At 40.2% G+C, this 52,545-nt stretch overlaps 1 protein-coding gene across 3 annotated transcripts; it reads left to right on the forward strand.

Annotated features, from left to right (window-relative positions):
* Nucleotides 1-3,801: 3,801 nt before the first annotated feature.
* On the forward strand, nt 3,802-46,209 carry LOC140494661 (inactive tyrosine-protein kinase PEAK1). Of its 3 annotated transcripts, none has more exons than XM_072594091.1 (4): nt 3,802-3,900; nt 4,327-4,487; nt 25,095-25,786; nt 43,922-46,209. In XM_072594091.1, the coding sequence occupies exons 1-4, from the start codon at nt 3,875-3,877 to the stop codon at nt 45,032-45,034; spliced, it is 1,992 nt and encodes a 663-aa protein (XP_072450192.1). In that variant the 5' UTR covers nt 3,802-3,874; the 3' UTR covers nt 45,035-46,209. The 3 variants fall into 3 exon arrangements, with proteins under 3 accessions (XP_072450192.1, XP_072450193.1, XP_072450194.1); XM_072594092.1 differs by having other exon boundaries at nt 25,098-25,786; XM_072594093.1 differs by lacking the exon at nt 3,802-3,900 and adding an exon at nt 4,145-4,228.
* The last annotated feature ends 6,336 nt before the right edge of the window (nt 46,210-52,545 follow it).

Consider the following 52,545-nt stretch of genomic DNA (forward strand, 5'->3'; position numbering starts at 1 on the left):
GAGAGACACAGACACACACACAGACACACATACACACAGACACCCTGACATGCTGAGCATTTTCAACGCTGTTTTTATTTCAAATTTCCAACATGCAGAGTTTTGCTTTTATGAATTATTTCTGTTAAGTAAGGGAACACATTGTCAAGGTCCAGTTTCTCAGTAAATAAAGAAAGAATAAAACTCCACCCTCCCCCATTCACTTTTATTACATTTCTAACTCGTCCCAATGCTGATGAAAAGCCATTGGCCTGAACAGTACTTTGTTTACTCTCTCCATAGGTGCTGCATAATCTGTTAATTATTTCTAGCATGTTTAGTTCTCATTACTAAACATTGAAATTCTTCTGCTTCTGTCATTCAATTCATAGAATCACATTGTGATCATTAATTCTTTAGTAAGTAATATCATCACAATTATTTCATGCGTCCAATTTATTTTACTAAATTAGCTTAGAGAGCAGGTGCAAGTGTTGAACTTTCATTTGGCCTGGCAATTCTCTTCTTCGTGGCATTTTCTCCTCTACCATTGATTAAAATATTGCGCGGGAGAAAAGCTTAACCAAGGTTCAATCTAAGCAATTTGTCAACTTTAAGTTCAAGAAATCATCCTCTGATTTTCAAAAAGTGCAGCTACCTTGTTAAGAACTAAGGGAAGTGAACAATAGATTATAGCAGGGAACTGAGACAAACCTTAACCCCCTTGACTAACAAAGGAGTCAAAGGGTATCGGGAGTGCACAAGAAAGCGGTGTTTAGGCCACAATCAGATTAGCCGTGATTTTATCAAAACACAGTGTATTTGAGAGCAACCTTCCTTCTAATCTGTGTGTCCAGACAGCATCTCTGACATACTGGACACACCAATCAGTGAGCTCAGCTGCCGATGCATTGAATTCCGGTTTCAGAAGTCACTGCCATACATGGACCTTGGAGGTCCACATTCCAAAAAGCTTGAGCGAGTATTGCTCAAGAGGCCAAATGGCCTACTTCTGTTCCTAACTGACAAAGTTGTATTAAATGGACAAGTGCAGATGTTCTTTTTGCAACATCCCAGTATCTTACACGAGCGGCATTTGGGGGAGCATGAGAGGTTTGTGAGGGCGGGGCAAAATTAGATTAGTTTGTTTTCTACGAGTTTAGTTAAGCAAATAAATTTGGTGGAATTGTTATATGGGCTTGCAATCGCCTATCTTTTAGAGTACAATTTAGGAAAACATTTCCTGCTAATAAACTCTTTGTATTCTTTATTACATTGCTCTCAACTCTAGCTCTGAGTGATTCAATGTTAACAAGCCAGTCCCTTGATCAGAGTGCAAATGAATGACTTTCTCATGAATAGCTCAATGCAGGCATCCACAATGGGAACAAGCTGAACTAGTTCCCTTACATAGGTTGTAGTGGATATAGGTCAGAGTTGGTAAAACTGATTTTGCCAATTTAAGATAGGCAAAAGTAAGGACTGCAGATGCTGGAAACTAGAGTTTTGATCAGAGTGGTGCTGGAAAAGCACAGCAGGTCAGGCAGCATCCGAGGAGCAGGAAAATCGACGTTTCGGGCAAAAGACCTTCATCAGGAAGGGAGGTGGGGGGCCTTCAGGGTGGAGAGATAAATGAGGGAGTGGGACTGGGGAGAAGGTAGCAAAGAGTACAATAGGTGAATGGGGGTGGGGATTGAGATGATAGGTCAGAGAGGAGGGTGAGGGAAGGTAGGAAAGAGTACAATAGGTGAATGGGGATGGAGATGGAGGTGATAGATCAGAGGGGAGGTGGAATAGATTGCTAATGGGAGAAATTGTTAAGAGTGGGGACCAGTTCAGCCAAACGAATGAGAGTGTCAGTGGAACGGTACTGTTGGGAACATTGGGAGAGGAAGAGACGGAGAGCTTAGAGGCCCTGGTCATGGCGGTTGGAGGTGTAGATGGATTGGATATCCATGGTGAAGATGAGGTGTTGGGGGCTGGGGAAACTGAAGTCTTGGAAGAGGTGGAGGGCGTGGGTGGTGTCTTGAACGTATGTAGGGGGGTTCCTGGACATGGGGGGATAGGACAGTATCGAGGTAGGTGGAGATGAGTTTGGTGGGGCAGGAGCATGCTGAGACAATGGGTCGGCCAGGGTGGTCAGGCTTATGGACCTTGGGAAGGAGGTAGAATCGGGCCATGCGGGGTTTCCGGACTACAAGGTTGGAAGCTGTGGATGGGAGATCTCCTGAGGTGATGAGGTTCTATATGGTCTGGGAGAGGATGGTTTGGTGATGGGGGGTGGGGTCATGATCGAGGGGGCGATAGGAGGATGTGTCCTCAAGTTGGCATCTGGCTTCAGCGGTGTAGGGGTCAGTGCGCCAGACTACTACTGCACACCCCCCCCCAACCCAACGCCTGAAGGAAGAACGCCTCATCTTCTGCCTCGGAATAGATTAGACTAGACTACTTACAGTGTGGAAACAGGCCCTTCGGCCCAACAAGTCCACACCACCCTGCCGAAGCGCAACCCACCCATAACCCTAGATTTACCCCTTACCTAACACTACGGGCAATTTAGCATGGCCAATTCACCTGAATTGCACATCTTTGGACTGTGGGAGGAAACTGGAGCACCCGGAAGAAACCCACGTAGACACGGGGAGAACATGCAAACTCCACAGTCAGTCACCTGAGGCGGGAATTGAACCCGGGTCTCCAGCGCTGTGAGGCAGCAGTGCTAATCACTGTGCCACCGTGCCGCCCCCAAATACTTCAACCCCAGGGCATCAATGTGGACTTCACCAGTTTACTCATTTCCACTGCCCCATCTTACCCCAGTTCCAACCTTCAGCTCAGCACTGTCCTCATGACCTGTCCTACCTGCCAATCTCCCTTTCCACTTATCCACTCCACCTCCCCTCTGACCTATCACCTCCATTCCCACCCCCATTCACCTATTGTACTCTTTGCTACCTTCTCCCCAGTCCCACTCCCCCATTTATCTCTCCACCCTGGAGGCCCCCCACCTCCATTCCTGATGAAAGTTTTTTGCCCGAAACGTCGATTTTCCTGCTCCTCGGATGCTGCCCGTGCTTCTCCAGCACCACTCTGATCTAAACACCAATTTAAGACGGCTGGGCAACAACCAAAATTCTGACAATACAGAGTGCACCCCTCTCCCAGTGCAGGCAGTAATCATGAAGGCAGCATGGCAATCACAAAACATCATGCATTCAATCCACAGCAGTTCAAGAATAGCATTAGAGTTCTAATGGGCACACTAAATATGAAATGCTGCATTTGAAACACTTGAAAAGCACTCTTCCCAACCAAAATGTAATTAAGAAATATCATAAAATATCAATTAGTATGGCACAATAACCAATAAAAAAGGTATACCTGCTTCCATTTAGAAGCTCCATTCCTTGATCCTATTACAAAAAGTTAATGAAAGAAAAAAGAAAAGAATATAGGCTCTAGGCCTGCCACCGATCTCAGTTATGAAAATGCATTCAGTGCACAGAAGCAAAGATTTTTTCTCCATTCTCCAACACCATGAAAATTTGTGAATATGCAAAGTACAATGCTACATTGGGCTAAGTCACCAAAGGAATATATGAAAATGCAAAGCAAGGTCGAGGTGTATTATTGGTCTATTACCAGAGGAAACTTGTTTGCTTCCTGACATAACTGTATCTGACTGGTTAGTGTTTTACATTGCCACTGATACAGTAAAGTGCAAATACATTCCATACAGAACCAGGTTGCAGTTTGCAGTTTTAGAGAACATAATTGTGAAACAGAACTTTTTTTTGTTATATTGTAACCATTTTAATAACATGCGAATACAGCCTGCATGTTCAGTCCCAAAGGGGATTGTCTGCTTAACGTGTGGATGTTGCAAGGTTCATGAATGAACTACACTTCCCAAAGTGAACGGTAAGAACATTAGTAAATGTTGAAACTTGTTAACACCTCAAACAGTTGCTAGGTTAAAACAGGGGATCTCAGTTACTTTTGTGGTATGGTGGTTTAACAGACAAAACTTGCACATCCGCTTCACCAGAAGCTTGGGTTGTTCTGTGCATTTATGTGTTGGTTCAGTTATGTTTTGGTACAAAAAGCTGAAGTTTATTTAAAGAAGAAATATATCAATTGCTCATTTTATGTGACTTTTGTTTTGCATTACACAAAAAGCTTCCCTGGTTACTGGCAGCCTCTTTTGTATTTAACGATCCATCGGTTCAAGTCTGTTGCATCTTGCAAGGTATCTTACATCAGAACTTCCTGATTTAAAAAAGAAAGTCTGGTCAGTTTTAACGAGAGAGGAATAAAACACAACTGCCTCTTTTTTTTGTCACACAGGCAAAGGTTTGCAGCTGTGATGAGTGGAAGCATCTCAGATTTGGATTTGAGCAGTCCCTGCTCACAACAGCCAATCTCAACTTCACAAGACTCTGCAATATTCAACTCAGAAGAATCCATTAGTAGTATAGACTCAGACTGCAGGATCTATGTTAATCTGGGTAAGATCTGCCTAAATTAAAAATAGAAGTCTTATATAGTGTAATCTATTCCTTTGGCGACACTGCGGGGCTGTATAAGACGGTGTCAACTGGAGAAGGATAAAAGTGAACAAAAGTTTGAAATGTGATTTTCAATTTAATAAACATAAGTTCAGTTCTTTAATTGCTGCGTGCCGCAACTACAGTTTTCTTTGATCATTACAGTATTAGTTGGCATGAGTATGGGTTAACAGCTAGCACAGTGAAATAAACAATTTTCACTCCTAACTTTTCAATACCTGTTGAAATGATAAGGTGGTTTGTAACTAATAAGAAATAATTCATTTGAAGAACTTGTTTAACAGAAAGCAAATAATTGATTGCTCATCTCGCACAGCAGTTCTCCAATATTATACACTGGACTATGTGAATATGGGAACCTATACAAAGATTATTGAGGAACAAAATGGTACTAACTGGTATTAAATGAAGCAGAAACAATCAGGGATGGATTTCACATTCTTGCTAGAGATTTGAAATTGGTGGACATGCAGCCACGGTGGATGGCCTTCCTGCCCACACCTGCCCCTGCCACAATTATACCAGTGTTGGGGGTGGCATGCACAGCCCACTCTCCAGTGAGACAAGTGAATCCTTTAGGTGAACAATTAATGGCTACCTCAAGGCCTCATCTAACGATCACTACCCAATATGAGACAGGCTGCACCACCAGGGGGTGGCTAGTGGGCTGAGTCCTGTATTATCTGGAGGGATCCCCCCGAGGTGTACAACCCAACGCCCCCCACCCCCACCCCCCTCCCCCCAACACAGTGGTAGTGTCCCTGCCTCTGAACTAGAAAGCTTGAGTTCAAATCAAATCCCACCTACTTCAGATATGTATCAAGTCACATCTGAACAAGCTGATTACAAATGATCTGCCCTCTAGTGGTGCAGTGGTGGTGTCATGACCTCTGGACTGGGAGGCCTGAGTTCACATCCCTCCTGATGCCAGAGGTGTGTATGACAAACTCACAAGATGTCTCTGTGGCCATGATCAATTATCGATGCCATTTCAATGAAAGTAATCTTGCCACAAGATTAATTGATTGTGCATATTTGGTACTCTGATATCATATCCCATTCAGACACAGTCCACTTTTTAGAACGTATAAGGATTGCCCTGGAGCCTCCAAGAATTAAAGATTGCCCTCTCTGTAAGAAATCCTAGGAAAATAATCAAAGGAACATAGGACCTATTTTTCGTCTTTTTCCTTGAATGTTTATTTATTAGTTATAATAAGATTGGAGATGCTGAGGGAAAAGAAAGCCAGGTGGTTGGATGGAGCTGTTTGAGACAGGAATCATGATAAATTCTCCAGGAACGTGTCAAATTAGAGTTAGCAACCGCAACAACTCAGGAAGCCTGACTGGAAAGGGATATTGGTTATTGTTGGAAACCAAAATACAGCCACTACTCATGGCACACATGGTCCAGTCCCAACACAGGACAGACAGTTCTGTGGACCCATCCCTGAGTCAGATTCATAAAGGGCTCATCTAATGATTTCCTGTTGGATATGCCATTTCCTGTTCTGAAGGAAACTCATATCCAAATGCTCCATAAAAAGATATATTTCCTCATGGGTCTTGTAGGGGTTAATAGATCTTGGGGGCCTGAGGGTTATCCCCATGTCCTGTGATGATGGGGCCTCTTGCATCACTTTGCCCATGGCCCCATTCCCGTTGCTTTCTGGGTCTGGTCCGGAGTTTGAGATGGACTGTATATAATCAGTAGGCTTATGTCTCCTCTGTGAAGACTATTGAAGAGCGACTGCAGAAGGCTCATCCTCAGTGGTGACCTCTAAATGAACTTCTGCTGCCTCCATCACTGAGTCTGAGCCCTTGTCCTCAGGCCTGGCTTTAAAGCTTTTACTGGGTGGAGATTCTCATCAGCAGGATGTCATTGGTGGTGTGTCTGTTGAAATAATTGCTTCTGTGGAAGGTTCCCTCTGACAGAGGTGGTTAATGTGATTTTTGTGGTCTTCTCCACAGTTTCAACCAAGTTTGATACTGGTCCCCTTTGTTTAAGGATAACTCCTGGAATCCATAGGATCATTGAAGCTTGTTCTGTGAACCATATCTCTTGCCTTAAAATCTCTGTCTGGCTTTTGCCCATCATGGCCTCTTGCATCACTTTGCCCATGGCCTCTTGTCTGGGCTTCTTGATTTAACTGAACCTTGCCACCTAAGTTTAGGAAAGTCAGGCTAAGCCTAGTCTAAAGGTGTCAGCCCATCAATAGTTTCACTGGGACTACTCCTGCCATCATATGTGGCTTTGCCCTATAATTAGAAAAGCAATATACAAGCTTTGTTTCCAAAGACCTTCCTCGTGTTGCTTTCTGGGTCTGGTCAGGGGTTGAGATGAACTGTATATAATCAGTAGGCTTATGTCTCCTCTGTGAAGACCATTGAAGAGCGACTGAAGAAGACACATCCTCAGTGGTGACCTCCAACTGAGCTTCCGCTGCCTCCATCTCCAAGTCTGAGCCCTTGTAGTCCTCAGGCCTGGCTTTCAAGCTTTCTCATGTTACATTTGAATAGCTAGATTCCCTGCTCAGAATGGGTGGTAGGATGTTGTGTGGATGTGCCTCCCCCTGTTTATCCTCATAAAGGTCTGAAATACCCCGCAGTAAATGGGGTCCCATTGTGTGTTACAAGGACCTTAGATATACCATGCATACTGTTATGACATGGAAGGTGAACCCCTCTGTTAATTAACCCAAACATCCAGAAAAACCTACCTCACCTTGTAATCTGTTAAAGCGTGACTAACAGAGAACTCCCAAGTTCCATTATTTAAAGAAAAAATATCAATTTATTTTTCTTACTCTAATAGTGAATATTAAACAAAAAAAAACTATTCACAAATCCAAGCCCTCCTTTCTCTTAACTGCTTACTATCTGACTCCAACTCTATAACACTAGACTGTTCCAATAAGACACTTATTAAAATTACATTAACTTAATCTCAAAACCACACCATCTCTGTCTTCTTCTGTGTCTTATCTCTTCCAGCTGTTGATCTCCCTGAGTCGTCTTCTTTCTTTTCACTGCAAATAGGCTTTACATGAAAAAGGTACCTTTTGATAGAGAGGGGTTTTTATTTACTTCTTTAAGAGTACCATGATAAATGAGCATTTAGCTCTCTGGCAGTCTCTCTCTGTATGACAGTTGCTATCCCCCTAATTTTCAAAATGCCATGTTTATATCCCCCATAAATTCTTATAATTTGATTGTTTTGACACCTGAAAACCAATCAAATTCAAATTCCATTGGCTTCTGGTATCCTGGGCATAATTTAAACTCATTGGTTATAGTTGAATTGTTGTCAAAACAACAACAACAACTTAGGTATCCATTTCACAGCCAAACATTACGAACATTCAATTTTCCAGTGCATTCTGGGACTGCCATCGAGTCATATAGACAGGGTGCTGGTAAGTTCTCCATTCTGGAAACCATTCATTCTCTCTTAAAAGGTACAGTACGCGCATTCAACTTCATAACAATGCTAAAGGATTAGAAGAGGGCCATGTGGTGCACCTCAATCCAATCTAAATGGGCATTGACAAGGATTAAGAATATACATCCCATAAATAGTCCTGTGAAATTTGCATATACTCATACCCAGAGTCTCTCTGTTCAGTTCCAAGAGTGCAGTGAGGCTGCTGGTGGGGCTTTCTGGTTTTCCTGGCAAGGTTTGAACCACTTGACCAGGTTTTTGATATCCATGTCTATGCCAGGCCACTAAACATGCCTCCTTGTGGGTATTTAAATTTTAAAAGTTCCTGGGTGACCAGGACTTGTGCAATTCTTTAAGTATTAGTCATTGACCTGGATGTGGGACAGCCATCTGGGTTGCTACAAGATAATGCCACCTTATGTACTCAACTCCTAATATTTGAAAGTCCCACCAGCAGCCTCACTGAACTCTTCTATAGGATATCTTTGGGATCCACCATTTAGGATGATAGGTCATAGGTTCATCAAAGTAGAGTTTTCTTTGGTCCAAGCCTGTATTTGCTTCACATATACTGGTAGCGTGTCCATGAAGTTCAAAGTCATGATGATTTCATTCATTTTCAGAGGTGAAGGTAGGCTGGTGGGTAATGGCAGGTGGCTCGAGGTGTGCACATTGGCTATATGTCTCCCTGGATGATGCTCCAAGGTGTATTCGTAGGTACCTCATAGCAAAGTCCAGTATTGGATCTAAGCTGGTGTGATGGGAGATTGCCCCTTCTTCCTGGAAGAGGTTTGTGATCAGTTACTATGGTGAACTGTCAATGCTATGCATACTGGTGGAACATTTTCAGTGTGAATACCGTGGCCAAACTTTCTTTCTCAATCAGGGCATACTTCCATTCTGCCTCTGCAGTGGTTCATTAAACATATGTGATTGGATATTTTGTCTCATCACCACAACAGTGCAACAATACTGCCCTTTTCCTATGGGAGAAGCATTGGAGGTTACAAGGACAGGTTTCAGAGGGTCATAACAAGCTGACAGTTTTGCTGACAGTAATGGTTGGTTGATATTTACAAATGTGTGGCATTTGTGGCATTTGCCATGACCATTTCTGAATGTTTTTAGCAGGACATGGAGGGGTGCCAGCAGAGTCACCAGGCTGGGTATGAACTTCCCATTGTACTTTATGAGACCTAGAATAGACTCCAACTCTGTTGGTGTTCCTTAGAGTCAGAGCCCTTTTTATGACTTTCACCTTCACTCTGACAAGGTTTAATCATCCTGGTCAACTCTGCACCTGAGGTACATTACCTCTTTACCTAGAACACACATGTTTCCCTTTTCAGCGGGACGCCAAGTGAAGACGATTGCTGCAAAACCTCTTCCAAGCTCCCAAAATGTTCCTGTGCAGCAGCTCTTGAGATCAAAACTTCATTCAGATAGACCCCATTTCTGGGCACCCCTTGTAGGAGGTCCTCCTTTACCCTTGGAAACATGGTGCAAGCTGAAGATGCCCCAAAAGGCAAGCAAGTGTACTCATACACTCCTTGACAGTATTTATAGTGACATACCTCCTGGATGACACTTAAGCTCCAGTTGGAGGTAGGCGTGGCTCATATCCAATTTAGAAAATATGTGATTTCCCTGGCCAGCTTGGCATACAAGTCTTCAATGTGTGCCATCGGGTATCTGTTTAAGCAGGAAGCTCTGTTCACCGTCACTTTATAATCCCCACAGGAACAGACCGAGTTGTCAGGTCTCAAATCTGGGTCCACTGGTGTGGTTCATTCAGCAACTTGCAGTAGGCATATGATGCCAAGTTCCTCTGGATACTCCAATTCAGCCTCTAGTTTGACACATCTGGCATAGAGGACTGACCATGCCTTGAAGTATTTCAGTCATACCTCTGAACCTACATAGATCTTGGTCCTGAAGCCTCTTATCCTCCCAACTCTCTCTTGGAATACTTTGGGATATACCCCTACAAGGCAATTAATAAGTGATTCTCCTTGGACCTCGCAGGGTTTATCACAACAATCTGACTTATAAAACAACCCTTTAAATTATTTTCTGTTCTTACAGTTGTACTGAAAAATTCATTCCATAATTTTATTTATTAAAAAGAGCCACCTGAAAGTTGGCTTGCCTATTCTGTTTTCTTGCTGGTGTAATTGGGGACAAGAAAACAAAATGGTGTAATTTAAGTTAAAATATGTAAAATGCACACAATAATGTCCTTCCACTTAACTTGTATCTGGACTATTTTGCCCTTTTGGAAGTTTCCTTTCATAGCATAATTTTGGGTGCAGCTAATAGATAGCTATTAAGATACATGTAGAGATTATATCCAGAACAGAAATTGTGTTTGTATTTGCAGTTGAGGATGTATATCTCTACATCGGAGTCAGAAGGTTATAGATTCAGATTCCCTCCATTTTGTGCTGACTTGCTTGCATAACCCTGACGAAGGTACCAACATTCAGATGCCACACTAAACCTGTCTGCCATCTCAATACCGCTAAAAGAGATTATCTGAACACTCATCTCATTCTTGTTTGTAGAAGTATGCTACAAATTAGCTGCTCCATTTTACATATTCCAACAGCGGGGTTCAAAACTTCTGAATTCACTGAATCATGAAAACTTGCAGCACAGGGAAAGCCATTTTACTTCTTGTGCCTATGTTTTTTATTTGAAAGATCCATTGCATTACAGTCTTGCAACTCCACCATTGTCCATAACTCTGAAAGTTCCTTATCATCAAACTTTTAAAATTATAAAATCAACTTCCCTAAACTCTTCAGGAAGTATGTTTCAGATCTCGAATTTCCGTGAATTAAGAAAAGGTATTCATTTAAACTAAAGTGCTTTGCAAGATCATGAAGTTGTGAAAGGAATGGCATAATTGCAAATTGTTTCCTTTTGCATTGTCATTTATTGAAATAGATTTTATATGAATTAGTGTTTGCCTTGACTTAATTGCAGCAATGTGATATTCCTACCATCAACAATCAATACCCCAGGCAGATTAATAGACTGAACCTAAACCTGATCTGGAAACTGGTAGACTAGTTTCAAATCATGCCAGAGTTTACTTGAACGATAAGGTGAATGACTTAATATATGGGGTGGAGGTGCCGGTGTTGGACTGGAGTGGACAAAGTCAGAAGTCACACAACACTAGGTTATAGTCCAATAAGTTTATCTAAAATAACAAACTTTCAGAGGTGCTGCCGCTTCATCGGGTGAAGTGGAGGGAAGTGCACAGGCACAGAATTTAAATGCAGCAAGATAATGGCAAGATAATTCCTGGTAATTGAGAGTGTCAAAAAACAAGTAGAAGTAGCGTGAGTGGAGACTCGACAGGCTGAATAGCAAGTCTTTGCAGGTGATCAAAAGTTTAAAACTTTGACACTTTGGTAAGCGCACTCCAAGGCGGCCTTCGAGATACACAACACTGCAGAGTCACCAAGTAGAACCTGATAGCCAAGCGTTGCACGCATGAGGACAGCCTCTACTGTGATCTTGAGTTCATGTCACGCTACATGTAACCGCACCACACTGTTCTGTGTAAAATCTTAAGACTTAGAAATAGAGTAGGAAGCTGTAGAATCTCGGTGTAGTGCTCATCACCCAATCACAGATGTTGTATATTAATATTCCAGGCTGTTGGTTATAGAACTAGAGATAAGTATCGTGTCATCTTCCAACATTTCACCCACTTAATTATTGCTGTGTCCATACTTTGATGCAGTTTTGGGCCAGGAACCACACCCTTTTCTCCAAACTTCTCATAAAGACATATTGTGGTTTAGACAGTTATAAGGATCATAAACTCATCAACAAGGCTAAAGCAATTGGCATACTTTGTGAGAAACATTCATAGACTGTCAGTTGAAAATAGTCAAAATGCCTGAGATAAAGTAAGCAAACATTGTCTGTGGAGATAAGCACGATGCTAAAAACTAACACTGTGTATTAGATGGCAACAGTTACTAAAATCTATTGCTTAAATTGCAAGTAGTTTCTTCACTGTTCCGGCTTTGTGCAATATCATTGACAGATGGTTTTTAAGAGTGTACATAATGGTATATGACCAGTAAGAGTGCAGAATGGAATAAACATTTTTAAAAAGCAGCAGAAACACCAAAATGCTAAAAGATCTGAAAAATAAAGGCAAATAGAATTTTTAAAATAGAAATTGTTAGATCACATGCAACTTCAAAATCCACAGAAGAATTAAAAGCAACTTATTTTACAAAGAAAAAAAAATGCTTTGATTCTAGTAAAAACAAAGCATGTTTAAAGAAATAGTTCAAGAAGAATGGAGGCAGATAGGGTGTGAATTGCAAAGTTTGAGATCTAGTCATCTTGAAGACACTGATGGGGTAAAGGAAGTATGAACGCACAGTTAAGAAATTGGGTTCAAAATGCATTATGGGAAATCAGGATGACTTTGTCAGTACCGTCTACATCTCAAAATCGAATACAAAATTGGCATTGTTTTTAGCGAGGACATATGCATGCATGAAAGATGACCAACATCACAGCAGTTAGTAAGCAACTGCTTTCACATTATTGCAAAACTACCTTTCTTTCAGCACATGGATGTTCACAAGTGACCGTCAGCAGCTATGGTATCGTAATTTCAGGATATGAGCATGCATTGGAAATATCTGGGGTGACATTATCACAAAGTCATGTTAGATCAAAATCTTACTTGGCTATGACAAAGTCTAAGATGAAAAATGAATTAGATACTTCCTCCTTGCTTTAGAATTACAATCCAAATAATGGCAATAAAAGTCTCTTGGCTCTGCAAGGCACAGGTATTTTATGTAAAATAGATTTTGAGCAGTTCCTGAGAGATGTGGATACATGATGTGCAAAATTGTGGCCGTCTGATTCGAGAGGATCAAATTGTAGAGAATTTAAATGGTTTTAACATTACACCAGGATAGTTATTGGCAATAATGGACTGAGTGACACCCTATAGCTGGCTACATTGACCAGATCCTGCTTGATATTACCACTAGATCTTGGACAAGTTCCCTATTCCTTGGTCTTAACACCAACAGATTGAAAAGCTCAATATGCTCAAAACAGTTTGGATGCAGTTTGCTACTTTGAATGTATAAAGAACTCATTAAATCACATTTGAGAGAAATCTCTCACTCATTTTTACTCATTCATTTACTGAAACAGTAAAATTATTCATCACACACCTTACTACTACCACTGAACATTCACATAAACTACTCGGGCAATTATAAACAAAAAATATTTTCAAAATTATTTTGAATTCTTAAGTCAAACTCAGTCAACCTTCTTTGATCAGATAATACTGCATAAAGTTATTTTCCATCTTGTGGCATTGTCAATTTAGAGATATGATCTGTTTCAAAGAATTTAAGTGACTATCACCCACAAGTACAGTTTGAAACTTGGTTAATTAAAGGAAATTTGAAATATATATTTTTTCACATATTTTCAGAAATTAATGCATGATTTTATCAATACCATGAAGGCTAAATGAGGACAAAATGCTCTCATTAAAATATATGAGTTTGAAACTTAATCATTTTGAGAATGTTTGCTTCTGGTTAGACAAATGACACCAACAAAAAGCCAGCATTGCATTTATAAGGTGAAAAATAATATTTTTTGAGGCAGCACGGTGGCTAAAAGGTTGCACTGCTGCCTCACAGCACCAGGGACCTGAGTTTGATTCTACCCTCAAACGAATGTCTATACAGTTTGCACATTCACCCCGTGTCTGCGTGGGTTTCCTTCAGGTTCTCCGGTTTCCTCCCACAGTCCAAAGGTGTGCAGATTCGGTGGATTGGCCATGCTAAATTGCCCATAGTGTCCATGGATGTGTAGGTTAGGTGGATGGACCATGCTAAATTGCCCAGAGTGTCCATGGATGTGTACGTTAGGTGGATGGGCCATGCTAAATTGCCCATAGTGTCCAATGATGTGTAGATTAGGTGGATTGGCCATGCTAAATTGCTCATAGTGTCCAGGCATATGCTGGCTAGACGGATTAGCCGTGGGAAATGCAGAGTTACAGGGATAGAGTAGGGAGTGTGGCTGGATGGGATGCTCTTTGGAGGCTGATGTAGACTTGATGGGCTGAATGGCCTTCTTCCACTCTCTAGGGAATGTATGATTCCCTCATTGCTTAGTTTGGGTTTCACATTGTTTCTGTTGGGATATACAGAGGAGCCTTGATTATCCGAACAACACAGGTGATAGCATTTTGTTCGGATAATTGAATGCCAGGTAATACCATTCAGCCAAGCATCGGGACCTTGCGATCTTGTTCGGATAGTCTGAAATTCGGATAATCGACATTCGGATAATCGAGGTTCCTCTGTATGCCATTTACCCAAATTCAGATAGGTTAAGGTAAGTTACCGCCAATGCTTTGGGACTCCCAAGTTTGTATTAAAGAAAAACTGGACATTATTCAGACAAGCTAGTTGAAGCACTCAATCATTTTTCAAATGAACCAGTGTATTTCTGTGTGGATTATAGGGTAGTTTTTTTCATTAATTTGTTCATGGGGTGAACATTACTGGTTGGGCCAGCATTTGTTACTGACTTGGCCTTGAGAAGGTGGTAGTGAGCTGCCTTGTTGAGATATTGCAAACCATTTGGTGCAGGTCCAACCACAATGTCATGAGGGAGGGAGTTCCACAAGTTTGATTCAGCGATACTGAAGGAATTTCCAGTCGATGCATGGGTAGGCCTGCAATGTGACAAAATAAAAACTTGAATGGAGCCCAAACTCATTCGACTTCTCTTCTTGCACCCTACACTTGACATTGTGATTTGGATATCAAAAGCTATTTCACAAATCCATCTTTATTAAGACAGGAGCCAAATTTCTGGGATACTAGTTCCTAATGCAGAGACTAGCAGAGCAAAAGCTCTTATAAATATTTGCTTTCCCTCCTATTTTTGGACTGTTTATGTGCTCCCTTCCTGAGCAATATAGTGCCACTAACCGGAGTGGTTCCATAGTGTCAAATTCAAAGAAATGTTGTAAAATTCCATCAAGGTTAGTGGCAGGTCAGAAACTTGGACAGAAAATGTATTTTTAAAAAAAGTATGGCTGAAAAAGGAGGAAAAATTATGAAATAGACATAAGAAGCAAGAATATAATAAGAGCTTTCTCAGGTATTTAAAAGGGAGCAAATGAATAAACACACTGCCAGGGAGGTAGATATGATAGGGATGTTTAATGGGTTTTTAGATAAACACATGAATAAGTAAAAAACAGAGTAATATGGAGCATGGGCAGGCAGAAGCAATTAGCTTGATTTGGCATCATGTTCAGCACAACATCATGGGCTGAATGACCTATTCCTGTGTTGTACTCTTCTATGTTCTATGTTCTCAAATGAGTATTGGACCTCCAGACAGTAACTGTAGTGAGTTAGTAATGGAAAATAAGGTATTGCAGATGAACTTAACAGATTTATGTACATGCCCTCACTGTACAGGATACAAACCGTATCCCTGAAATGCTTGTAAATTAAGAGGTGAAAGGTAGAGAGAAATTTAAAACAAAAGTAAGTGTATGAATAGAAAAGGTTTGGAGGGATATGGAACAGAAGCAGGCAGGTGGGAGTAGTTTAATTTGGAATTACGTTCAGCACGAACTGGATGGACTGTAAGATTGTAAGACTCAATGACCCTATATATAAAAAAAATTAAAAACTGACAAGCTCTCAGGTCCTAATAAATTCCATTCTAGGTGGTTAAGAGACATAACTATTGAAATAGCAAATGCATTGGTCTTAATTTTCCAAAATTCTCCACATTTTGAAAAAATCCCATCAGTTTAGAAAACAGTGAATGTGAATCCTGTGAACAATAAAGGAAGAAGATAGAAAGCAGTGAAGTACAGGCTAACTAGTATAATATCTAACAGAAGAAAAGGCTGGAATCTATTATCAACGAGTTAGATTAGGGCACTTGTAAAATCCAAGTGCATTCAAGCTGAGTTAACATGCTTTTGAAAAGACAAATCGTACTAAATTAACTTATTAGAGTTTTTTTTAGGGAAGTAACAAGTAACATAGATAAAGGAGAATCTGGAGGGTATGGTGTTCTCAGATTTCCAGAATACTTTCAATAAGGTGCCACATCAAAGATTATTAAACAATATCACAGCTCATGTTGTAGAAGGTAATATTAGCATGGATAGAGCAACACTTAACTAACAGCAACTAACAGGAAACACAGAGCAAGCATGAACAGTTCACTTCCAAATTGGCAAGACATAATAAAAAGAGAAGGGCTTTTGCCCGAAACGTCGATTTTCCTGCTCCTTGGATGCTGCCTGACCTGCTGTACTTTTCCAGCACCACTCTAATCCATAATAAAAAGAGTGCCAGGGGATCAGTGGTAGTGCCTCAACTTTTTACAATATTTACTTACAAGTAAATCAATAACTTGGATGAAGAAACCGAATATATGCTGTTACATTTGCTGTTAACACAAAGATAGGTATTTAAGTAATTAGTGAAGAGCATACAATGAATCTGCAAAGGAATTCAAATTAATTAGGTGATTACCAAAAAGTTGGTAGATGGAGTTTGATGTGTGAAAATGTGAACATGTCCACTTTGACAGGAATAAGAGAAAAACAACATATTATTAAATGAGATGAGATTATAGAACTCCAAAACACAGGCTGTCCTGGTACCTGAATACAAAATATTAGTATGTAGGCACAGGAAGTGATTAGTAGGCAAAACCAATTTTGTTGTTTGTTGCAAATTGAATCAAATATCAACGTTGTGTTGATGTATATTTTGTTCCACAAATTCGGACGACACAATTTTCTGTACAATGGTAGATGCTTTATTATTGGACGGTTGCGAGCAATTCCAAAATGTCCCCAAAGTAGCTGTGTGTCTACTTGTGATGACACTTCTCCATGACCTACACACAGAGACAGTATATTTTATAGGAATTAAACAAAAGGTTTACCAGTCACATGGATGATTGTCATCATATGGTTTAAAGTAGGTAATTATGAGTTTATAAAGCCTGATGAATGTGGATGTCCTGTGATAACATGTGAATGGTTTACAGAAACTGATTATCATCTTCTTTATGATTATGTATTGATGGGAAGACAGTAAGGCAGAAGGGTTTTGCCTGCTGTAAATGGGGGATACACATGCCTATGCTAATGTGGAGGGGAAGTAAGACAATGGGAACAGGAGGCAGTTTTGGCCAGGTTTGTGGCCAAGGCTATCAGTCTTGTCTGAAAAGGGCAAATACCTCTGCCTGGGGCTACAGGGAAATCCACGTGTGTAGCTCCACTAGGTTCTATTTCTGAGATACAGTCAGCCTCCACCCTACTGAGATGAGGCTTTCAGTGGATACTGCAGTAAATCCTTTGGTTGTGTAATGTTTAATCCTTGAGTCCCCAGTGTGTCCTGAAAGAGAAGCAAACCATGGAACTGACCCCTCTGTGGTACTTTAACTTCTTCAGTAGGGCTGTTTGCTCCAGTTATACAGGAATTGGTAAGACCACATCTGGACAGGCTTGGTTGCTTTATTTATGAAGTTACACAATTGCATCAAAAGCAATGCAAAGAATGGTCACTCGAGTGATTCCCAAGAAGAGGGGTTTGTGCGAAAAGGTTAGACAGGTTCGGTCTGTGCACAATGCAGTTTAAAATAAGGGGTTTAGAGGGAGAGGTGACCTTGCTGAAACATATAAAATTTGAGGGAATTGAAATGATAAATGTTATAGGATGTTTCCTTTGTGGCCAGACTAGAAACAGGTTTAAAATAAGGGATTCCCCATTGAAAATGGAGAGGAGGAAGCATTTTTCTCTCAGAGAATCATGCGTTTGTGAAATTCTCCTCTCCAAACAGTGGTGCAAGAAAGATTATTGAATACATTTAAGGCAGAGCGGCTAACAAGAGACTCAAAGAATGGCAGGGATAGGCAGGAAAGTGGAGTTGGGGCCACAATCAGGTCAAACATGATCTTATGAAATAACAAAGTAAGCTTGAGGGACTGATTGGTCTACTCCTGCTCATAATTCTTATTTTTATATGATGGTGCAGCACCTTTATTATAAATGCATGGACTTAGCCAAGACTTGTAAATGACCTGGTTTCCATAACTTAAGATGAGGACAATCACATGACGCAACAGCACACAAAGGTTCCACCACACTTCCACACGCTTAAAGATCTTTGTTGCAATTTTAGGCACAAATTTTAAAAGAGAATCCTTTGGTCTCTCATTGCCTTTCTAATTGGCATTACTGATAAGCTTACATCACTCCATTGTGCTCATTCACAGACACATATTATTGACAACCGCACACATGGAATCAAATTATTACTGGAGAACAACTTCGCTTCATAGGTGGAAAAGCTAGAAACAGGAGGAGGTGTCTTAAACCAGGCTGTTGTCTGCAATTTCCCAATTTGCTGTCACAAAGGGATATTTCTGCTGGATCATCTTTGTTGAGACAGCTTCCCTATGGTTGTTCAGAAGGAGATTGGAACTGAGGGAATGGAGTTACAGTAGAGAAAACCTCCAGAACCCCAAAAATCACCTAGGCTGGCCTGGCCTTCCTGGCTCCTCTGATTTTTAATTTTAACTAACCTGTCCTTATCAACCCGCCCGCAGTTGTGCCCACATTTCCTGCTGGGATTAGCAGGTCATCATCGCTACCAGTCCAATGATTTGACCAGCAGCTTCTACATCCTGCTGATTTTCTCCAGTAATTTCTGATTTTGTTTCAGATCTCCAGCATCCACAGACCTTTGTTTTATCATATTAGTGTACGGACACTGTTTTGCATCTCTTCTTTGTTTCAGAACCAGTTGCTAACTCTTGTCTGGAAATTGAACTGTGAGCCTTGAGTTTTAACATGGCAACTGAGATCCCCCTCCCCCACCACCAAGAACAAATTTTCAATTGCTATCTGCCTTATTTTAGAAACAAGAGAACAGTTGGAAGTTGAGAATCACCACTTTGTTTTTTTGATGGTGTAAAGTAATATTGGGTTTCAAAAATTATGACTAGACTTCTGCAAAACAGCAAACTCAAGCCACAAACCATAATGTCACAACTTCTTTTTGGAAACAGAACTAGCAAATGGATTTTTTTTTAATACGATCATTTTTGCAATAATGATTGAGAAACACAATAAATTCAGATTGAATTACAGAAGAAAACATCTGATACAGTAACTGTTTTAATTGCACACTTGGAACCCAAAAGTGATTTGATCCTGAACAAACTTCAAATAAATGCATAATAATCTCAATACATTAATGAACATGAGGTCATACATTATTACATAATGCAGTACATATGGCTCATAATCTCTGACCTATACAACAAAGTTAAAACTTGGATTTTTCAAGGCATATGGGCAATGGCATAGCTCTGCTGAAGGCGAATCAAGTACAAAACCCTTTCTTCAAATCAGTTTTTTTAAAAATTTTTTTTAATTCATTCATGGGATGTGGCCAGTAATTTTTGCCTGTCCCTAATTGCCAAGAAGACAACTACATGTCAACCACATTACTGTGTGGCTGGAATCACACATAGGCCAGACCAGTAAGGATGACAGATTTCATAAGGATGACATAAGGATGTAAATGAACCAGTTGGTTTTTCTATGACAATCAGCATTGGTTACTGTTAAACTAGGTTGATTTATTTCAGGTTTTTTTTTAGATCACTATCTGCAATGGTAGGTCTCAAGCCCATGTCCTGCATTTCTGGATTACTCATTGCCCTACATTACCAGGACACCACCAGCTCCCCTAACTATTTTTGGTGACTAAGTGTTTGCATTGTTCATTTCTGCTGCAGAAACTTCATTCCTGCTTATCCAGTTTAACCTAAAAATGGAGACCAATTAGATTATACAGTGATTACTTGGAAAAGCACAATGCTGATGTTAGAACTGCGATGGAGTGCTGTAGTTTCTATGTTAGTAACATTCGCCTTTTGATTAAGAATACTGAATGAATAAGATGTCTGATCTTATCTGATTGATGTTCTGACTGACAAAGAGAATTGCCATAGCTGGTGAGATCTGAACTAATCTTCATCATGAACCATAAATGGTTGTCATAGCTCTGAATCTTTTAATGGCTCAGTACATACGTAAAATCATTAGATGCTATTAGATTGGACATTATACCCTGATCTCATGGGATTAATTTCTACATGATTTCAAATTAGATTCTAAAAAATTCAAATCTGGATTATGTTAAAAAGAATTATACACAGTAATCTTTCAGAAATCAGCTTTGTATGATCTGTCTGACTTATTGTCATAGAGTCATTCAGCAGGAAAAAAGACCCTTCAGTGCAACTCATCTACAACTACCAGACATCCCAATCTGATCTAATCCCATTTGCCAGCATTTGGCCCATTTCCCTCTCAACCCTTCCTATTCATATACCCAGAGATCCTTGATTTCACTGAATGGATATTTCTCCAATTTTGATTATCACCAGGTACTGGTTTCTGAGGCAGGGAAAAGATGTTGCAAGCCTTTCAACTTCTGACTTTAAAAGTCAGTTTTCTTCCCCCTTGTCTGCCCCAAAACAATTGTCTGAAAGTCAGTTATTTTATTAATCCAGTGTCTGGTTTCTTTGCTCTTCCAAGCTAGATAACCTGCAGGCAACTTTCATCCCAATATATAAAACTTGCAGAAAAGTATAAATCAAACAAGAGATACAAATTTGAGTGAGTGGTGAAAGTAATTTTGATTACATTAATTTTAGTTTAGACAGTTTTATTTATTGGTTGTTTTGCAAAGCTTGCCTCAACCTAGTCAGGTGGTCACACTGGTGGCTAAGTCATTGCTTTTTCTTCTTTTTAAACCGATTTTAGCAACAAAGGGTCCCAGCCAGTGAAAATCAAGTAATGAAAGTTGAGAGTCCTTTTTTAACACTGCTATAGAAAGCATAGGAAATAGGAGCAGGTGTAGCCATTCAGCCTTTGCGAAAGAATTGTATGTTAAAAGATTAAGCATCAATGCAAAACAATACATAAATAGCCAATGAGCAAAAGTGGATGTCGTAAACATCATTAATACTTTGAGGTTCTGATTGTAAATTTAATATTCCTGAATTAAGACAATGTCAAGGCAGCATTGTACTCAGGAATGTTCGGGGTCTACTTAAGGTCATCAACCCTTACTGTCCTGATGATTGACTTGCTGTCATTTAAAGACACCAGCAACAGGCAACTGACAAACAGATCTACTATTTTCAAGTGTTAAGACCCTTTTTTAAAGGGGGACATATATAGAAGTTGACTGACATTTGGGGAGAGAGTTGATCAAAGCCAGCATTGTGCACTCTCTGGTCAGTTCTAGAGCCATAGAGCTGTACAGCACGGAAACAGACCCTTCGGTCCAACTCATCCATGCCGAACAGACATCCCAATCCAATCTAGTCCCACCTGCCAGCACCTGGCCCATATCCCTCCAAACCTTCCCATTCATATGCCCATCCAGATGCCTTTTAAGTGTTGCAATTGTACTAATCTACTTTGTTGACTGTTCAGGGATTTCCCTGTTCCAACTTCCCTAATAATGATTGGAACCTCCTTAATGCCAATAGTTTGGATGCAGCAGATTTTGTCAGGTGTCCAGGAAGGACTCCTGACTCACTACGTAGATAGGCCAACTAGAGAGGAGACCATATTGGATTTGGTGCTTGGCAACAAACGAAGTCAGGTGTTGGACCGCTCAGTGGAAGAGCATTTCGGTGATAGTGATTGTAATTCTCTGATCTTTACTATAGTTATGGAGAGGGATAGGACCAGACAGAATGGGAAAGTATTTAATTGTGGGACGGGGAATTACAACACTATTAGGTAGGAACTGTAGAGTATAAACTGGGAACAGATATTCTAATGGACATGCATGACAAAATGTGAAGGTTGTTTAGGGAGCACTTGCTACAAATTCTGGATAGGTTTGTCCCAATGAAGCAATGAAGGGATAGTAAGGTGAAGGGACCTTGAATGATAAGAGGTGTGGAACATCTAATCAAGAGGAAGAAGGAAGCTTACTTAGGGTTGAGGAAGCAAGGATCAGACAGGGCTCTGGACAGTTAAAAGGTAGCCAGGAAGGAACTGAAGAATGGACTTAGGAGAGCTAGAAAGGGGTATGAAAAAGCCTTGGTGGGTAGGATTAAGGGAAACCCCGAACCATTCTATATTTATATGAGGAACAAGAGGATGACCAGAGTGAGGGTAGGGCCAATCAGGGATAGTTGAGGGAACTTGTACCTGGAGACAGAGGTGATAGAGGATGTCCTTAATGAATACTATACTTCAGTATTTACTACTGATAGGGACTTGGCCGTTTATGAGGACAGCATGAAACAGACTAATATGCTCAAACAAATTATGTTGAGGAGGATATGCTGGAATTCTTTGAAAGACATGAGCATAGATAAGTCCCCTGGGCCAGACTGGATATACCCAAGATTTTACAAGAAGCGAGAGAGGAGATTGCTGCATCCTTATTGATGATCTTTGCATCCTCACTGTACACTGGAGTAGTATCAAATGATTGGAGAGTGGCAAGTGTTACTCCTTCGTTCAGGAAAGGGAATAGGGATAACCCTTGGAATTACAGAGCAGTCAGTCTTACGTTTGTGATGGGCAAATTATTGGAGAGGATTCTGAGAAACAGGATTTAGAGACAATAGAGGAAAAGAGACTCAGTTTGAAACATTTTTCTAGGCGCAGAAGGCAGAAATGTATATGTAAAATCCACAAAATATATTGTGGAATACTGCTGCCCCACATCCACATCCATATCCTATTTCCTACTGATTGGGACAATCAATTACTACCCAGTCTTAATCAAGAAATCTGCATTTGGACACAGTATGGCAAGCCTGCAGGTTGCCAATTAGACACATTGGGGAAAGGTCACTATCTAAAATCTTTCAGCCATTGTATACTGAGGGAATGGAAACCCTTAGACTTCATGATTGATGTAGAATGCATTGAAAATATCAAGAGTATTAAAATGCATCGAGACACCAAAGTTTGGAACATGCTGTATGGATATCAATTTTTCACTTACATTTCTATTGTAGAGCCATTACATATTATCAAAAAGCAAACTATCGAATAATATGCAGCAGGGAATTGAAAATAGAATGACCAGATGTAAACTAGTTTGGAATAACTCCACAGAGGTTGGCATCATGTCATCAAGTCACCCTTTTCTCACATGTGCATAGTACTTGACACTGGCTTCCTCAGAGCCAATTCTCGGAGTGAACAGAACCTCTGATACTTCTGTTTGTATCTATCAGCCGGACTCCCTTATTGTGACTGTTAACCTGGTCCAATGAGGGAACCCATATTCTATGATGTCCACCTGGATGACCTTGTTACAAACACTGTACAGTTATTGACATCTTACCAGAAACTAATCCATAAACTAATTTCTTTAAATATCATAATAAAATCATAATTTTTAAAAGAAAAAGCGCAATAAAGATTACTCCTTCAAGTAAGATGCTACAAAACCTGGAATCAAAGTGATAATGTTTTTAGTATTTTACTAGATTATGAAAATATGTAGAACAGTATTAAATTTTAAACTCTGAATCGCATACAGCATTATGTGGGGAAAACAATTTTGTCATTTTTTAAAAAAATATATTGTACCAAAACATGTGAACTAAATGTGTCCAAATTGCATTGTATAAATGTTATATTAAATAATGAAAGATACCTTAGGACTCCTGACCCAATTGATTGCTCTAACATTCCAGATTCTAGTTGTCACATTTAGTCTCAAAACTACATTGCTATAGAGAAAATGAACTCGTCTTTCATTCCTATCTGCATCAATAAGAAGAACCTTATAACAACTTGGGCTATTGTGAGAAATGCGGCTGACTGCCACGAGAAATCTGCAAGGCCTATCTCAACATCGGAAGCAACTAATTACATCTTTTAACTAAGTCTGGACTGGTGTCATGACCTCCTCTGCTGATCCTGGGGAGGAACGGGTGGTTTGGAGGTGAGGTTCTGCAATTGCACAACCCCAGCAGAGCTCCACGTACGTGACCATAAACTACGGTGCCCATTTACCCTTCTCAAATACATCTGAGATAAATATCAGGAACCCTTCAAGTCAGCTCTTAACTATCAGTACTTGACTGGCTGCACAGTGCACTGTTCAAGATGGCACCAGTATCAGGGATGCCAGTTAATTCCAAAATATCTGGGAATGGCTAGAATTGGGGACATCATAGGTATGGGGTAAGTAGTTAATGAGGTGAGTTTGGTCAAATAAAGGGAAGATCTCTCCAGGCCTCATGGTGATAAATCCTGGAAGAAACCTTCTTCCTTTGACGGAAATGTCACTGTCACCCAAAACAAGTCGTTGTTTTGTGTGTAACACTGCTGTGTATGTAACAGTTACTTTTCATTTCCATTTTACCAAAAGTATGCTTAAGTTCACCGCTATGTGAGTGAAATCCTTGCTCAAAAACAACAGCATCAACTGTGTTGCATGTACTAGGTCATAATCATCAAGATAAGTGATTTCATCAGGAAGTTGGGACCGTTTACCTTGGAGAAGAAATATATGACACATTTGGTAGAGATATTCAAATTCTTGGAGGATCTGAAGTAGATCAAAAAAGATGTTCACATAGGTGGAAGGACAAAGAAGGATAGAGAGCAGAAACTTGAGGCAACTTGCAGGAGAAGCAATGGCACGTAAGTAAATGTGTTTTCAAGCAGAGAGTGGTTCGGATCTGGAATGCACTAGTTGAGAATTTGGTGGAGGCCAGTTCCATAAAAAGTTTTCAAGAGAGTATTGGATTATTATCCACAAAAGGAGAATGGGCAGGACTAATGGGGAGGAAGTGGGAAGTGGCAGAAGATAAACTGATCTTGCGGTGAGCTGGCTGAAATACAATGAGCTAAATGTCCTCCTCTTTGCTGTAGCATTTTAGTGACTTTGTGATATCTCTATGAAAATAACCAGATTGACAATAGGATCTCTGTTCTTGTGAAATAATAGATTTTCTATTTGCTTTGTAGCAGAAGTCCAAACCAGTACAACAACTACAAAGCCTCTCCAAAGTGTGAATGAAGTATTAATGGCCTCCCAAGGAAAGTCGGTTGATGAGACATCTCCTGACAATTCAAAGCCACCACCTCTTCCAAAGAAGAAACTCAACAGGACCAATTCAGCTCCTGGTGGAAGTCAGCTTGGTTTAACAAGAAGTCTTCCAGGCTCTCCTGGCTTTCAAATAAGTAACCCACTGTATGGAATCTATGAAGGAAAAACCAGTTTCAGTACACCTAGCAGTCCAATGAACACTGATGAAAAATTCAATCTTTCCATTCATGCCAGTAGTAGAAGGGCAGGAATGATAAAATCCAGGAGTCTGGATGGAGCTACCAGCTACTACCATGGCAGCAATCTTCAGGCAGATATAGAGAAGTTGAGCTTTTGCAACTCAGATCGGGAATTACAGAAGTGGTATAACTTTGAAAATCAGGCAGACATTTTCAAAACTTTTGCCAGTCGGTGTGTGATGTTACTGAAGAGCATTTGTGCAAAATACAACTCTTTCTTCACGGATGACAAGAAGGCGAAGATAAAGTTTACTGAGAAGGACTGGCAAGACCTTAAGCTGCCATGTGACAAACCCTGCTGCGACTCTAAGGAGGCCATTTACTACAGGCTCCAGTGTACACTCCAGCCAGAGAATGAGTTTGCTTTAAAGGTAACTGTGTTTTTTTTTGTAGTAGAATACATAAGAAAGGAGCAATAACTTGCACTTAAAGCACAGTCTCACAAAGTTCCAAAACACACCACAGCCTTGGAATTACCTTAAAGCATAGCCAATATTGGAGAAAAGGAAAAATGGGACAGCCAACAAGCAAACTCCAAAGTCCCAGAAGCTGTTGAGAGATATTAACTGAGGGACAAAGCTTGGGTCAGACATCAATGGTTGAATTTTACGGCTTTTTTAAAAATTAGATTAGATTCCCTACAGTGTCAAAACAGGCCCTTCACCCCAACAAATCCACACCGACCCTCTGAAGAGTAACCCACTCAGACCCGTTTTCCCTCTAACTAATGCACCTAACACTATGGGCAATTTAGCATGACCTGCACATCTTTGGATTGTGGGAGGAAACCCACGCAGAACGTGCAAACTCCACACAGTCAGTCACCTGAGGCAGGAACTGAACCCAGGTCTCTGGCGCTGTGCGGCAGCAGTGCTAATGACTGAGCCACCATGCCACTTTAGTAGGATGTCAGGATGAAAACTGAGTGGTCCACTGAGTGCCCCCATAATCCCATCAAGCATCAGATGGGAAATTAGTGGCTCTCCAGTGGGAAAGGGGTAAATTAGTGGAGCCAAGAAGGGCTCCACACCTAATTGGCACTGTTGGCTACAATGTCATGGGGCAAAGAGTAACGCTAGGAACAGGAGGATGGTCACAGCTACAATTCTAAATGTCCAATGCTCTCAGAATTAGTCAGAATAAAACAAAATACAGATGCTGATAGCAAAATGTGATGCTGCATTCAACCATAATTCCACAGAAGACCTTTGCTTCTGGTCTTTTGACGCCTCTTCATCAAACTCTTCCAAAACTTTCCAAATTCTTGACAAATTTGGATGATATTTTCAGTGAAAAACTGCAGACCACTAAGTTGTTAACAAGCTGTTAATTAGTCATTTTAAAATGGCAGGTGAATTGTTGATTTTTTTTTCCTATCTGTTAGTGTCCTGTAGTCTAGGAGGCTGGGGAATGATGACATTGTACTGCTGATCTAATATTGCTACATCCTATTTTATATTCACATGGGGTTCGCTCCCCACCCACCAAGTCCAGGCCTCGGAAATATTTCTTGGTCCATGTAAAATTGTAGCCCTTTTTCAGGTTACATCAACCTGAAAAAGGAAGGTGAGACCATTTCACCTAAATGAATGCCATTTTTGAAAGGAGCCAAAGAGCCCCTGTAAAAATGGCATCAACCATATTTCACACAATTTCTACTGCAGTTGAAATGTGGCACGGTCTGGAAAGAACAAATGTTGTAAATTGAAACTGAGGTGTGTAACTTTGAAACTTCAAGTCAATAAGGGAAGATTAAATACTTTGATTAAAAAGTACTACTCATGAAACAAGTTGAGAGCAAGTAGAATTCACTTAAAAGGATGACATAGACACAGGTTGAAGAAACTTGCACCTACATGGATTTGTGAGGTTGAAGAAAACACAATCAATAAACAAAATAATCCCGTAGTTCTCATGAGAATGGAGGATTAAATGTGCCTTAGAATAGTGATCATTATTGAAGGATACTCTGATGGGGTTGAGAAAGAGAGATGGGTAGAGTCTGAATTGCTCATCTCTGTGTGTGAAAGTCACTAAAAATAACATGAAATAATGGAAAGGCCTTTAAAAAGTTATTGAAATGTAGTACTTACAGAGGAAAAGAAGAACTAGAAAGTTAGTACTTGTCTCTTTGCTGACCCTATGTTATGTCCCGAGATATAGACCAAGACCTATCACTAAAAGTAAAAGTCACAATCACCACTTTCAAATTACCTAGTTAAAAATCACACAACACTAGGTTATAGTCCAACAGGCTTAATTGGAAGCGCACTAGCTTTCGGACTGTTGCTCCTTCATCAGGTGGTTGATGAAGGAGCAGCGCTCCGAAAGCTAGTGCTTCCAATTAAACCTGTTGGACTATAACCTGGTATTGTGTGATTTTTAACTTTGTACACCCCAGTCCAACACCGGCATCTCCAAATCATGACTTCAAATTACCTGTCAGGTTTTTCTTCTGTGTTATAATCATTCTCCTAAAACCCTGGTTAGGTTTGCACTGCATTTTATGTAACTACTTCAAGTACTTGACATATAACCTCACAGCACACTCCAAAACTAGTTAGATCAGTGTAACTTTTTCTGATTCTTTTGATGTCTTAACTTTCTTAAAAATAGAAAAGGTGGAAGAAAATGTAATTATGATTTGGTTACGATAAGCTTATAGTGGATTTACTGAGTTGCTTTTTTTTAGCTGCAGAGAATTAGATCAAATTCCTATCTATCATAATCTGTACTGATACTCACTTATTCATGACCATAAAGATCATAATCAAAAATGGATAAAGGCTGCCTTCCCTAATTCGAAGAATTCTACTCTCAGCAGCCAGGTGGTACAGTGGTTAGCACTGCTGCCTCACAGTGCCAGAGACCCAGGTTCAATTCCCACCTCAGGAGACTGACTGTGTGGAGTCTGCATGTTCTCCCCGTGTCTGTGTGGGTTTCCCCCGGGTGCTCTGGTTTCCTCCCACAGTCCAAAGATGTGCAGGTCAGGTGAATTGGCCATGCTAAATTGCCTGTAGTGTTAGGTTAGGGGTATGGGTGGGTTGCGCTTCGGCAGGGCGGTGTGGACTTGTTGGGCTGAAGGGCCTGTTTCCACACTGTAATGTAATGTAATCTAAAGTCTAACCGAGCCTAAAAATAATACTGAACTAAAAAGCAAAACACTATGCAGAGTGGAAAGCTTGAAAGGACATTGGCCTGAAAGTTACCTCAGGAATGCCAAGCACATTTTGTTTGAAACTTTATGTAGTTTCTGTGCGGTGTTTCCTTGGTTACTCCATGTATATGCTGTTGACTGAAAAGCATTTTATTTTTGTGTACTGACTCTGGTGCCAGTGACCACTTTCACAACCTTTAGTCAACTGTCACTGTCATTCATTTGGTTCGATGACAAACAGTGACCCAAATTCTGCATGGTGCAGCTGTCAGTGACATTATTTGAGCTTACGCCCAGGACAGGTGTATATCAAGTCATAGTCCCATGACTTATTGAACTCAGCCTTCATCTCTGGAAGTTAGCCGAAATGAACTTAAAACATATTGATGGGTATTTGCATATTTAAAACACCAACTGTAACATAGTTACTACCCAACAGGCAGTAAATTGCTTTTGTTTCATTGGAAGTATTGAGGAAATAAAGTCATCACCAGAGCAGCTCTGATAATTTTTACATTTATATTATATTTGCATTATATTGACGAGGTTAAAATCTGCGATGTTCTACAGGGATCAGTGCTGGGTTCACTTTTGTTTGTCATTTATGTGAATTATTTTAGATGACAATAAAGAAGGCATGGTTAGTAAGTTTGTGACGACACCAAAAATGGTGGTATTGTGGACAATGGCGAATGTTATCTAAGTTTACAAAGAGTTCTTGATCAATCGTGTCAATGAACTGAGGAGAGGCAGATGGAGTTTAATTTGGATAAATGCAAGGTTTTGGATTTTGTAAAACAAACAAAGGCAAGACTTATACAATTAAAAACTGGGCCTTAGAGATCCAGGGGTTCAGGTACATAATTCTTTGAAGTTTACATCACATGTAAACGGGGTGTTTAAGAATGCACTTAGCACATTTGCCTTCATTGCTCAGGCCTTTGAGAATAGGAGTTGGGAAGTCATGTTGACGTTGTCCAAGACATTGGTGAGGTCTGTTCTGGAGTACTATGTCCAGACCTGCTCGCTTTGTTATAGGAAGGATATTATTCAGCTACAGAGGGTTCAGAAAAGATTTACCAGGATGTTGCCAGGAATGGAAGGTTTGAGTTATAGGGAGAGGCTGGATAGGCTGAGACATTTTTTGCTGGAGTGTAGGAGGTTGAGGGATGACCTTATTAAGATTATAAAATCATGAGGGGTATAGTTGAGATGAATGGCAGTTCTCTTTTTCATAGGGTGAGGTTTCAAGATTGGGTGGCATATTTTTAAGGTGAGAGGAGAAAGATTTGAAAAAGACATAAGGGGCAACTTTTTTACACAGAGTAATTTGTGGGTGGAATGAACTGCCAGAGGAAATGGCTGATATGGATACAGTTACAATGTTTAAAAGACATTTAGATAAGTACATGAATAAGAAATGTTTGGAGGGAAACAGGCACAGGCAGGTAGGACTAGTTTAGTTTGGGATTAACATTGGCATGGATTGGTTGGACCAAAGGGTCTGTTTTTGTTCTGTCTGACTCTATGTTTGTTTACAGGGATGGATCTATTGTATTGAAGCAAGCACTATACAAAGTAGTCAGTTAGCTTAGCCACAAATTCCCCAGTACAGCATATCTTTTACAAACTCTAATCAGCATTAGCTGCAAATGATCACTGCATTTACTTAGCTACATGAAATTCAGAGGCCCAGAACCCTGTGAAATTTCTACACTTTCCTATTCAGCCCATGTAGTATGAGGAAATAGTCCTGAAAGAGTTCATGTTTGATTTCAGTGAGTTCCTTTCAATCAGATGATGTAATACAGTCTTTGGGTGGAGAATTAATTGGTGTCTGGCACAATCTCTTGGTGTGCCTCTTAGTTATAATAGTTCATATAAGAAAGTTAATGTAACCTAAATTTAGTAAATATGATGTAATGAACTACATTTTGTTGTGAAGGTCAATAGCCACTTGTGCTGAGACTTATTCATGATCCATGCTCCAGCACAGACTACCGAACAGCCTCTTAGCTTTCACAGGAAAGAGGATTGGTTACACAGGAATCAAAATGTAACATGGTGCCAGCGCTCGGGCATTATATTATTTTATAATAATGTATATTTCCAATTTGCATAGCTGCTCCATTTATTCCTTCAGTTCATTTAGGTTCAAAGCTCTGCAATTTTCTCACTGTCATAGGAGATCCAAGCTAGTTCGTGAAACAGGAACCAAGACATCTTTCTTTGCAGATAAAGTTTATCGATTAACCAGTCTTACAGCTACTTCCACACACTATGTTCCTCTTTTATATGTGTTCCATCAATTTAGCCTAACTTACCCCCAATTTTCTGCTTAACTGTTTGCTATTTTAACATATTCCCCTCTTCTCTTTAAGTAAAAAAATTTGGAGACATATAAATAATCCTTGAAATATTTCAATGAAAATTGAACACAATATTTTAACTCAACATTCTACCTTCTTACACAACCAATTAGTAACAGTTTTTTTCATATTTGATATAATTCAAACAAACTCCCCATATTCCCCTTTTAATCTTTGAACAAAAATCACATTTAATTGCAAAGCAAAACAAATAAAAGTGGATCTCTTTTTGAATTATTACAATTTCTCATACTATCAGTCATCTCTGAAACAGTTTATTGGAACAAGCACCCTTCTTAGTGTAACAGTCTGACAACTTGTGACTTCAACAACCTGATTTGTTTTAGAAATCTCTTTTCTAATATTTCCTTTTTGCTAGTGAGGTCAATCCTCTATCTTTTCACAAATACATTCTTTGTCAAATGTACATTGTCCTAAAGAGAATGGTTGTCCATTTAACATTCTATGGGAACATTTTTATTCTCAGATTGCTGAATGTTTAGTTTCGATCCAGAATACTGCATGAATACTCACCTGTATTTACAAGTGCTACTCGTGACAAACTTTTGACAGCTACAGTATTTTTAACAAACCATTTTTTTTCTTAGCTTTCCAGGCTGACAGACATCCATTATTCTTTCCTATCAAGAGTATATTTAAATTTGCTGATGACTGTATGTGTATTTTTCTGAATTTATTTTTAAAAATGTTTTATTTGCTGTCAAGCCTTTTTCAACATTTGCACGTTCTATCAAAGTCTTCAATTCCAACATGTCATATTTGACATAGTCTGTTCTGAGTGCACAACCAGTTTAACTGTTCAGTCAAACTTCTTAATTGGTCTGTTTCTTCCTAGGATGCAAAATTATCTTTTTTATGAAATCCTGCTCTATCAGAGTGTGGTTAACACTTTCCAACTAATGATCCAAAGTCACTCCTGCCTTGTATTGATTAATGCCCAACCTGATATATTTAAAATCCCCCAAAGCCTAACTTGCAATCTTAAATTTCCTTTTTCATTATTACTTTCATAACACCACCCTCCCCATTACCCCCTGAGAGAAAAGCATTGATGTGCATCTTTAAGGTGCCTGCTATTTTCTCTGTAATATTTGTATAACATTGACGAGTCTACTTCTAACTAAACACAACCTACTTTCAGCAAGACGAACCTAACGTTTTACCTTTGCTGCATCATTCAATCAATAAATATTTAATTTCCAAAGCTTTCCTTCTATTTCACTTATTTCTTGAGTTAGTTTCAAAAACCTTCCTTATGAGGTTTTCACTGTGCAAAAATGTATCTTTTATATCAATTTAAATCAATATACATTTCCAAGATAACATCATTTAAAAAGTGTAGAAAATCTACAAGATCACTTTTCCTGCAGTAAGCAACTAACATCTTAGTCACTAATGTTCCCTTGAAAAGCCCAAGTCACTAGTTTAGCTTTCCCTTTATACTGTACATCCCATCTTGGAACAGTCGTGGTGGATTAGGAAACAACCATAACATATCTGCACAGGAATGGTGAAGGAGAGAGGAAACTAGGAATTATAGATCTTTTAGCCTGACATTAGAGTCATAGAGATGAAAGAAGTTTATAAGATTATAGAGTCATAGAGATGTACAGCATGGAAACAGGCCCTTCGGTCCAACCTGTCCATGCCGACCAGATATCCCAACCCAGTCCAGTCCCACCTGCCAGCACCCGGCCCATATCCCTCCAAACCCTTCCTATTCATATACCCATCCAAATGCCTCTTAAATGTTGCAATTGTACCAGCCTCCACCACATCCTCATTCCATACACGTACCACCCTTTGCGTGAAAAAGTTGCCCCTTAGGTCTCTTTTATATCTTTCCCCTCTCACCCTAAACCTATGCCCTCTAGTTCTGGACTCCCCAACCCCAGGGAAAAGACTTTGTCTATTTATCCTATCCATGCCACTCATAATTTTGTAAACCTCTATAAGGTCACCCCTCAGCCTCCGACGCGCCAGGGAAAACAGCCCCAGCCTGTTCAGCCTCTCCCTGTAGCTCAAATCCTCCAACCCTGGCAACATTCTTGTAAATCTTTTCAGAACCCTTTCAAGTTTCACAACATCTTTCTGCTAGGAAGGAGACCAGAATTGCATGCAATATTCCAACAGTGGCCTAACCAATGTCCTGTACAGCTGCAACATGGCCTCTGAACTCCTGTATTCAATACTCTGACCAATAAAAGAAAGCATACCAAACGCCTTCTTCACTTTCCTATCTACCTGCGTCTCCACTTTCAAGGAGCTATGAATCTGCACTCCAAGGTCTCTTCGTTCAGCAACACTCCCTAGTACCTTACCATTAAGTGTATAAGTCCTGCTAAGATTTGCTTTCCCAAAATGCAGCACCTCGCATTTATCTTAATTAAACTCCACCTGCCACTTTTCAGCCCATTGGCCCATTTGGTCCAGATACTGTTGTAATCTGAGGTAACCCTCTTTACTGTCCACTACACCTCCAATTTTGGTGTCATCTGCAAACTTACTAACTGTACCTCTTATGCTCGCATCCAAATCATTTATGTAAATGACAACAAGCAGAGGACCCAGCACTGATCCTTGTGGCACTCCACTGGTCACAGGCCTCCAGTCTGAAAAACAACCCTCCACCACCACCCTCTGTCTTCTACCTTTGAGCCAGTTCTGTATCCAAATGGCTAGTTCTCCCTGTATTCCGTGAGATCTAATCTTGCTAATCAGTCTCCCACGGAGAACCTCATCAAACATCTTACTGAAGTCCATATAGATCACATCTACTGCTCTGCTCTCATCAATCTTCTTTGGCACTTCTTCAAAAAACTCAATCAAGTTTGTGAGACACTTTTTCCAAGCACAAAGCCATGTTGACTATCCCGAATCAGTCCTTGCCTTTCCAAAAACATGTACATCCTGTCCCTCAGGATTCCCTCCAACAACTTGCCCACCACTGAGGTCAGGCTCACCGGTCTATAGTTCCCTGGCTTGTCTTTACCACCTTTCTTAAACAGTGGCACCACATTTGCCAACCTCCAGTTTTCCAGTACCTCACCTGTGACTATCAATGATACAAATATCTCAGCAAGAGGCCCAGCAATCACTTCTCTAGCTTCCCACAGAGTTCTCAGGTACACCTGATCAGGTCCAGGGGATTTATCCACCTTTAACCATTTCAAGACATCTAGCAATTCCTCCTCTGTAATGTGGACATTTTGTAAGATGTCACCAACTATTTCCCTACAGTCTATATCTTCCATATCCTTTTCCACAGTAAATACTGATGCAAAATATTCATTTAGTATCTCCCCCATTTTCTGTGGCTCCACACAAAGGCCACATTGCTGAACTTTGAGGGGCCCTATTCTCTCCCTAGTTACCCTTTTATCCTTAAACCCTTTGGATTCTCCTTAATTCTATTTGCCAAAGCTATCTCATGTCCCCTTTTTACCCTCCTGATTTCCCTCTTAAGTATACTCCTACTTCTTTTATACTCTTCTAAGGATTCACTGGATCTATCCTGTCTATACCTGACATATGCTTCCTTCTTTTTCTTAACCAAACCCTCAAATTCTTTAGTCATCCAGCATTCCCTATACCTACCAGTCTTTCCGTTCACCCTGCGAACATCTGCCTCCAATCAGCTTTCTAAAGTTCTTGCCTAATACCGTCAAAATTGGCCTTTCTCCAATTTAGAACTTCAACTTTTAGATCTGGTCTATCCTTTTCCATCACGATTTTAAAACGAGTAGAATTATGGTCGCTGGCCCCAAAGTGATCCCCCACTGACTCCTCAGTCACCTGCCCTGCCTTATTTCCCAAGAGTAGGTCAAGTTTTGCACCTTCTCTAGTAGGTACATCCACATACTGAATCAGAAAATTGTCTTGTACGCACCTAAGAAGTTCCTCTCCATCTAAACCTTTAACACTATGGCAGTGCCAGTCGATGTTTGGAAAGTTAAAATCCCCTACCATAAATACCCTATTATTCTTACAGAAAGCTAGCTGTAGGGAAAATGCTAAAATCTGTAAATAATATATTCTACTAAAAGTTTTTGAGTCTGTACCTGACAGGGTGGTAATTGGAATCAATGGACATAGTCTCTTTGGATTTTTAGAACACTATAGAGGAGGGTGTTACTCACGTTTAGGGCTCATAGGATTGGGAATCACATACTAGTATAGATTGATGATTGATGTAAGGACAGAAAGTCGAGTGTCAGAATAAGCATATACTTTTCAAAATGGCAAGATAAAACTAGTAGGGTTCCTCAAGAATCAGTTGTAGGCCTCAGCTATTTATAATCAATATCAACAGTGTAGTTAAGGGGACCGATTATAATATAATCAATGTTTGATGAAAGTACAAAATTAAGTGAGAAAGCAAGTTGTATTGGATAGGGAAGTGCTGCAGAGCAACGTAGACTGGTTAAGTGAGTGTGCAACAATGTAGCAGATGATATATAATATGAGGAAGTGTGAAATTATCCACTTCCTTTATTCAAGTCCTCCTAATCCAAACCATTTTTTAATCAAATATTTTCTGATTATGAACTTCCTTGCTGCTGTATCAGGTATCATATGGATTCTTCAATACCCAACCAATCACAGAAAATCCCAAGCTAATTCAATTCCGATCACAACATGATAACTGCAACTGATAAAGTAAGATGTTGATATTTCCAAAGGTGAAGTCTGGAATCAAAATGCGTCCTTTTTGGAGGCTGCCCTGATGTTTTAATTGCTAAAGGTATTGTGGATGTATGGTACTAGGCTGTATAACTCAGAATATTACAGCCTGATTCCTATTCTGTGGTGAGTTACCTACAGCCACTACAATCAACCATAGTACCTCTATGCCAAGAGTAGCAAGACATCAATTAATTTTCTAGTGATGGCAGCTTATTGTCAGACTAATATAAAGATATTCTTATTAATTCCTTTACTTTCTGTTCAATAGGTGCCTTCCTCCCATTCATGCCTTCTCTAGGCATGTTTCTCACACACAGAACCCGGGGCAAGGATTCCCAAATTATTTTTAATTAAATGGGATACCTACACCATTAAACTCCCTGTTGAGGAGAAATGAGTGGCTCCCCTTCCTTGTTTATCCATCCTTTGCTTAGTCACACCAAGATTAACTCCTTTGTGGATCCTTTCTCCCAGAAACAAACAAAACATTTTAAAAGGGACCAAGTTCACCAGAGTTGAGCTTAACTATGGATCTTGACTTAACAGAAAGTGAATTTGTTCATTATTAAATATAAGAAGAGATAAAAAATGTAACATAAATTTATACAGATCAGAAATAAGAGGTAAATCCAAAACTTTAGAAGTTTTAAAATAAAGATATATGAAGCAATTTCTGAATTTCTCATGAACAGCAAATAATTTAATGTAGCTATTGCAATGGACCTTGTAGCAGCATTGACCTTGTAGTTAAACAGTTGGTTTCAAGATTCCTAGTTTTGCAGGTTAGTTGTGATTCTATTGTTCTGATTCCCCATTTGACCTGTGTTTGAATTCCAGCATTCAAGATGAGAGAGAATTTTTCCCTTATATATTACCTACAATGCAGGGGTAGTTCAGATGGTTATTCTGAAAGTAGCGACCCTCACAGTAATCTAGTCCATGCACTATGCTATCCAACCATTGCAGTCAATTTTTAACCCTCATTTTGTATATTTCTGTATGATAAAATAGGCATGTCTTCAGGAGATGGCTGTCTGTCGAGAGGTAAGAAATAATCAGCCTCTCTTATTATCCTTTCTTATTAGGTCACTCACTGTTTGAAATTTTCCTGACAATTTATATGCATGACATTTCATGGGATTCACACAAGACTTTGCCAAACAGTCACTTTTCCTATTGCAGTCCTCCTTTTGTTAAAAATTTAAAAATCTATAAATACTTTAAGATTCTGATCCAGGGTTATAACATATTATTAGTATTTTTTCACACCTCAGTACCATTCCCTTCCTGTTTGCACTATAGCACCTTTAGCCATTTAATATCTCCTAACTTGCACTCTATACTTTCCTTTTAAAGGAACCTGAGGAGCAACTTCTTTACACAGAGGGTGGCACTCATATGGAATGAGCAGCCAGCAGAAGTTGTTGAGGCGGGTACATTAACAACATTTAAAAGACATTTGCATTAATACATGGATAGAAAAGGTTTAGAAGGATGTGGGCCAAGTGCAGGGAAATGGGGTTAGCACAGATGGACGTTTTGATCGGCATGGACTAGTTTGGGCCAAAGGGCCTGTCTCTGTGCTGTAGGCCTCTATGACTCTGTGACTCAATCCAAAAGCAAACTTTTCCTGAACTGCTTCCAATGCAAGCATATTCCTCCTTAAGTAGTAAGGAGATCAAAACTGTACATAGTACTCTAGGTCAGTCTCACCAGTGCCCTATATAGTAACAAGACTTCCTTATTTTTATGCTACATTTACTCTTGCAAGAAACATCACGGACCTGAAAACTTTGTTTCTTTCTCCACGTAGGATGCCAAACCAACCAAATATTTTAACATTTTCCATTACCAGGATTTGTAGCATTTTGCTTTTGCAATACAGATTTAGTACTTGAAAATTTTGCAATAAATTGTGTAATATCTTCTAGCTATAAGAATTTAATTTTGTAATCAGCACAAGGAAATTGCAGAAGTATTGGCCTAAATATTGTGCTTGCAGGAAGAATGTAAAAGACTCTCAGTACTGAAGCAGCAAAGAATATCAGAAGCCAAACATTGAAGAATCTTGTTTCTATATTTATATATAAAACATACATTTAAAACAAGGCAAAAGTGAAGACTGCTGATGCTGGAAATCAGAGTCTAGATTAGAGTTGTGCTGGAAAAGCACAGCAGGTCAGGCAGTATCCGAGGAGCAGGAAAAGCGACGTTTCAGGCAAAAGCCCTTCATCAGGACTGATGGCCGAAATGTCGATTTTCCTGTTCCTCGGATGCTGCCTGACCTGCTATGCTTTTCCAGCACGACTCTAATCTAGACATACATTTAAACAAGTCTACTTCAAAAAGTACCCCCTACACTGAGGTTCTAAGGTATTTTGTAAAAACAGAGAAATAATTTAGTTTATGTAAAAACTACTCTTACAAGTACTGCCCACTACCCCTAATAAAAGAGCTTAAGGCAAAAATTAACACTGCTTGAAAAAAAGTTGTGAAACTTTTCCTTCAATAGCAGTAACTATCAAGCCACCAACAAATGAAGTTTCTTATTTATTGGTAGAGATATCTTTGATCGTTATTATAAATCTATTGAATTGAATTAAATTTATTGTCATGTGTACCGAGACACAGTGAAAAGCTTTGTCTTGTGAGCAATACAGGCAGATCACAAAGTTAAGTCGCAGGGATAAGTAAATAATAGGTAAACAGCGGCAAAAACAAAAAACACAGGTACAGGTGAATGTTAAGAGTTTGTAAGTCCATTCAATATTCTAAAAACAGGAGGGTAGAAACTGTTACAAAACCGACGGGTGCGTGTATTCAGGTTTCTGTACCTTCTCCTCGATGGTAGAGGTTGTGGAAAAGCATTGCCAGGGTGGGATGGATCTTTGAGAAAGCTGGAGGCCTTTCCTTGATAGTGGGCCTGGTAGATGGATTCTATAGATGGGAGGTTGACCTTTGTGATTGTCCAGGCTGAGTTCACCATTCTCTGTAACTGTCTCCGATCTTGAATGGTACAGTTGCCATTCCAGGTAGTGATACATCCAGACAGAATGCTCTCAATGGCGCACCTATAAAGGTTGGCAAGGGTATTCACCATCATGCCAAATTTCCTCAGCTGCCTGAGGAAGAAGAGATGTTGTTGGGCCTTTGTAACCAGTGCATCTACATGAAGAGTCCAAGAAAGCTTGTTGTGGATGGCCATTCCCAAGAGCTTGACACTCTCCACTCGTTCGACCTCTGTGCTGTTAATGTGTAGGGGGTCATGAGTAACATCCCACCGAAAGTCAATAATGACTTCCTTGGTTTTGCCAGCATTGAGAGCTAGGTTGTTCTCAGTACACCATTTTTCCAGGTCTTCCACCTCCCATTTTAGTCTGTTTCATCGCTATCTGAGATTTGACCGACTATGGTGGTGTCATCAGCGAACTTGTAAATGGCATTCGTCTGGTATTTGGCAATGCAGTCATGGGTATACAATTAGTACATTAGGAGGCTGAGCACGCACCACAGGGGGCTCCAGTGTTGAGTGTTAGTGAGGATGAAATATTGTTCCCAATCTTCACTAATTATGGTGTGTGGGTCAGTAAACTGAAGATCCAGTTGCAGAGAGTGGGGCTTAGTCCGAGATCACTAAGTATAGTAAGTCAGTCTCAAGGGGATAATTGTATTGAAAGCTGAACTGTAGTCAATGAGTAGGATTCTTATGTAGCTGTTCTTGGTGTCAAGATGTTCTAGGGAGGAGAGAAGGGCAAGTGATATGGCATCTAACATGGATCTGTTGGTCCAATGGGCAAATTGGATTGGGTCAAGAGTAGTGGGGAGGCTGCAGTTGATTAATGCCATGACCAGCCTTTCAAAACACTTCATGACCACCGAAGTTAGGGCCACTGGACGGTAGTTATTAAGACATGCTGCATGAGCCTTCTTAGGCACAGGGATGATGATGGCCCTCTTGAAACAGGCAGGGACAGTGTCATGCTGCAGGGAAAGGTTGAAGATGTCCGAGAAGACCTCTGCCAATTGATCTGCGCATGCCCTGAGTGCACAGCCTGGTACTCCCTCTGGTCCCATCACTCACGTGAAGGAGAACTGATCTGACCTCTGATGCAGTGACTGTTGGGAAAAGTTCGTCAGGACTTGTTAGAATAGGTGTTACCTCTCCAAAATTCTGCTCAAAGTAAGCATAGAAGGTGTTGAGACGATCTGGGAGAGATATGTCATAATCTGCTATCTTGCACTGTCTCTTTTTAGAACCTGTGATATCATTCAGTCCTTGTCATAGTTGCTGAGTTTCTGTCTGGATCTCTAGTTTGGATCAGTATTGGTCCTTGGCTGTCTTAGCGGCTCTGCGAAGGTCATACTTGGATTCCTTATACTTGAGTGGGTCTCCTGATCTGAAGGCCTCACGCCCGGTTTTTAACAGATTCTATATGGCCTGATTCATCCAGGTTTCCTGTTGTGGAACACCCAGACTGACTTCCTTGGTATGCAGTCCTCCACACACTTGCTGATAAAGTCTGTGACGGTGTGCCGTACTCACCCAAGGTACCTGTGGACTGTTTGAACATGGCCCAGACTGCACTGGAGTTGATCCTCTGCCTCCACTGACCAGCACTGGATCTGTGTCCGCGAGGGGGTCTCCTGCTTGAGCTTTTGCCTTTAAGCCAGGCATTGTGGTCAGAGTTCCTGAAATGAAAGCGGGGAATGGAGCGGTAGGCATTCTTTACAGTGGTGTAGCAGTGGTCTAAAATGTTTGGGCCCCTGGTGGGGCAGGCAATGTTCTGGTGGTACTTGGACAACACCTTACTTACATTAGCTTAATTGAAGTTGCCAGTCACAATATACAAGGCCTCGGGGTGTTCCGTCTCCAGGATGTTAGTGGTGGAGTACAGCACATCCAGAGCTTCTTCAACATTTGCTTGTGGTGGTATGTACACAGCGGTTAGTATAGCAGTGGTAAATTCCCCTGGTACATAGAAGGGGCAGCATTTGATGGTGAGGAATTCAAGGTTTGGGGAGTAATTGTTAATCAATTGGTAACTGAGTTCTGAGTATTTTGTCTTCAGTTTATTAATAGATTGTGATTCTTAATTAATCATTTGAAGCAACTAATTTTTATCTAATGTGGTGCAATTGGTTTGCAGCTTTATTTTTCTCTACAAACAAACTTGTCAATTAGAGACAGAAGTAGGCCATTCCACCCATCAAGTCTGTTCTGCCATTCAACAATGGCCTCTTCTCAATTCCACTTTCCCAACTACCCCAATAGCATTTAACTCACTTATTAGTCATAAACATTTACAAAATAACTTCTTTTGTACTGAATTATATGAATAGTTGAGTAATTGTGGTGATGATATTATGAGGTTAATATGTTCCAGGGAATATGAGTCCAAATGCTACCATGTCAATTTTAGAATTTGAATCCAGTTTTCAAACTATAAAAGTAAAAGGTTGATTGCAAAAGCTAATGCAGTTAACATTTGTTAGAAAGTTAAACCTATTGTCTTGAGCTGGTCTGACCTAAATGTAACTCTGGTTCCACAGAGTATGGTTGAGAATGAACAACACGTTGAAACAGAGTCAAATATTGTGGCACTGGAAAAGCACAGCAGGTCAGGCAGCATTCGAGGAGCAGGAGAGTCAAAGTTTTGGGCATAAGCCCTTCATCAGGAATAGCCAAAATGTCGACTCTACTGCTCCTCAGATGCTGCCTGACCTGCTGCGCTTTTCCAGTTCCTCATTTTTTGACTCTGATCCCCAGCATCTACAGTCCTCACTTTCTCCTAACCCTTTGAAACAGCCAACAAAACCAACTCGATGCATTGAACTGCTGTCAAGAAACTCAGCAAGTTCACCTGTCTCAGAGGACATCCAAGAATGGAAACTATGTGATGGTCTCCAGTGTTACAATCAGACGAGGAGGGGGGGATATCAGCTCCCTTCATTTTAAAAAACCCTCAACTGGCTGCAGTGAAGATTTTTAATTCTTTTTAGTATATCGCTATGTCACACTATCAAATATGGATATTTTAGAACTGTAATTTTACAAACCCAATAAAATATTTTTCCTCGGGCTTCTTTTAAGACACTTTTGCAAGAATAATTTCTTCCCCTCAGTTGAGCTGCCGGATGAATAACTGGCTTGCCTTCTTTTAACCCCAGACAGTTGTCTACAAGAAAAAACTGTAATTCTTTTCAGCACGCAGCAACCAAACATGAATTAAAATGGAATTCTAGTCAAAGTTTAGGAGCCAATGACAATGGTACACGTGTGGAAGAAACTGAAATTTTATTACTTGCTCACTTCAAAAAAGATAATATATGACATCAATGACAAACAAAAACGCAAGTGTAAATTTTTAAAAATGGCATGTCTAGTAAAATAAGAAGATAAAGAATATGCATTTTTAAAAGCTGTTGAAGTCTTGAGTCGTTATAATTGAACCCAAGACCATGGGTGTTTAGTTGATTTTATCAGCCATAGCGAGATTTGCTGCAACTTTGGGTTCTCAGTGAATGGATATTCTCTGATTTGTTTTATTGGTGGTGCTGGTTTTCAGGATAATGTGAAGGAAACAGAGACAAAGAGAGAGAAAGAGACACACAGTCTTCCAGACCTTGCTGCAATCAATGTATTTTCTTTCTGCTGTGCTACTGCAAATGATCCCCTGCCCTTACTGCCTATCCATAACATCATACCTCCCCAATGACTTCCACCCCACCCTTCTGAAAGCTTCCACACTATCACTTACCTCTGGCCTGGGTCACTTAGCAAATCTGATTGTCGACAGGGTGTCACCTGCCTGCTGGCTAATACTGGTCGCCAGAGTGTTCCTCACTGGCTCTTCAGCTTGTGACCGAGATCCTATCATCTTCATAAAATTATCACACCGGGAAGAAAAAACAAGTCAAACTGTTGAATGACAAATAGCAGTCCAAGTTGTTTCCTATACCTAAGAATAGTGCTCCAGCATTCCATATACAGGTTGTTCTGCTTTAATGCACGTTTTATTAACACAAATTAGCTATAACACGGTTGACCAATTGGGAACACTGTTTCTAAAGCGCAAAGTTTTAAAGCGTGTACAGTACAACCTTGGTTATCCAAATATCAATTTTCTGAATTTTGGATTGTCCGAACGATTTCTCAAGGTCCTATAAAAATGTTGCATCAAAGAGATAAATGAATTCGGATTACTTGTACTGAAAAACATGTGAAAACACTGGCAAAAACAAAGAAACACAAGCATCTCAACCAACCCTTTTTTACATAAGGGTTACTTACATAGCCCTTTGCAAAAGTAATTCCTTTATTCCTGTCACTTTACTGGGCCATTCATGAACAAAAATGGAAGAGAAAGTAAACGCATGCATGAGGCAGTGCTTCTGTCTTTCTATCGCAACACTGAGTTCGGCAGAAACTGATAGATGCTAGAAACTGTTCGGGACCTTGTTTAATGCTGGGATTTCCATATTTATGAGATGGTAAGGGTTTAGTCCTTCTCAGTTTAACCTACAATTTGCAGAATGCAAAGATTAGTTTGTTTAAGTAGCAGACTCATCAAAATTATAGATTTGAACAAACTCTCCGGTAGAGCACAGCGTTAGATCAGTATGGCTTCCTTTGTTTATGATCAGATCAGTTATCCAAATAAAATACTCCCCACCCGTGTTGTTCAGATAATTGAGGTTGTGCTGTATTCTTATTTTTATAGGACATTTTTATAGGACCACAATTCTGGCCCCATTAGTTTAAATATTGATGCTATTACATAATTTTCTTAGAACACGGGATTGCAAAAGAATGGAACTGACTGCATTACTGTTAGTTTTTACTGTTTTTTTCCTTCTGGACAATAAGTTCATAGGCATACTGTGCACCACCTAGTTTCTCTATGAATACCTGTAACAAAAGGAATTCAATTTTCTGCAACTATAGCTATGCAGGTTTCACAGTCTTTGCCCCAAAAGTTACGAAGAGCTGAATCATTCAATCATTAGTTTCAAGCTTCTTTATTGATCAAAATGAAAAGAGGGTTTTACTGTTACATCAGTAATGTTTCAGCAACAGATCGATGTACCACATTCACATTTTACTTATCTATTTAGTTTTAGTCATTCTTCCTAAGTGGCATTTCTTATCTCAGTGACATTTTCGGCTTTGTGAGCCCATGGAATAAATTTAATTTTATACTGTGCAGCATAAGCAATAACATTATAAAAGATATACTTTTTAACTACGTATCTTTTTATTTTACCAAATGCAGATCATCAAAACTCTGAACCATGAAGCCTTGCAGATGCAGTCATGTGGCCTTTCTGCTCAGGAAAGCCTCCCCTTCCATTTCAACGTACAAATGGTGTGTGGCCACTTTGTTGCCATGATTCCAACTAAACTCTTGCCTGCTGAAGATGCAGCGTTGAGTCCTGGTGACTCAGAAGAGGAAAAGAATGAGACTGGGCCAGATGCTGAGTCAGAAATCCCTGAAACCCAGCCAGATGACGATACAGCACAAAGGCCTCAAGGTGTGATCATTACACAGGAGGTTCCCTACCAAACCATGGCAGAATTTGTAAAAGATTCAGAGGCTCTCCATGAGTCCCAGGCTGATGTCTATGAACGTCAAATATGCCTTCTCCTTCTGCAGTTGTGTCTAGGGTTGGAACACTTGAAAAATCATAACATTACGCATTGTGACCTCCGTCTGGAAAACCTGCTGTTGGTTAAAGTGGCTGAGCCAGGAGGCAAAGAACAAAGTACTAATCCTCAGCTGCTGAGACTTATCATCAGCAACTTCTCCAAAGCTAAGCAAAAGAGTACAGCAATTGATCAAAAACTGCACCCAGACCAGGTTCGGTTAGCACCTGAAATGATGTCTGCATCCCAGTACAAAAAGGTTGATGAGTTTCAATTGGGCATTTTGATCTATGAGGTGCTGCACATGTCAAACCCTATTGAAAGCTTTTCAAGTCAAAAGTATTATGAAGAATATAGTACAGGAGACCTGCCTCAGATTCGCCTGTTATCTGTTTATTCTGAAAGGCTTCAACATCTTGCCCATTTACTCTTGTGTGCAGATCCTAATAAAAGAATACATATCAGTGAAGCAAAACACATCTTACAGGCCTTACTCTGGGGTCCAGACCAGAATGTGTTCAGTCTGAACACTGGATTGAAAGACCCACCTCTGTTGCTGAAAAACTGGTTGGATGTGAAACGTATTTTGCTGATGCTGAATTATGGGGAAAGGTTTCTAAATGATGAGAAGCCAGTAAAACTGGAAGACTGGCTTTGCTGCCAGTACTTTGCATTCGCTACTCCTGACTCAGTGTTTCAAGCAGTATGGGGGCTACAGATTCTACTGGAAGAAGGGTGTTGAATAAGAAAATGAAGCCAATACAAGTATCCATTGATGAATGAGGTTTATACGGCAAATAATAAATTGTCATTTTCTCTTGCACTAGAACAAAAACAACTTATAGTTATACTGTGTCAAGCTATATAACATATTATAGGCAGATTGAATTTGATTAAACTGCCTCAAGCTTTATTTTGACACTTATGTTCTATGAAACAGGAATTGACTTATTGTGAGTGATGAAATGTAACTATCACACATTAATCTATAAAAAAGTAGTTCCCAAAAAATTCCAATCTTTCCCTAACAGATGAGTAGATTAAACTCACCATCCTGTGAGGCACTTATCTATGTAGCTCTCCACTTCCAAAACTATGGGCTATGTTTAATTGATCTCTGTTAGGACTTTATTCAAGTCATGCTACGAGCCCTCAAAAGGATAGGATAAGATCGGGCGACATTCTCAGTGCTGATAGCCGTTGACAAAATTTGCTGTGAATTCAAAGCATATGTATATTGGCTAGTGGCAGATGCAGTTGTGATGCCTCCTACAGGCAATTGGCCTAACAGCATTCACTCAATGGATCCCAATACAGTATTAACAAATAATTATTTACATGCGTGATTAGAAAGCTGCCAGTATTCATTTGACTAAGTGTGCCAAATGAATGTACATGCATTCTTAAAAAGAGTGAAGCTGGAGAGCGCATTTCTTTCCAAACCTTCAGGTTTGTTTAAGTTACAGTACATAATCAAGTATATCGTTGGTTAAGCCACAATAATTCTTTGAACCTCTGCCAATATCAAAGGTTAAGAGTGTAAATGCTCACTACTGTTATTCCCTACTAAGCATCAATAAAAAATGTAATTATATAAAATGATCAAGTCTTCTCGTGCATTCAGTAATTTCCATTTTAGCTTGCTGCACCTGGATAGTAACTATAGTCAGATATTTGCACAATAAGTAATTGCACTATCAGGCATCTTGAACCCCATCACAACTAATCACTGCAAAATCAAGATAAATGATGAGTAAAGTCTTGATTGAAAAGGCTTAGTCAATCTGTTCCACAGTTCTTCAACTTGTGGTTTCCAACAACTTTCAAATTTTCTTTTATGCACATTCATTGGATGTGAACATTGCTGGTGAGGACAGGATTTGAGAGCCTATCCTTAGTTTGTGAGAAGATTTGTAGCTCGGGTGCCCGTTGTTGTGGTTCTGTTCGCCGAGCTGGGAATTCATGTTGCAGACGTTTCGTCCCCTGTCTAGGTGACATCCTCAGTGCTTGGGACCCTCCTGTGAAGCGCTTCTGTGATCTTTCCTCCAGCATTTATGGTGGTTTGAATCTGCCGCTTCCAGTTGTCAGTTCCAGCGGTCCGTTGCAGTGGCCGGTATATTGGGTCCAGGTCGATGTGTTTGTTGATAGAGTCTGTGAATGAGTGCCATGCCTCTAGAAATTCACTGGCTGTTCTCTGTTTGGCTTGTCCTATAATAGTTGTGTTGTCCCAGTCAAACTCATGTTGCTTGTCATCCGCGTGTGTGGCTACTAAGGATGAATGAATGTACATGCTGGTGTACAGACACACACACCCCGACACACACACAGAGACAGACACACACCGACACACACACACACAGACACAGACACACGCACACAGAGGCACACACACCGAGAGACACACACCGACATGCACACACACAGAGACACACGCACCCTGACACACACACAGAGACAGACACACACACACGGACACACACACACACACAGACACAGACACACACCATGTACATGCTGGTCATGTCGTTTCGTGGCTAGTTGGTGTTCATGGATACGGATCGTTAGCTGTCTTCCTGTTTGTCCTATGTAGTGTTTTGTGCAGTCCTTGCATGGGATTTTGTACACTACGTTGGTTTTGCTCATGCTGGGTATTGGGTCCTAAGGGAAAGACAACGGAATGAGGATATGCCACAACCCAAAGGAATAGCCATACATCAAGAACATTTCCAAACTGACTGCCAGACTACTACGGCCACTAGGACTCATAACAGCACACAAACCAACAGCCACTCTCAGACAACAACTCACCAGGAGAAAGGACCCGATACCCAGCATGAGCAAAACCAACGTAGTGTACAAAATCCCATGCAAGGACTGCACAAAACACTACATAGGACAAACAGGAAGACAGCTAACGATCCGTATCCATGAACACCAACTAGCCACGAAACAACATGACCAGCTATCCTTAGTAGCCACACACGCAGATGACAAGCAACATGAGTTCAACTGGAACAACACTACTATTATAGGACAAGCCAAACAGAGAACAGCCAGGGAATTCCTAGAGGCATGGCACTCATCCACAGATTCTACCAACAAACACATCGACCTGGACCCAATGTACCAGCCACTGCAGCGGACAGCTGGAACTGACAACCGGAAGCGGCAGATTCAAACCACTATAAATGCCAGAGGAAACATCACAGAAGCGCTTCACAGGAGGCTCCCAAGCACTGAGGATGTCACCTAGACAGGGGACGAAACGTCTGCAACACAAATTCCTAGCTCGGCGAACAGAACCACAACAGCCTATCCTTATTTACCCTTGGTGATGAGCCACCTTGTTACACTGCTACGGAGCTGTTAGGAAGAGAGTTTAGGATTTTCACCTAGTGACAGTGAAGGAATTCATGATGTTGTACGGAGTACTTGATGGAGGTCTTGCTCCATGTGTCTGCATTCTGCCGTTGTTCAAAGTGGTAGAGATGCACCTCCTAGATGCAATGTCTGTGCACAATGTGGGGAGTGAATGCTTAAAGTGGCTTTTTGGGTGCCAAAAGTGAGCTGCTTTGTATTGGATGGTGTCAAACTTCCTGAATGTTGTTGAAGCTGCACTCATCCAGACAAGTAGAGATATTCATCACCCTCCTGCCTTGCAGATGACAAAGAGGCTCTGGATACTCTGGAGGTCAGTTACTCACTACAAAGTTCCCAACCTTTGCTCTGGTTGGTCTTTCATGAGTTCTAACAGAACTGATTTTTAAAAATTAATCATAACATTCCCATCACAATTCAGCTACCCAGCTGCAGACAGTGGGGGGACCCTCATTAGTTATTCTACGATTTATATTTAAATTGCAGGCATTTGTACAGCACTGTTTTCAAAACAATATATTTTTCTTGTTATAAACTAGATCTGCTAACTGTTTTAAAAATTGCAATTGTTGATTATCATAAAAATGTCTTTAACAACTGAATTTCCAATCAGACAATGGCATCCAGTGTTTTTAACAATTACACATGCTAAGATTTGCTCAGTGAACCTCAGTAGGGAATGCCCTGAACGAAGGGATGGTGGAGTTGAATGAGATTCGATAAGGGAATTGGATAACCACTTGAGAAAATCACAGGGGGCAACGGGCAAAGAGCAAGGGAGTGAGACTCACTGGATATCTCTTTCAAAGAGCTGACACAAACATGATAGGTCAAATGGCCTCATTCTGTGTTATTTATGATTATAAAATTCTCAAATGGCAATTTTGTTTAGTTCTACCGCCAGTGAGTATATCTGGACACCAAACACTCCACAGGAACAATCTCTCTGACAAACATAACTATAATATGAGCAGTTTTGCAGAATTGGGGAGCACCTGGATCCTGCTGAATATTCAGTATTCATCTGACCAGAAATATCAATATTAGGGCCAATTCTTAAGGAGTTGCAATAACCTTAACCCAACCTTGAAATTCAGGGTTAGAAAGTTAGAAAGACAGACTAGCTAACGTGGGTCACAAGGAAAATGAATCAGGTATCAGAAGTCAATCATTTTTTTAAAATCAACTGCAATTTGAAACGTTCCAAAAAATGTCCGCAGTACAACAATTTTTTGCTCAATCTGTTTCATTAGTTATGCTGTAAATTAGATTGCTGGTGTCACTGTCTTCATCGATTTCAAATAAAGGTCACAAATGATTATTTAAGAATATACTACAATTTTATTTGTTTTTGCTTCAGTCTATGTGGAATGGAGAGAGAAGCAAATTAATTATCTCAGGATCTCTGTTTTATTAAATTTGATTTCAGAAATAATATCTGAGTGACTTCTTATATTGGAGGATACACAACATCACTGCTTCAGTCACTGATAGTCTAGCTACATGATGCAATCTGAAGATACGTGGGTCTATTCTTGTTGCTATGCCATCCTATTTTGGCACAGCTCTGAATTTCGGTTTACCCTGGAGATTCATTGCGGGCCCTTGGAGCAGTGCCATTTACAAAGCAGAGCTGGGTGTATTCTTGGGATTGAACCAATTTTGAGGGCGTATATGGCAATAGCATGCCTCAGGCTCCTTCCATAGCAGTAAAATGATGCCTGATTTAGGGAAACCTTTCTCTTAAGTCACACTAGTGGGCCCTATGAACAGACACTGCAAAATCAACTTGAGAGCCCCCTCATTGATGACAGATAGTAATAGGTAGCTCCAGCATTCATCACTTATAGCGTGCAGGTGACGAGAAACATAAGTTTCCTTATCTTGCGAGTCCTTAACAGGAGCATATGGGAGAGGATGTATACCCTATCCCAACAAGCACACCGTCAATGTCTCCCCACCCCACCTACCAGGGGGTAAACTGGAATCAGTGACATAACAGAACATATCCAAATTGCTTTTTTCCGACTGGCTATCTCTCATGCACAATTAGAAGGGGCAGAATGTGAATGACAAAACTCTGACACTGACTTCAGTCAAGAACAGACAAGTTCAAATATATATGTATAAATGTCATATTTGGATGGGGAGAGCACGCTAATCACAATTCAGCATTAGTAATTCTGTCTTAAATACAATGAAAAGGCAATCTTTGTTTTGAATTGAATTAATTGATCTCTGCTTGATCAAAATGGGATGCAACCATTGATCTCATGATCTCTCAATTACGACCAAGTAAAATCATCAAGGTTTCATTTCCTAATCACTGTCCATTAACATCAGAGGAAAGGCACAGATATTGGATTAAGATTGGATTGCACTGTGATCCACAATTCAGGATAATTACAATCATTGAGTTATTGCACCAGAGATTTACCAGCTTCCAGAGAGCCAAATCTAGTGTCATGCTCAGAATTTATTTGCTTCATTGTTCATGATCAAAAAGTATTTATGTGTGAAATGTGTGTACTTTCTTACTATCATGATAACTTGTTCTAATTGAATTAATTTCCAGCAGCAAGCAGACTTGTGAATTTAAAAATAAAGCACATTATTTATTACCATATACATCATAGAGTCATACAGCATAGAAACTGACCCTTCAGTCCAGTCCATCCACACTGACCATATTCCTAAACTAAACATGGCCCACCTGCCTGATTTTGGCCCATATCCCTTCCCTTCCTATTCATGCACTTACCCAAACGTCTTTTAAACATTGTAACTGTACCTGCATCTACCACTTCCTCTCGCAGTTCATTCCACACACGAATCACTCTCTTTGTAAAAAGGTTGCCCCTCATGTCCTTTTTAAATCTGTCTCCTCTCAACCTAAAAATAAGCACCCTGGTTTTGCAGTTCCCCTGCCTTAGGGAAAAGACCTTTACTATTCATTTTACCCATGCCCCTCATAGAGGTTTATAAAATCAAAAGGTCACCCTTCAACCCCCTACACCCCAGTGAAAAAATTCCCATCCTCTCCAGCCTATTTTTATAACACAAACCACCATTCCCAGCAATATCCTGGAAAATCTTTTCTGAACTGTCTCCAGTTTAATAATGTCTTTTCTATAACAGGGTAGCCAAAACTGAACACAGTATTCCAGAAGAGGCCTAACCACTGTCCTGTATAACCTCAACATGACATCCCAACTCCTATACTCAAAAGTCTGTGCAATGAAGGCAAGCGTGTAAAATGCCTTCTTAACCAACCTGTCTACCTGTGATGCACAGTTCAAAGAATAATGTACGTGAACCCCTAGGTCTCTCTGTTCTACCACATTACCAAGAGCCTTACCATTAATTGTATAAGTCCAGCCCTTGTTTGTTTTACCAAAATGCAATACTTCACATTTATCCAAATTAAATTTCATCTGTCACTCCTCCAAATAATCAAGATCTCTTTGTAATCTTAGATAACCTCTTTTGTCCTCGAAGTTATTTTTAAAATATGACATCTCACACATTACCATGCAGATAATTATATACAAATGAAAAGAAAGATTACAATCGTATGTTATAACGAGTTCAATCTCATATGTAACCACTTTGTAGTTTCTTAGTTAAATTAATTCTTCAACCAACGTGTAGGGTTTGGTAAAATGTTTTTCAATAAGCTGTGAGGTTTCTGGTAGTTGAATTCTCAGGAGGTTGGCTTTCAGTTGAATTTGTCGATGGAACTGATTGGTAAAGGTGATCATTTTTTCTGACTTTTCAGCTGGTCTTTCAGATGAAATTTCTCATAATGTTTCATTGTTCAAAGTGAATATCCACAATTTGTCAATGGCTGTGGCAGTAGAGGCAGCAGGAAATGGCGGCTGGAAATGGCTACACATATGCCGATGATGTCACCGCATTCCATATACATGCACTGCTGATGAGGAGCTGTGGAAGCGAGGCTGGGATTAGGGGCTTGGCAAAACTAGGACAAAGACTGTCATCGGGTGAATGAGTGGACAGGGTAGGGGAGGCCTGCACTAAGAACTAGCCTCCTTGTGACCTGTGAGCACGAGGAAAGCCGGGGGATGGGAGGGGATAGGGATGCTGCAGGGGAGTGAGTGGAAGATTGGATGGCTGTTGGGAAGCAGGAAAGTGATATTGCAAAGAAGAGCAATCAACTTCAAAACAAGATAGAATTTTTTTTGTACAGGAGACTTTATTTTACATTCTGCGGCACCATCTTTAAATAGTCAGCTGCTTCCTGTGGCTAAACAATGATATCGGCTTTTCTTCTGCTCTTATTACCACTTAAGGTGGCATTCATAGGATGCTCTGCCATTATTGTTAAAGGCAGATCACAAACATGGGTGGCTTAACGATGCGATCCTCTTACCAGTCCAAAGCCCTTCTTCCATAACATATCATGCGTTGGGCCAATGCACATTCTTTGTGGTGGTCTTCCATTCTTTGAGACACAGCTAGGGTGTGTCTCACTTCCCACTTAGTTCAAATAATCCTTTGATGTTCTTTCATAAAAGCTATGATGTGGAGGTGCCAGTGTTGGACTGGAGCAGACAAAGTTAAAAATCACACAATACCAGGACTTTCATAAAACAACATTGAGTTTTGAAGAATCTGTGGTTCAATGGAACAAGTTGGCTGATTTATAAAAGTCTTGATCTGTTTACAGTTCATCCTTAACAAAAGGCCTTATGAGTTTTAATGTGTATTTGATTTTGAGTTTCAGGTGATGTCTGGAGTTGATATTGCCAAAATCATCTGATGTGCTGTCAACTAACTTTTGTCCATTTCAGTTAAAATTTATAATATCCTCTTGCCTGTTCTGACCATGACACAAGCATGAGTCACTGCCTT

The sequence above is a fragment of the Chiloscyllium punctatum genome, chromosome 24, assembly GCF_047496795.1.
Source record: "Chiloscyllium punctatum isolate Juve2018m chromosome 24, sChiPun1.3, whole genome shotgun sequence".
Classification (NCBI taxonomy): Eukaryota; Metazoa; Chordata; class Chondrichthyes; order Orectolobiformes; family Hemiscylliidae; genus Chiloscyllium; species Chiloscyllium punctatum.

Bases quoted from the DNA above. Each gene is read 5' to 3' on its own strand.
- LOC140494661 (XM_072594091.1), top strand. From the start codon at position 3,875: ATGAACTACACTTCCCAAAGTGAACG. The intron at 3,901-4,326 runs GTAAGAACATTA...TTTGTCACACAG, and splicing joins TACACTTCCCAAAGTGAACG to GCAAAGGTTTGCAGCTGTGA. The intron at 25,787-43,921 runs GTAACTGTGTTT...TACCAAATGCAG, and splicing joins AGAATGAGTTTGCTTTAAAG to ATCATCAAAACTCTGAACCA.